This window comes from Pyrus communis, chromosome 16 (assembly GCF_963583255.1).
Source record: "Pyrus communis chromosome 16, drPyrComm1.1, whole genome shotgun sequence".
NCBI classification, from domain to species: Eukaryota; Viridiplantae; Streptophyta; class Magnoliopsida; order Rosales; family Rosaceae; genus Pyrus; species Pyrus communis.
This window is the reverse complement of record NC_084818.1, coordinates 2,462,604-2,526,152: the sequence shown is the minus strand read 5'-3', so window position 1 is coordinate 2,526,152 and position 63,549 is coordinate 2,462,604. Positions and strand designations below refer to the sequence as shown.

Genomic DNA, 63,549 nt, shown 5'->3' with positions numbered 1-63,549 from the left:
CCAGAGATTTAGCTAGGTTGTATATATGTAAGTCGGCGTGAAACTACTTCGGGTTGAATTTTTGAAGAGCTATTTGCCCTAGCTAGCTAATTGGTACATGACAACTTGATCATTCGGTTTTCATGTGTTTAAAAGAGCCATTGAAACAGATTGATCGTCATGCTTTGTGTCTGTCTGTGATCAACAAGCAAATGAAAATAAACTAGCTATATTTTGGAGCACAAGGAGCTGTGAACAAGTATGGACCTATGTTCCAAGTCCTCTTGGTGATTTTTTTTAACAGCTCAGTATGATTTTGAAGACAATATTTTGTAGACTAAATGACATGAAAGTTGATGATTCGATTATTAAGTGTTGATAAACGTGCTCATTTCTATTGGTGAAACATTATTTAGTTTGTAAATTTAGTCTCCATAGCATTACCCTAAACAAAAAGTAGAGTCAGGACGAAGCGAAATATAATTGAACAGCAGCTCAAGAAGATGTGAAATGTATCGAACATAAATTGAAATGAGTGGAGGGTGCACCCTGCTCAATGTGTGTTTTTAAGTATATCTATATGATTGTTAAGCTTTAATATGCAATAACTTTTTTTTTTTTTGTTTTTTCATTTTATCAATAATAATATCAATGTCAAAGAGTAAAGGAGTCAAGGACACGCAAAACTTGTGGGAAGCATAGCAGAACCGGAGGATATGCTGCGTAGCTAGAATGTTACATACCCCAACAGCCACAGGGGGTTTCTTCAACTTCATGAGCTTCTGGAAAAAAATTGCGAGGGCTCAACTGGCTCAGTAATTGTCAATGTGATGCTTGTGGACGTTATATTTTCTGACTTTTTTCCCCACAAACATTGGAACTACCACGTAACTATGGAGCAGCGAAGCAGAGTGAACCACAGATTGAACATAATTTGCAAGTAAAAATAACTGCTTACATATAACAGGTCATGTAATGTTTGCACAGAAACTTGCAAGAAATAGCATGTACAAACAAAAGTTGGGTATTAATTTTGGGTTTTGAAGAGCATGGCAACTTTGCAAGTGTTGAAAACTAAAAATTACCAACAAGTACTAGCCTCCAAGAATCCAAGAGTGACAACTACACCTTCCCCTATCACGCAGGGCAATGATGTTCCTCCTTGTCGGCTTTTGCGAAAAAATAAATAAAAAAACAATTTAAAGCAACTTTTGCACATGAACCACCGTGTATTTGCAAAATTCTGCTAAACTCTCTTGTAATTGATTTCGGTAACAGAAAACTTGGAATGTCCAAAACTATGTATTATAAATTATAATACAAAATAATAGAAAGTAAGACATTATACAATCCAACTCTGAATCAAAACTAATCTGTATTATGAGAAAATATCTGATCTGCTATCAATTGAAAGCAGATTGGTGCCATAAAGTTAATTGTGAAGCGGATTTGGTCCTGCAGGAACATGTCGACGCGAAACTGCGCGGATCGGGCTGATCTTATTCTTCATCATCGACTCCATAGATCTTAGGAATATAGGAAAATACTTGCTGTATCTTAACTTCTGTTCTGTATCTCCATTTGAAGCTTGAGTAGTACTAATTATCGGTCGACAGCTGCAAATTTGAATCACTGCTAACAAGCAAATGACAACTGGGATTACGTGCTTTTGAGCTTTCATGATTTGTCTGAAAAGAAAAGCAGAAGAGAAATGTGCTTTGTTTGTGTTCTTGGTGTTTGTCAACAAGTCCTTTGAACTGCTCTATTAATAAAGGAGCTGGCATTTGCCTGCAGTCCTGAAAATATTCCGAAAACTCATAAATTTAAAACAGCTACCAAGTCAAAATTCGGAATCGAAATCGGTGTTATGCTGTTACATGTACTTCCACACGTTTATTCCAAATGACAAAAGTTGACTTTCGTAGGAAGTCGCTTTCTGCAATGCAAGCTGGCCACCATGTGTAGCTCCTTTGCTAACAAGCACAGTTGACTTATCCTCCAAGCTACAACTTTGTTATTAAAAATTGAAATGGCTTGAATTGCAGACATGGCACTAGATCACTAAAAAGGAGACCCCAACCGCAACCCACTTTGCGACGATCGGATAAAATTGTCTATTGTACGCAGCCTTATCCTTGTTTCAGGAATAGATTAAATTAAGCAGCTAGTGTAAACGGTAAAATTCAGGCCGAGAAGCAACCAAAACATAATCCTTTTTTCTTTTTCTTTTTTTCCAGATGCCTTGATGGTTATACTTTGTTTCTAGGAAGAATTTATGGGACTGAGATGTTAAAATTGTCGATCCATTCGGACTTTTTTTTACTATGATTGCATCATTTTAAGTACATACGTCGAATTTCGACCGCTTTTTCGCGTGAAGACTACGTGCAAGACTTGTAAGATTCATGCATTGCATTTGCAGCATAAATTTGACAAAAAAAAAAAAAAAGAGGCTTGCTTACTGTAACGTTACAGACAAATTCATATGTCAGCAAGCAGGCTGCTTCAGAAAACTAACATTATAAAACAAAATAATGACACTGAGATTGCTCCAGCAGTCAACTGACATTTTTTATTTGTTTGCTCATGTATGAGATATGACCTAATCCCTGCTATAAAATGTCTAATACATTTTCTTAATCAACATGTGCAGTCGACTAAACACAGTGGCATTATTCAGGGTGCATGAATACTTGCATGGATTGACCAAGAAAAAAAAGGAGTGGTTTGAAATTATGAGGCCGGTGGTATGAAGTTCGGAATCTTTACCAAACTTGTGGGAAGAAAATTGATCATGTAATTTGATGGCGAAAGTGTATCTGTCGATAAAAGTCTTGTGATGGATTTTCTTGAAGAAATTGAGGTTCTATCATAAAATCAATTAGCAATATAAGGAGCAAGGTTGGTCTTGAGACTTTTAAGGCCCGGGACGACTCCAAAAATGTGCCCTAACTTCATATAAGAAAATTACTTGTTTTCACACGTAAGACTTTGATAAAATTATACTTTAGAATGTGCTTCAAACTCTATAACTTAGACACGAAAAAAACTAATTTATTTTATATTGAGAGAAGGGAACAAATAGATAAATGATGAGTTTTGTTTTCCTTTTATCTAAACTTTTAGAGTGTTTTTATATAACTTGTGAGGTGTTTTTTCTTATTTACTAACCTTATCAGTATGGGACTAAAAAAATAATTATATTTTCAAATCTTTAGTTGATATATATAGACAATAAATGAGACATGCATCCATTAATTTCTTGAAGGCTAATGCTGGGAATACGGAACTTTGTAAATTGAATTATGGGATTATTGATGATTGAATTATTACTTGAGTGTTGAATAACGTGCTTATTTCTTATTAGTGACACGTCATATGGTTTGCAAATTTGGTATACGCATTACTCTTTATTGAATGTTAAACTTGAATTGAAATCAATGTCTAAAAATTACAACCCACATAGTTACTAGCTAGCCATTAAAAATAAATTAACAAGCAAATAAAAATTGGTAAAAATTGGAAAGAATAAAAAAACACACGTAGCATTTCAAACTTAAGACCTTTCGTTAATTTTAAATGTAGAAACCATTGCTTTTGATTAAACTTCTTAATCATTTAACCATAATTTAGAAAATTTATACTCTTACAAAAAGAAATTCCAAAATTTTTAAAATTTATACTCTTATGAAAAGAAATTTATAAAAAATAAAAACTAATAAACCACACATAAAGTTTTGAACCAAGACCTCCAAGTTTATTTAAACATCATGAACCACCACTTCTAGTTAAACTTCTTAATTATTCGGCTAAATTTTATAAATTTATACCCTTATAAAAAGAAATTCATAAAAATTAGAAAATAAATAAACACATAGAGATTTGAACCCGGGACCTACTTCTTAATTTTAAACAACATAAACCACTAGTTCTAATTAAATTTCTGAGTCACTTAACCAAATTTTATAATTTATACTCTTATGCAATTATATATGAATATAACACCCGAAATAATTTTGGTGCCCCTGATGGTCGTCCTGTCCACACTGAGCCTGGGCCAGCCCAGATGGAGAGTAGCTCAACCTCTTATAAGCTCATGCAAAGTCCCTCCTCTCATTAATGTGAGATTCATTCTCAGCACGCCCCTTCATGTGTGACGAATTTTCAAACTTAACACGTGCACAACACAAGGACTAAGAACTTCGGCAATGAGGTGACTTTCAACTTTGATTTTACCTGCATTCGAAGGTTTGAGACTCATTCATTCATTCATTGTTTTCCAATCTATTTCTATAGCGCATAATCGGACGATCATCCAAAAATTGAGTACGTAGTGATTCACCAGAGTGGTCGCGTTGATTAGTTCCGAAGATCATCATGTTGTGCAAACTAAACACTGGATGTACTCAGCTTGATTTCTGATCTATACATGCATTGAGTATGATGCAAACAAAATCACTGGATATTCGAAAAAGGTATCAACTACTTTACATCTTCGATTTACAAAATTATGACACGATTACGCAACAAATTCAACTGCTAATCGCTCGGTTCAATGAAAGAACTGAAGAGAAAAGAAAATTTCTTCAAAATCTCGAGCAGGGAAGCAGATTTTCGACCTTTTCCTACTTGTTCTTTCCAAGAACCGAGTGTATGATTTGTGAGATACAATTGGCTCAGTTGTGAAGTGGATTTGGTCCACCGGGGACTGCTTTGTGCGCAACAACGTTTATTCCGTTCATCTTCTTGTATCCAAATCCTGCAGAAGAATGAGAACCGGCACCAAGGCGCCGCGCAAAGAGAGACGAAAACTTGGCTCTTAGTCTTGGTTCCGGATCTTCGCTGCCATGCCAGGACCAAGTGATGCGCCGGCAACTCGAAACATGAACCAGTGCAATAATTACAACAAGGAACAAAATGATAGGAGAGAGTTTATGAATTCTCATGACTAAAAAACTTGAGCTAGAAGGTTTGAACTCAAAGATTTTATTTATAAGGAAGGATCAGGCATCCTTATGAATTATTTTTTTTTCCCAATTTATATTTTTATTTGGAAGGACATGATGAAGCAACCACTGGTCAGATAGAAGCCAAAACTAACAATCAATCAGTCATGTAAATATATATATATATATATATATATATATTATAGATACACACACACACACACACATATATATATATGTATGTTAATGCAAGAACACTCATTTTCTAATTATATATATATATATATATATATATATATATATATATATCTACTAAGAAAGGGCAACACATTAAATAAGAAACTAAGACAATCTCAAATGAGATATTAAATTCCAAATGGAATGTCTTGCAATTAAATTTGAAGGTAGGAAGAAGCTTCAATTGATATATCAATTCTCCGTGGATTGACATACGAATATTTTGCTAACAAATTTGACATATGAGAAAATGTGCTATCAATATTTTTTTAAAAAAAAAATTTTTTATTATGTGAGACCCATTAATATACCAATAATAAAACTAAAAATTTTATTTCAAATAATTTATTTTAAAAATGAGCCATACAAATATTATTATAACAAAAAAGAAGAGTCAGAGGAAAAAAAAAAAATCTAACATACCACGTTAATCATCAAATTAATATTTGATAATTATTTTTTTGCTATATCTATTTAAGATGCTCTAAGCACTTGATAGAGAGTAAATTGTAGATATGATCCTTTAACTTTAACTCAATTGGAGCAATAGTCCCTCAACTAAAAATCCATTAGCATTGGTCTCTCAACTCATCAAAACGTGCAGCTATGGTCCCTCAACTAAAAATGCATTACCATTGGTCTCTCAACTTTAATTCAACTGGAGAAATAGTTTCTTAACTTTAACCAAATTGTAGTAATGGTCCTTCCAACATAACTCGTTTTGACAAAAATTTTGACTTAGTTGACAAAAAGGACGATAATTACACACTTTGATGAGTTAAGAGATTCTGATTGTATAAATGATCATTCCAACATAATTTATTTTGACAAAATTTTGACAAAATTGATGAAAATGACTGTAGCTACATATTTTGATAAATTGAGGGACCAATGGTAATGGATTTTTAGTTGAAGGACTATTGCTCGAATTTGATTAAAATTGAAGGACAATTACTATAATTTACTCTTTGATAGAAGCAAGCTAGCCGATGAAACAAAATCTGCACTATCACTGTTTATATATGTGTCTCAAGTGATGAAAGAAACATGGAACTGCTGACGTCTAAGATTCTCTTGTTAGGAAGAAGATTATCTCCCCTTTTAATTTCTCTTTCTATCTTTTCCTATTTGAACCGTTACGATTTAATCACGTCAATATCTTATATTAATTTTTTTTTTACAGAAACAAGAACACAAAAAATGAGAGGAGAAAAGAGAATGAAAATAAAAGGGGAAAGAATTATACTCTCTTGTTACGAAGGCAAGTCATAAAATTGAGGTAGCTAAAGGACGACGGCATTTAATCAATAGTACACCATTTTACATACAGTACCAGTGAAAAGATATGTCAATGGCCAGAAATTCAACTGCCGGCAGTAGACAGTGAAAGGTAAAATGTGGTCCAATAAATATGAAAGGGACCCTTTTCGGATAAAATTCATAAAATTTATTAATTCGGAGTCTTAAAATTTAATATAATAACTAAAAACAGGGGTTTTATTTAAAAATTATAATAATTTTAACTGTTGAATCAAATTTTAAAGATCCGAATTGGTGGATTTGGTGGACGGGATCCGGAGAAGATCCCTTTCCCAATAAATAAGGAACAAGTTCTCACCGGATCTTCTTTGTGAGAATCTTATAGATCAATTTATTTTAGAAGTTCATCGTACATTGTGTGGTCAGTTTTCGTTATGTATTATTTGTGTTTGATTTTAAACAAAAAATTTAAAATAATTTCTAATTGCACAATGATTGATGATCAAATAGTATGAACTGATCGAATAAATAGGATTCAGATAGGATACTGTTCCAATAAATAAAAGAACTACGATCCTGGAATCATACAACATGAATAATAACTTTAAGTTTCGACTACTATCCTGAATTGGTAATATTTAGTTTTCAGTGGAAAAGAGAATACGAATTTGAAGTCCATTCAGAGCTAGAAAGAAAAGGCCTGCACAACGAAAAATATGAACAAATCTGTCCTCAGATTGAAGATCAAGAAGACAAATTTTTGATTGAAGTGGCTTATGGCTGCTCCAACGGGGACACTGATTTTCGAGTGCCACGAAAAGTAGGGAACTTCAAAACAATAGGCGCATAACATGTTTCTCGTCCCTTAGGACGTCGAAATCCATATCTAATCGTGATTAGACTCTATGTTCCGGAGGGATGCGAAAGACGGGACCCTGAGAAGAAGATAATGTGCATATGGTTGCTTGTCGTGCCGGTAGGTAATGCGTTGTACGTTCGAGTTGTAGAGGAGAAAGAAGCTGTCCTCAAAAGGACAAGGTGCTAGAGTGACAACCAACAATCTTTGATTGAAAGTCTTTGATTGTTTACAATTATGTAGCATTGTGAAGGGACTGCCCATGTTGGAGATGTTCTGAAAGTTTAAGCATCTAATTTCATCTCAATTTACTTGTTATGATGTGAAATGCGGGCAGCCAAATTCCTCCGGAAGACAGGCCTATGTCTCGAGATATTCGGCAAAACTACCTGACTAAAAAATCTGTTCAACGAAAACACCGCTAGGGTCGGAAGAACCAGAATATAATGAGTTTCCATGCTTTTATGAGAAATGTCCTACGTCAGAATATAATGAGTTTCCATGCTTTTATGAGAAATGCCCTACGGATGACGTGCTTGAGCAACCCCACCCACACACACGCACAAGTTTCCCTCCATCTTCCCCCAGCGAAAGTATTGGGGCAGAAAGGCAGAAAAATAGCAGCCTATGTGATGGAAAAAGAAATTGTTACGGACCCAAAAAGCGTGTTCCGCATGTACGAATCATCTGTATATAATTCCTTAACCGCACAAAGTACTCACAGAAGTCGAACATTGCTGATTTATTACACCACAAACTAAGCAATCACGAAAATCTGATTATAACAGGATTATCCTAGGCTATGAAAGTAGTAACTTATGTGTGTGCATAAGATTCACCAAACATGCACCAGCCAGACCCCAACATCTTTAGTACCTCCAGAGAAACGGTTTCGGATTTGCAATTACTCTTGCTTAGCTTCAGCACTAGATGACGTTTCCTCGGATTTAACAGCTGGACTATCAGATGGAATATCTTCAGCAGGCTTAGCAGCATCTTGATCGACGGCTTTAGCAGTTTCACCAGTGGATTCTCCTTCAGTTGCAGGAGCGGTGCTCTTAATAGATCCGACCTTGACATACTTGCTCATGAACTTGTATTCCCAGTCCTGCAAGGCCTCGAGTTCGAATGGACCAAGACCAGAGATATCACCAGTCAGATCTTTGTCTTCAAACGACATTTTTGCAAGAGCTCTGCTAGCATCTTTCCCTGCGAACAGTGCATAAGGCCCACCAGGTCCATAAAACATCCTGCAAAGATGGTTCAATATTAAACAAATTCAGATCCATGGAAAGAAGGCAGAACAGGCCAAGTAATACTTGTAGCTATGGAACTATTTGTTTCACATCACTTAAAATGACATGGATGATTAAGCAAGAGCGAAAAACTGTAATCTACATTTATATCAAAGCCATCTGATCTCACTAGACAAGTTGTTTTGGAAGAAGCTTGTTTTTTGCCCGCAAGAGGAACTTTGTGAGGTTGGTTCCCATTACCCACTTGTTCACACTTTTAGAAACTACGAATACAACTCTGCAAAAACAAGCTTCAAAACGAAAGCAGGTACAGAAAGAGTTGGAAAATGTAAAAATTTAGGATAAGAAACAATCCCAAACCCTTCATCCCTTAAGCCAACACTCCTTGAAAATAAACGACGAGCTTGGAAGATATTACTTTTGATCAATCAAACCCATTGTAAATTGTAAGTACTGAAAATCACATTGTTAATACTACGATACGATCGTAAGATTCAACATATGCATGCTAGCAGCTGGATGCTGCTAGCATATGGAGATGACTGATATCTTAAATTCGAACTTCAACCGAAGAACATTACACGGATAGTAACTACCAGGCCACATAAAACTTCAATCCATTGATTACACAATTTGTTGGTCTAACTCTACAGAATTTCCATGATCTTAGAAGCTGCAATTATATTATTACAAACGCAAAATTCCAGATGTCCAATGTTTTGAACTTCTAAGTGAACCAAGTGTCCATGGATAACAAACCCAGAAGCTAAAATTACCAGATATTCAGTAGCTGATGGGATTAATAGCATGTACAATTAACAATCCAGGAGCTAATTAGCACAAATTCATAGGTACCGTTGACCACAAAAATACATGCAAAGATTTAACCTTTAAACATGAATATTAAAAACCCGGAATCCAAAAACTAAAACCCCAAATAAAAATTAATAAATTAATTAACAAAAACCCAAATAGTACCTGCTCTGGGACACGTCATAGATCTGACCCTTGATAGCCATGAGCAGAGGCTTGTTGGAATCAGAGCCGTCGTACTGCTTCAATTCTTCTTCGGTGATCTCGCCGAGCTGGACGGGAGGCGTCAGAGGCTGCATCTCCTCCTCCGAGCTCCTAGCCCGCTGGTGGTTGTCGGACGACCCAAACAACCCCGACGCCACATGATAGATGGCCACAAGGAGAGCTAGCATAGTGAAGAAGGTCGTCGGAGAGAGGCCTGTGTAGGCCACGATCGCCTCTTTCAGTGTTTCCCACAGTTGCAGAGCCATTTTTGGGATTTTAGAGAGAGAGAGAAAGTGGGATGAGAGAGAGAGACTGAAAAGGCGATGGACTTTTTATCGACTCGGAGTCAGATGGGGCCGGTGAGGTAACGTTGTTTATTAGTTTAGTTTGGTTAATTCGTACCACTGGTCCCACAACCACTCCCACCAACTCTCATTTTCTTTTTTATTTCTTCTGTTTTTCTGTTTTATTTTAAGAGTAAATTGTAGAAGTGGTTCCTTAACTTTAACTCAATTAGAGAAATAGTTCATCAACTAAAAATTCATTACTATTGATCCCTCAACTCATCAAAATGTGCAGTCCCTCAACTAAAAATTCATTACCATTGGTCCCTCAACTTTAATCCAACATGAGAAATTGTCCCTCAACTTTAACCAAATTAGAGAAATTGTCCCTTAACTTTAACCTAATTGTAGCAATGGTCATTCTAATATAACTCATTTTGACAAAATTCTGACGAAGATGACGAAAAAGATCATAGCTACACGTTTTGATGAATTAAGGGACCCCAATTGTAGCAATGGTCCTTCCAACATAACTCATTTTGACAAAATTCTTACGAAGTTGACGAAAATGATCATAGCTACACATTTTGATGAGTTGAACGATTAATGGTAATGAATTTATAGTTAAGGGACAATTGCTCTAATTTAATTAAAATTGAGGGACCATTGCTGCAATTTACTCTTATTTTAATTTTTTTTTTTTTAGTAACTTACTTCTAAATTCTAATTTACCTCCATATAAAGTTCTTACTTTTTTTGTTGTTCATTATGCTGTCTATTGATTCACATTCACGCAAGAGAAATTAACCAAGTGAATGGTACGTCCAAAATATAAATGCTAAATTGACGACTTGAATAACAAATTGGTAAATGGTGTAAAAATTCGTATTTAGAATTCTTTTTGTCAACCTAATAGATGGATGTGTCACATGGATAATTCACAGAGATACAAAAGTATATATCAATTCAATTAAAAATAAAATGAAGCGGAAAATCGAATTTAAAAATAAAAAAAAAGTGATACCATTATCACATTTAAAATCAAAATAACAAAAAATATTTCTCTCAATTAATATCTGACACACCCCGACCCAGAAAGTCCACTTGGACCCTGAATCGAACTGTGCTGGCCGACACCTGGAAGGTGACGAAGCCAGCACAGTTCGATTCAGGGTCCAAGTGGACTTTCTGGGTCGGGGTGTGTCAGTTTGGTATCAGAGCCAGACTCACGGTCGTGGTGTGCCGACGAGGACGTCGGGCTCCCTAAGGGGGGTGGATTGTAGTATCCCACATCGCCCGTGAGGGCGTGGTCTTTGGGCCTTATATATCCATTGCCAACCTTAAGTTTCAATGAGGCCTTTTGTGGACTCCCTGAGGGGAGGGCAGGCGCTGGCTACGGCTGAGTACCGGTCCACAGAAACAAAACCGTGCGGTAGCTCTGTCTTCGGGCAGGGAATGCCAAAGCGAACAATATCACTGGAGCTTGAGGGTTGGGATGTGACAATTGGGGTGGATTGTAGTATCCCACATCGCCCGTGAGGGCGTGGTCTTTGGGCCTTATATATCCATTGCCAACCTTAAGTTTCAATGAGGCCTTTTGTGGACTCCCTGAGGGGAGGGCAGGCGCTGGCTACGGCTGAGTACCGGTCCACAGAAACAAAACCGTGCGGTAGCTCTGTCTTCGGGCAGGGAATGCCAAAGCGGACAATATCACTGGAGCTTGAGGGTTGGGATGTGACAATTTGGTATCAGAGCCAGACTCACGGTCGTGGTGTGCCGACGAGGACGTCGGGCTCCCTAAGGGGGGTGGATTGTAGTATCCCACATCGCCCGTGAGGGCGTGGTCTTTGGGCCTTATATATCCATTGCCAACCTTAAGTTTCAATGAGGCCTTTTGTGGACTCCCTGAGGGGAGGGCAGGCGCTGGCTACGGCTGAGTACCGGTCCACAGAAACAAAACCGTGCGGTAGCTCTGTCTTCGGGCAGGGAATGCCAAAGCGGACAATATCACTGGAGCTTGAGGGTTGGGATGTGACAATTTGGTATCAGAGCCAGACTCACGGTCGTGGTGTGCCGACGAGGACGTCGGGCTCCCTAAGGGGGGTGGATTGTAGTATCCCACATCGCCCGTGAGGGCGTGGTCTTTGGGCCTTATATATCCATTGCCAACCTTAAGTTTCAATGAGGCCTTTTGTGGACTCCCTGAGGGGAGGGCAGGCGCTGGCTACGGCTGAGTACCGGTCCACAGAAACAAAACCGTGCGGTAGCTCTGTCTTCGGGCAGGGAATGCCAAAGCGGACAATATCACTGGAGCTTGAGGGTTGGGATGTGACAATATCACTTGTATAAAAAAAAAAAAAGTTATAATTAACTCTTCAATATTAAAAGTAGAAAAATAGAAAACGAAGATAGAGAAGATGGACCAAAATTATTAATGTATGATATTTTTGTATATTCTGAATTTAGCATAAGTCAAAGAATACACAGTATTCAACTAAAAACACACAAATAGAAACTGAAAGTGAAGAAGCTTCAGGATAGGCCGCGGCCTCTCCTAGTCCTCAAGTAGCTCCGTCACTGATTAATTAGAAATCCATCATATTCATACTCGACAATATTCTATATGATAATAACGAGGAAGGTACCATTTCAGATCCAAACAAAAATTGGTTGAAGCACGATATCCTGAAGTTTTATAAGATAAGGAGAGCGTGTTAGGACCACAACTCTGGCTCCAGCCACTAACCCTTCTTCATGCGTACCGCCACCTCATGAACCCGTGGTCGTTTCTGTTCCTCATGCACATGATGCACGACGAATTGTTGTCCCGCATGTGCATGCATGTTATAAATCTTGCTGAGACTCAGAGAAATCTTCAAAACACGAGTCGGTGTCATCTCGGACCGGCTGCAAACATAAACGTAAGGTTTATCTGGGGTTTTGATGAAATGCGATTTCATCGTCGAAAAATCAAGCTTGTTCCAAAGCCGAGGATCACACAGCGTCGAACGCCACTCCTTGCAAACGGCGCTACCGCTAACCTTTCTGATGGCGGAAGATGAATCAGAGATGTTGGCAAAGCACTCAAAAATCTTCAACAATATGTCAGCATTGAGGTCTTCCCATCTTCCCAAAGTCATAGGCGAGTCATCGCATTCCATTGTTTCTTCAAGAAATCTTCTTCGTTTCTTGATCATATCAAGCCAAGCTTACGTCTTAAAAGTTTTTATTAATCAGACGATTAAATTGTTAATGTGAATTAGAAGGAAAGAAAAAAAGTAATATAATGTGAATCCTCGGTTTTGGAAGCAAGAAATTACAGCATACAATACTGGAGTTGTATGGGTCCAGATTCTCTCCGGATTCCTTCCATCCGGATCCTTCAACTCTCTGCATTCTCCGATGGGTGCTGGCTCAGATTGCCGACCCGCCACGCCCACACCGTCATTTTCCGGCCCTTGGTTGCCCAAAATTGGAACCAAGTCCTCCCAAATAGAGATAGAAAAGAGTCGGAGAGAAAACCTCGTCATCAGGTAGTCTTATGTAAAGTATTAATTACAGTAATCACATTATGTACAGTATTAACACATTAATTAGAACGAAAAGAAAACCTCTCATCAGGTAGTCTAATGTGTCGATGAAGAGGAGACGGAGTTTTATTCGTTCACAAGGCAATACAGTCATCAAAGATTACAAAAGCGAGCTATAGTTTCTAATCCACACTAAAAGTTACAGTCACATTCTCTTGCTGTAATCAACAAGCTAGGGAGCTCACCTCATCTTCTTTCCATAGCCCTTCTTCGTACTTATACCACCTCATGATTCCCTCGTCGTTTTTGGTCCTTTGGCACATCACGCAAGAGTCCTGCATGCATGTTAAAAATCTTTGCAACCGAGAGGCCTTCTCGAGAATAAGCGGATCGAGTTGTCTGACAAGTCTCCTAGTTGCAGGAGGCGGAGGGGTTTCGATTAGAAGGCAGTGTGAGATGTTGAGAACTTCTAGGTGTTCTAGGCGATCCAAGATCATGATCAAAACATCCTTTAAGAGCGTCGAGCACCGGAGGCTTAGCACCTTCAGTTTTGGAAGATGTTCAACTAGTGTTGAAGCAAAGAAAATATCACAAGGACCCATGATCTTCAGTTCACTGAAATTTTTGCAGTTCCTTTTTATCTCTTCCAAGAGGTACGGGGGATTCGCTATGCTAGGCATTGTTAGCGATTCAAGCTCTTTCCAGCAGCGAATGGCCTTGCAGATTCCAGTCTTTTTTATTCTGTTCCAAGCCGGCATAACCAGTCGCTTCAGCTGTGGGCACCTGTGATTAAAAGAAACCACCTCATATTCCCACTTCCAACATTTGACATTACGCTAGCATATAAACTTTCGGGTGAATCACTCATAAATCACAGCTTGCACTACAAAAGCATACTATCTGAAGAACAAGAAAGGAAGCCAGAACTCCAATACCCAAAATTTAATATTATTTGTGCTAATTACAATAAAGTTTTCAATCGATGCATATGTCCTGAAGTGAACTAAATTCGAACAAAGTTTTAATTGCGGAGATAGAACCTATAACGTAAAAGATATAGAGTTTGCTAACATATCTTTTGAATTAGAAAGATACTAAGAAAGAATTGTTTTGCGGAAAAAGTGAGTTAATAAACGCTTCCAAATGAAATATAGTATATGGTAAATTGTAAATGTTAAATGAATTAACGCTTTTATACGCGACACACGAGATTACTTCTATAGCTATGGAATGTAAACGCAGATATGCAAACATTAACGGAAGGTGGGATTAAAGTTATAAACTACAATCATAATTGGAAAAGGTAAAATAAACATTGAGATGCAAGTTTAATGAGTTACCTTTCAGCAGTATACGTCAACTGATCATCGCTCACAAATAAGTTGAAATGGAAAACCAATGTCATTATGTTTCCCTTGCTGAGACTCAATGAAGTCTTCAAAATACGAGTCAATGTCTTATCGGAGCGGCCATCCACATAGACATAAGGCTCCAATGGTATTTTGATGAAATTCGATTTCAACATCGACAAATCAAGCTTTTTCCACAGCAAAGGATCACAGCAAGCCAAGCGCCACGCACTACAAACGTGAGCAATGCCCGACGTTAACTCAAAGATGTCGAAAGACTGAAAAATCCTCACCAGTATGTCAATATTCAGGTCCTCCCATTTTCTCACAGGGAAGCCACCGTCTTCCATTTCACCAGCTTCCCAACCACCTCCAAACAGCCTTACTCCATCACAATTTCTACATAAACACGCAAACGAAATCAGTACTCCAAATCTACAATTCACCAAAACAAACGGCAGCCGGACATTTACAATTCAAGGCCTGCGATTTCTAAAGAAAATAACGCTCGAATTAAACAGTCGCTTTGAGGACTTGTATCGGAGTCTCACAGTCACAAATGGCAAAGTTAGACACAGATAACTGTCGAAACGAAAGAGCAAAGGATGAAATAACAGATATAACAGAGCACACATACTTTACAGCATCATGCAGATTGCAAACTGAAGAACACATATTTGTTGGCTGACTGGGGATTAATCAGAAATACTAGGTTTCGATTGATTTAATAATCCTGTTTTTCTGAAAATAAATAAATAAATAATAACAACAAACAATTAGCCAAAGACCAGTTATTTTTTACCAAAAAAAACACAGAAATGCTAATTTCAATGGCGCATTTATCCAATTTGCAGCTGAATTAATAATTTAATACAGAAAACAAAATTTCCATGACCAAAATCAAGAGATCAAACCTTCTTTACTACTAGATCTCGAAGTTTCCATATCCAATTACAAATTCGAACAATTTGGATTCATGGCTGCTGAAAAATCCAATTTTGACCAGAATTTTGATGCTTAATTGCACCAACCAGATCTATCCATATCTCAGTCCATTCACTTCACAGCTCACACAGAAACAAAAAAACAACCAGCAGATGATATGATGATACATGCAGAGACAGAGAGAGAGAGAAAGAGGAGAGAGATTACATTAGAGTTCTGGTTCTTGAGGAGGGTTTATCAGTCATCTGGTCTCGGTGGGTGTTGGTGGGGGTGTGTTGGGTGGTCACGCCTGCAAATAATTGTCAGAAAAAATGTTTCTCTTTTTATTTTTTTGTGTGCTGATGTTGTTTCTAAATTCTAATTATTTCCCAAAAAAGAACGCAGGATTCTTTGCGGTCCAAATTACCAAAACAGGCCTGTTAACTTTACAGCTACCCCTCTCCCGCCCTACCTACTAGAGTGACAGAACACAACTAACTGTCTGTCTATCTATAATCTATCTACTTTATTTTCTGGGCACGTGCTCATCTCCCGAGCTCTGTGTCTATGTCTCTTAAGAATTCTCAAATCGCATTCGATAATTGTATATCGTGAGATTTTTTTTATTTAAAATTAAATATAAATAATATTTAATAAAAATTGATCGTACAATATACAATAAACGAATGCAATTGAAAGATTTTCCAAAATTCTCACAAAAAGAATTCAGATAATATCATCATTCGTATGACTCAGCCGGCAGAGACCGCAACCTGCAGGAGTTCAAGTCAAACTCAGAATACTTAGCCTCGTTCCAACGCCAACGTCGTTGTACGTTTGATTATCAATTACGGTTTTTATATTTAAACGTCATTACCATTTAATCGAAATTAAATTTGTAGATTAAATTTACAAATTAAACGATGTGTTATTAATAGAAAATGAACACGTTTATTAGCGTTTGAGTAATAATTCAATCATTAACTTCTATGTTATTTAGTTTCTAAAATTTAATATTCTTAGCATTACTCCACTAATTAACTTCATTTTTGGTCTGATTATTATTTATGACCTAAGATTTTTTAATGATGGAATTTATGACAATAGTTGGTTCAGGTGTTTTTTTTTTTCTCTTCTTTGGATCCAATTTGGATTTTCTTTATTTTGCTCTACAAATTTTCTATATTTAAAAGAAAAATACATTTATGAGAAGTGCAAAATAAAATTACAAACGGAGAAAGACGGAGACCGGGAATACAAAACTCTTCCCTCATAAAAATACCATCTACAAAATTGATGAATTTCGTCCTTCTAAATCCGTCTCCGATCGCTTATTGTTGCTGTATACATGCCAGATCACTTCCGGGAAAGGCTATTTATCTGCGAAACAAACGAGAATGAACGAAAATATTCTCTTGCAATGCTTCTTGCGCGTTTCAAGTATCGAAGGCTTTTTACGGGGTGTTGACTCTAAAAATTACAAAGTCTACGTGGCACGCATGCCGAGTAACTAATGAGCTAACTACGTCCTTCGGTTGATGCAGGGTGTGCCAACTCGTCGGCCGAGGAGTAAAATTTGTTGATGTTGCGTTGAGCGTGTTGCTGACTTCTTGATCTTGTGATTGCGGCCGAGGAAGGAACACGTCTCGGCCTTCGGGTTTTAGAGCTTGAAGACAATGTTGCTAGTTCTGCAAAGTTCAATATCAAATTCGGCTCTCAGGGTGCCGAATGTAATAACCTGGTAATACCTCACTTCGCCAAAAAGGCTAATGAGATGACCTCTGCCAATAAGGATTCGAAAATCCTTCTCGACCGAGACTTAGATAAATAACTAGTTGGCCTCGACGCAGTGCTATTTATGCAAACTGAATGTGCTTCGGGAACGGCTTATTCTATGGCAACAGTGTTGTTTATCCAAACTGAAGGTGTGTTGGAGGAAAAAAAAAGAAAAAAAAAGAAAAAAAATCTCAAGATATTTGAGAAGTTTGCGCAGGGCAGTTGTGTGTTGAATTAGAGGTCCTTTTTATGTTGCTATGGCATATGTATTTATAAGATTGATGTACTTGCTTGGCACGTCTAGATAATTGTGTAGAGTCTGACTGCAACTCTAACTTGCTGAAATTTGATCCGTGGCCTTCAAATTTCGTGATTTCTAAAATAAAGCCTATCTAGGCTTTATCACACCACAATAAAAACCCTATCCTACCTAGGCTTCTGATCTTATTAAAAATAAAAACCTCAAGCAGAAACCTTTACTTTCATCACCATGCAAAAAGCCTAGTTACTTCCATCACCATGCAAAAAGCCTAGTTTGAATAAAAACCTCAAGCAGAAACCTTTACTTCCATCACCATGCAAAAAGCCTAGTCTACGTAGGTTTCTTGTGTCATCATCACAACCTAGGGTTATCACACCAAAATCCAACCCTATCCAGGCTTCTTCATAATCTTTACCCATGCATGCATCCCCTGATCCCTACCATACTCTAAATAGGCAACATTCAATTTGAACCACCTGACGCCACCCACATTTTCACATGCCAAAACACCCAAATCAACTTCAATTGTGTTGCCACGTTTCCAGTTGAAAATACATATCGCATCTTTCATAATAAACTATTATTAAAAGATAATTACGATAAAACACCATAACATTATCCTCTAATAATAACAAAATGAATTATCTCCACTTTTCATCTGACGGTGTGAAGCTATACTCACTCAACGGCCTTGATTGCATATGCAGATAGTGTAAAATCGGATCCAAACACGGGGTCACTGTGTCATCAAACAATGCGGTTTTCAAATTCATAAAGAATTTCTCGGAACCATCTCTATCTCCTCCAAAATCAAGCTCCATCCTGCAGGAAGGCACTCGGGAGATTCCAGCATTGCATCTTGCTCTTGTTGCTTTTTTGGTCTGTAGCCAGTGATTTCAGCAACCACTTTTTGTCATGCCTATTTCTTTCCCCGCTCCTTACTACTGCCTCCAACCTGAACTTTAACTCGGTACCTCTATCAAGTGTCTTGTTCCAGACACGCTCAGGAATTCCACTTGCGCGTTACAAGCTGTTTCCGGTACAAACTGACGAGAGAGTCCAATTTCTCATTTGCCAATTGAACCTCCTTCCTTGCTTTAGCAACCAAATAAAATAATTTGACAATCTAGAATTAGAATAAAAAAGAGATGTCAAATTCAGAATGCGAAACTCATAGTACAAACCTCGGGAAATTGGCCACCAGAGATGATAAGTTTAATAGATCCTGTCTGTCAGCTGCTTCCTTGTTGAGCGCAGATAACAATTTTGCAGCTTTTCCAACTACAATGGATGACGAAGCAGACAATATCAACTTCCTCAACAGCTCAGAGCGTACTATATCTCCTTGCAAATTTTCTGTGCTTCCCTCTTCTACAATTTGAAGTTGTTGAAGTTGTTGTCCAGCATATAAAATAGTTTGTATGAACTGAGCATACCACTTGATGAGAAACTGAACAAGCTAGGTAAGGCAAATACATAGGTGCACCAGGCCCCAAATGCAACCAAATTTGACCCAGACGATATAAAATTAATGATTTACAAACGTACAGCCATTCAAATTGTAGGTTGGAGAAGAAGTCGGCATCACCTCAGGTGGAGTGGCAGTCCGATGAAAGATCCTTGTTATCCCACGTTGAATATCAGGTGATCGTCCCAAAAGTCGTCAAAACTGAAGAAAGTATATAACTCTGGGTTCAAACTTGTCACGAAAGAATCTTCCGCATCTTGCTGTTCAATATTCCGAGGAGCTTTGGAAGACCCCATAGATTCTGCAATCTCAAAAACAGCATCTAGACGAGCAGAAATCATGTTTCGATTACATAAAGGGTGAGATACCTGTACCATTCAAAGGAACTATTAACTAATGGAAAATGAAAAACTTACATTTCGAGAGAAAAGACAACAGTTTACACGCATTTCATACCCAATGCCTCATTTGCTTCCTCCAATATATAGTTTTGCTTGGAAATGTTTTTAAAATAACTGAAAGTTCATTTGGTGAAATTATTTTTGGGTTCCAACAGCACTTGAAGTGTTTTTTGCAAGAAGCAACGTTTTTCCAAAATTCATTTGCATTTCTACTAAAAATTAGTTCCAAAAGATTTTTAGTGCTTTTAGTGATTTTAAAAGCACTTCTATTCCTCTTTACTTGAAAGTGAGAGATCTTAGGTTTGAATCTCGTGATGGCGAATTTGATACCAAATTGGCTGCCCATTGTGTGGTTTTGCCGAACTCTCTCTCCCCTTAGTGTAAAAATATTGATGTACAAAAAAAAAAAAAAAACCACTTCTAAACGAAGCATATAACCGCCAAAATATATAAAGAAAGGATAATGCTATTCACACATCTATTTTTAGCCCTAATCTCTATTACTCGAAATCTATTTATCTACACCTTTATCTTGCTCTCTTCCTCACTACCCGCCCTTGGCCACCTCCCCAAACCACCAACATTCACCTATCCATCTCTCCTCCCCACCGGATTCATGCCACACCCTGACACCCCCAACTATTGTCCAAATCAAGGCCACAACCCCCGCGAACCTAACCACCCCAAACCTACCTTCCCAGGCCGATTTCATATTCCCAGTCCTGCCCTCTCTTTTTTTTTCTCTATATATGTGGTATGCCCAAGCACCAACACTTCAAGTGCGTGGCAAACGAACCCAAATTAAAACGGAATGCAAAGGGATTATTTGTAGATTAGTAAGTAACGAGCATTCACTCTCGTACACCATATATCTCAAGTACAATTTCCCTTATCTTAATATTGTTTGTATATACGAATAAAAAACATACTTAATCATCTTCTGATCTTGACCCTTAGTTAGGCCGACCAATTAATAACATGATACCACATCATAAGAAGGGAAACAATGTGTTCGAAGCATCGAACAATAATATCAGTAATATGAAGGGAATCATATGTTAATAGTGTTAACGTGTTGATATTAAATAGTCATACAAACTAGTTGTTACGTGATGGATACAATAGTGATAATGTGTCCTTATTAAATGATCAGACAACTAGTTGTTAGGTGACAGATACAAGTCTTTTTCTGATACAAAACTTTAATGGGATTCATTTTCCAAAACTACTTTTGATAATAAAATCAATTTAGATCTCTCTCTCTCTCACGCATTTGCGTACTTGTTTTTGAGCTTAAGTGAGGTTGAGAAAGTGTTGGCAAAGCACGAGGGGGGAAGGAATTGAAGGGGATGAGGATAAAAGGCATTCCGTAGACCACGTAATGCTGAGAGGACAAAGAGACTCTGTCCACTTTCTCTCCCATACGTAAAATTGAGGCACAAAAATGTCCAACACTCGCTCCAATCCAAAGACCCTCTGGCCTCCACCTTCTCTTGATCTGCACCTTCGCCACCAATTTTATTCTATATTTTCATTCATATGCGTTAAATATACACCCCCACTCCTACTACTCATCTCTTGTAAAATCAATAAAAATTAATTCCTAAAAGTAGTATAAGTGTGAATAATTATTGGTTTCTATTTTGGAAATTCCATAAAACCCCCCTTTTATTTAAAATTTAGTCTTATTAATAAAATAGGAGATGGTTCGAAACTATTACATTATTTTAAAAAAGGTGAAGTTTCAAACTCGGAATGTATGGGTAGAAATTCAACACTCTATTTACTAAAATATTAGACTACATACCATAAAACCCCATTTCTTTCAGTTGTATATGTACAAGCATGATTTACAAGATCGACCAAAAAAGAAATGTATGATTTACATGTAACTGCACATGACTCTAGCGGAAAAATAAAAAAATCTAAATGACAAGATAAATCTATGAAATATATGCAATGATTTGACGGTGGTTTCAAAATCTATATATGATGTCATTTCACAGAATATCTGTTTCATGATCATGAGTTGGAAGTTTACTATTGGCCAGTTTTGTGCAGTGGGAGTGAACACAATTCACCATCTTGCATGAGAGATTTTTCAGTGTGATCGTCATACGGGATGGTATATCACGTGTCGTTATATAAATGGTGGGGTGTGTTAAAAAGTTAATAACTTAAAAAATAAAATTTATAACTACTTACATAAAAATATATGATGTACCACATGTGTTCTCATCACAACTAAAAAATTTTCCTTGCATGGGACTGCATAAATATCCCATCTACTAACATATCACCTGCATGCATTAGTTGGAGGGTCAATTTCTATATAAGTGCAAAGAGGCTTTAGGATTAGTTGAGGGGTCCATACCATATCGAAGTTCAACGCCTGAATCGTTTATTTTTTAATTTTTTAATTATGACTAATTTTCAAAAAAATTAACACGCACTTCTCCAATTCAACATTGGAATGATAATAAGAGATATTGGCGTACGTGTGTGTGTATATATGTGTAGACACACACTATACAGTTAGTTGGGAAATTGAATGGCAGACATGAAGAATTGATTATATGAAACAAGTGTTGGAGAATATATAAGATCCATAAAATAGTTTACAATTAACATATATATGATTGGTGTTGGCTCTAGAGACTGAATATCGACCAAGTTCTAAAAAATATTGACGTTGGCTCTAGAGATTGAATACCGACCGAGCTCTAAAAAAGATTGGCGTTAGTACCGGTATAATAACTTGATCGGTTCTTGATGTGAGAAATGGTTTCCCTTGTGACCTTGTTTGGAGCCACTCGTGAGAGAGCATGTTGGAGAACATATAGGATCCCACATCGGTCATATATTACAAATAATATGCAATTAATATATAAAAGTTTCACCCTTAATATCACCGAGATCTTTTATGATAAACCAAACACTTAATAATAGGTGGTTAAATTGATACAATATTGATAATAATTGTAATGAATATGTTTGGGCTTTGGAAACTTTATCAACCAGTTGACAACAAGAAGAAGGGAGAAAAGTGAGATTATATAGAATAGCTAGCTTGCTACCTTCCCTATCTACTTACGTAGCTATCTGAAGGACTTATCCACATCCCCCTTCAATACTAGTAAATGGTTTATGGCAGCCTAAAATTACGCTTCCTCACCACCACTCCACTTGATATGAATGGGAAATGAAAAACTTCTCCTCAGGATTCCATTTCCCAGACCAACCAAGAATTTCAGAAGAAAGAGAAAGCACAGAGGAAGGTAAATTACCACAACAAGAAGTAGAAAAAGGATCAGAGTTCAACAATTGTGAATGGGATTTCAGTCTCTCGACGGTTGTATCCTCCAAAGACTGCCGCGGCGCCGCATCCAACACCCTCGGTGTAATCGAGTTCGATCCATCAAACACCGTCTTAGCCACCGGCGGAATCGCCAGAAAAATCAGAGTTTACAGCCTGAAATCTCTATTGTCCAATTACGATAATCAAAGTTGTGGAAGTTCAAGTGATACTATGGCGGATTTGATAGACCACGTAGATGCATGCGACTACACCATTTGCACTCCCGCCAAGCTCAGCAGCCTCCGCTGGCGCCCCGGATCCGACGGCCGGGTCATGGCCTCCGGCGACTACGACGGCGTCGTCACGGAATACGACCTCAAAACAAAACTACCCATCTTCGAGCGCGACGAGCACGGCGGGCGCAGAGTCTGGAGCGTGGATTATTCGCATTCTGATCCGGTTCTCGGAGCGTCTGGCTCCGACGATGGGACACTACAGATGTGGGACCCGCGCTGCGAGGGCGGGGATTGCGTGGCGAGTGTACAGCCCAGTGACGCGCGAAGTCCGGTCTGCTGCGTGGAGTTTGATCCGTTCGGTGGCGCGCTTCTGGCCGTTGGATGCGCGGACCGGAAGGCCTACGCCTACGATGTTCGGAAAATGGCGGGCCCGGTTATGGTCTTCCACGGACACAGGAAAACCGTGACGTACGTGCGGTTTCTCGACAGCCGTACGGTGGTGACAGCTGGAACGGACGGGTGTTTGAAGCTGTGGGACACGGAGGATTCGCGGGCGATTGAGACGTACAAGGGGCACGATAACAGTCGGAGCTTTGTTGGGTTATCGGTGTGGAGAAACGGAGGGCTAATTGGATGCGGGTCGGAAAATAACCGGCTTTTCGTGTACGATAAGAGGTGGGGCGAGCCCATTTGGGTCCACGAGTTTGGGGCGGTGGCTGCCGGTGGCAGTAGTGGTGGGTGCGGTGACGAGGAAGGCGCGTTTGTGAGTAGCGTGTGCTGGCGACAAGTTGGTGAGGAGCAGTGCACGCTGGTGGCGGGTGGATCAGATGGGGTTTTGCAGGTTTTTCTGGGGAGGAGGAAGTCACTCACGTTGGGTTAGAAATTGTTGAAAATTCAATTAATTGAATATTTATTTCATAAAATTTATAGAGATTGTTCCTAGAAAAATTTTAGCTCAAAATTAAAGTGCCATTTTGTTATTGTTAAGGTTGTGTGAAATTAGTTTTCTAACATTATATTCATGCAGCTATCTATGGTCCCAAGAAATATTAAGGAAATTTTTTCAAAGTGAGACTATTTTTTTTTCTAACATTATATTCATGCAGCTATGTATAGTTCCAAGAAATATTAAGGAGATTTTTTTCAAAGTGAAATTAGTTTTCTAACATTATATTCATGCATATATGTATTAGTTTTACAGTAATGTTATTTTTACCATGTTTTTATACCACATTTATATACCACCTTATGTGACATCTGATGTGGATAGCCATATCATTTAAATTAATTAGAATTTAATTTAAATTAAAAACTATTTAAATTAATCAGGTTTTTCTGGGGAGGAGGAAGTCACTCACGTCGGGTTAGAAATTGTTGAAAATTCAATTAATTGAATATTTATTTCATAAAATTTATAGAGATTGTTCCTAGAAAAATTTTAGCTCAAAATTAAAGTGCCATTTTGTCATTGTAAAGGTTGTGTGAAATTAGTTTTCTAACATTATATTCATGAAGCTATGTATGATCCCAAGAAATATTAAGGGGATTCTTTCAAAGTGAGATTATATTTTCTTCTAACATTATATTCATGCATCTATATATTAGTTTTACAGTAATGTTATTCTTACCATGTTTTTATACCACATTTATATATCACCTTATGTGACATCTGATGTGGATAACCATATCATTTAAATTAATCAGAATTTAATTTAAAATAAAAACCATTTAATAAACCAATAATTTAAATATAAAAAAAAAGCTGGAATTAAAAACTATTTAATAAACCATTCGCAAAATCTGCAATATTATCCTTTGCGGCTGTGATAAAGACCATCATACTTCATCAGGAGGAAGAGATGAAGTTAAAAGAGAAGTTTGAGGAGACACGGAAGGAGTTTCTGTGTAAAAGACAGGCCTTTGAACACTGGTACGAAAAGTATGTGCAGAGGCACGCTGAAATGGATCAGGAGAGAGGTGAAGATGTAATTCCCAAGGACCTGGTCTCAGAGAAGAAATTCATTGCTGAGAGCTTGAAGAAGAGAATGGAAGAGGAATGCGAAGCTCACCAAAGACACTGTATCCAGGTGAGGGATAAGTCACTTAGGAGTCTCAAAACTCGCTTGCCTGAGATCTTCCGCGCCATGACAAACTACACTAATGCATGTTCCATTACTTTGTCTGCTTCCATCAATGGCGAGGCGGCTGAAAAAAAAATGTCATAAAAGAACTGGCGTGGAAGAAGAAACGGGAGAAAAAGCAGGATTGAATGGGGAAGGAAGGAGAAGACTCCTCATATGCCACAATCACCATTTAATTCTAGTTTTTTTTTTAATTATTGGTTTATTAAATGGTTTTTAATTTAAATTAAATTCTGATTAATTTAAATTATGTGGATGTTCACATCAAATGCCACATAAGGTAGTATATAAATGTGGTATAAAAACATGATAAGAATAACATTACTAGATTTTTTATAGACTCTCTGTCAACTTAACGTTCATTCCCGTGCCAATATACAATATTTTTTCAAAAACATGAAGTGACATAAATGTCACGAAACGTTTCACTTTTGAAAGAGCCTCCTTAATATAATCTTTTATGAGTTTTCCTGAATTAATAAAGCTAATGCAAAACATCCATGTAGTGCGTTTATTGCATGGCATTACTAAATTGCATGTATTTTTGTGAATTTGTCCCAAGTATTTATTTTTGTTTAAAAGTATGAGATTGATACAAGGAAAACTAATGAAAATGATTTGAAAACTTTGAGCTTTAATGATAAGAACAAAATAAAGGGTAAAATGAATAATACCAGAATTGATTTTTGAGTGTAAAAATATGGTTTTTCGTTAAAATGAACAGTACCGCGGAATTTTTGTTAAAACTCCCATTGATATATAGGGTAGTGTTTGGTACAAAGACGGAATGGAACAAAACAGAACGGGATGAGACGGAACGAAACGGAATAGAGGTTCCATGCTATGTTTGGTATGCATAGGATGAAATGGACAATTGTTCTGTTCCGCATTTGATACACGCAGGACGGAATAGAACGAATGACTAAATGACAAACTTACCCATATTTCTTCGTTGATTCCATTGACTCAACCTCATGGATTTTCTGCAAAACTTGGATTTTTTACAGCCATATATATGAAGGTGGAGTGAAGGTAAAGCAAAGAAATTTTTGCATCTCTTCGACTTCAATGGTTATGCAGAGAATAGACTTGATGCAGAGTTGAGATCTCATCTGCACCTCCGCCCTTCCTTCCTCTATTTATTACCTCCCCATCACTTCCTTCTTCCTCCATTGGTCCATCCTCACCCCATCACCTAAAAATTCTCAAATTCCTTCGCAAACCCAATTACTCTTCCCCTCAAAGTTTCATTCCATCTTTCGGTTCAATTTGGAATTTTAGAGTTTTCAAGGAGTCTGAGATTTGGGGTTATTCTTAGGGAGGAGGATTTTCTACCCTCTTAATCTCTCTACCTTTCCATGCCCTCCTATTTGAACGGTCACGGTTAAGCCACGTCAATATCTTATATTAATTTTTTTATAGAGATAACAAGACAAAAAACAATGTGTGAGAAAAGAGGATGAAAGGGAATGAGAATAGGAGGGTAGAGAATCCTCCTCTTACTCTTAGACGCAGATTTTACAAGAAAAATGCTTCTACGAAGCTCATCAACGCCCGTGCCCAACTCATGGATGCCACATTCCCAAGGTTCAACATTTTCCGATCAGCAACCGGAAATGGTGCTGCAAATCCCGAGGGGAAAAGGAGGCGTTGGAGGATCTGGAGATTAAGGAGGGGGAAAGGAGGCAGTGGAGGATTTAGTAGTGATGGAGGCCCGGGAGAGAAGGGATAGGAAAGAGGGAGGCTGCAGGAGAGAGGGGTAGCAGATTAGGTTTGTTTTTGTGATTTAGACAGTGTAATTAACGAAAAAGATAAGAGGTATTTTTGTTTAAAAAATTATAAATTTGTGCCTTACGGATGGAACAAGTCGTTTTAGAGGGAGGATAGAAAAAAACTTTAACTAAAATCCGTTTCATGGAACAACGCGTTCCACTCTTTTTGGCACACCAAACGTGAGACGAGTGCGTTCTGTCCCATCCCATGTACCAAACGATACCTAGAAGAATCATCTAGTCGTTTAGATATAAGATAACGGTTGAACGGACGATTCATGAACGCAGCCGGGTTGAACGAGTTCACAACTCAAACGCGTTCGGTCTATTTTTTGAGCAAGAATCACAGCATTTATCTATGTTTCTCGGAATTTTTGGCCTACATCACTTTTTCATTCCTAGACGTCCATTTCAATCGTGCAACTTGCATGAAACCGTCTTTTTGTCCTCAACTGCGAAGAGAGAAGTTCCATTAAAGGCGACCGAACGGGCGCCCCCTAATTGCTTAGATCAATCTGATCTACTAGGTTATTACCTTATCCATAAAAAAACAGTGAGCTGGCTTGACCAAGGAAGATTTTTTTTTTAATGTAACCGAAACACGAAGTTGGTACACCATTTGCCATTATATAAATAATAGAATGTGTATTAAAAAAATTAATAACTTAAAAAATAAATTTTTTTACTACTTATACAAAAACATGTGTTATACCACTCGTGTTTGATCACAATAAAAAATTTCTTCTCGGCCAAAAAAGAAAACAGTAAGCTGGCATTTTGCAGTGACTGCGCAGAGCAGCTTGGATTGTAATAAGCTTAAGATGGCTCACATGGTGTTTGCATGGACAGTTGAAGACAGTTGCATCTTGCATGTTGTCCTTTGCCAATTGCCAACCAGATAGAACGATTGACAGACCAAGGACAAATCTACGTTTGATTACAAGTTATTTAACCTTTTTCTTATTAATTGTACATTACTCGTTTGATCTTGTTATTTAGAGATTTGATCGTAAAGGAGTACTTGTTTATACGTACATGTCTATTTTTGTCAAAATTTTGCTTCCAAATTTCCATTTTTATCATGTTTTTCGAGAAACAAATATATTTGAAGATTAATTAGGTATTTCAGCCATCTTAGACCTAATCATTGAATTTGGTTTGAGAAATGCTACGTATGATCAAATTTATAAACCAAAAGATGTGTCGCCAATAAGAAATAAGTATGTTAATTAACACTTAAGTAATAATTCAGTCATTAACTTTTCTGTCATTCGGTTTACAAAATTTGTACAAATTTAGTCTTTCTAAATTACCCATTTGGTTTTTCAATTTTTCATTGTATGGTTTATTTAATCCTTGGAAATCAAGTGCTAACAAAGGTATGTAAATTTTGTAATAAGCACTTAAGGTGTTTCTTACAAGATTTACTTGCATTTTTACTAAGGATTAGTTATTGCAATAAGCACTCCAAATATACCTTAATTTTTTAATTAGTAAATCTGGCTCGTTTGTTGGACTGAATGAGATTGAGTCTTAGATATATGATTGAATTAACAGAGACTTGTAAGATAAGACTTGTAACCCATATATAATGATAGATTAAATGAATTCATAGCTCATCATTTCAAATTCTGTTCATCTTACATTTTAATACAACAAACAACAAAATAAACTCAAGTATTTTTTTAATTGCGCACAACCTATTCCTTCCAACCCATCAAACGGGCCAGAGCCATTGTAAGGAGTAATTATGATTAATTGTCTAAAAGGGTCAAAGTCACAACTAAATTCAGGACCGTCGGATACTTTACATCAAATCCGACGGTAGGAAACGAGTCCATGATGTTGGATTTCACAGGTTTCAGAGTGCGAAACGTGAGTACAAGTGTAGAGGTAGAATCCTCCTTGTCCTTTCCAATTAAACTGAACCCTCGTCGCCTGGGTTTTGAATCTCTCCCCGTCTCCGCTCTCTCCCACCTCTATTTCCACCGATCGCCGCCGAAGATTACAGACGGTAGGGGTTTTCAGACAGAGAGAGAGAGAGAGAAGTGAGAGAGAGAGAGAGAGAGAGAGAGGGAGAGAGAGAGAAATGGTTACGTCGGCGGTGGTGAACACGTACCCACTGTCGAGCTACACGTTCGGGACCAAAGAGCCGAAGATGGAGAAGGACACCTCCGTCGCCGATCGCCTCGCCCGTATGAAAGTCAAGTATGTTTCCCCCTTTTTCCAATATTCGTTTCCCCCCATTTAATTGATTCCAATAATTTTAAGATGTTAGTCCCTTTGAAGGGTTCTTTTGAGCTCTAAAACCCTAATTTTTGAATCGGCAGCTATATGAAAGAGGGAATGCGGACCAGTGTCGAAGCGATTTTACTGGTATATGCTTTGAATCAACAGCCCCTCCTCTGCACATAATTTACTGTTCATTTTGGTGGGCAAACCTCATAATTTCCTTTTATGTGTGTGAAATATTTAGGAAAAAGAAAGAACTTGTTCGATTGCATATTGTATTTCTTGGTTAATTGACACAGTATTTGTTAATGATCATTATTTGAGTTCCATAACATGCCCTTACACTTCTTGTTTAAATGTTTTTGGATAGTTAACTATTTTACACACAATTCTTGATTAGCATGCTTATCAGAAATTATCAAAAGGGGATTATTTTCTGAGCTGAATGGCCTCGTGGCGTAATTAAATGAGGAATTCCTGCTCTGGTTCTTTAGTTTCATCTTCGGGAATTCCGGATTTGTTTGTTTCATGGTTTCTGATAAGAGGCTTCACAAACGCTTTGCAATGTATATTAGATGTTCCTTTAGCTTATTATGTTTTCGTGTTCTGGTCCTCTCATCTTCAACGTTCTACAAGCCCCCAATTCAAGTTTTCATAATTGTCAATTGTATCGCTGTTGACCATGGAATTGATACAAAGGACATGTCTTGACACTTACATTCTTTCTCTTCTTTGCTTTGCAGGTACAGGAACATAATCATCCCCACATACTTCTCCTGCAGATTGGAAACACATTCTGCAAACTTCCTGGTGGACGACTGAAGCCAGGGGAGAATGGTATGACCTTAATCTTGTATTCGGTCCTTTTCATGGTGCATGCATTTTTACGTAAGTTGATCTTGTTGAAGACTAACCTGTTTTGTTTTGTTTTCTCTCTGGTGGTGGGTCTCTTTATGTTGCAGAAATTGAGGGGTTGAAAAGAAAGCTGACCAGCAAGCTTGGTGCTAATTCACCTACCCTTGTGCCAGATTGGCAGGTATGATTCTCTGATTTACTATCTCTCTGACTATATATGTAAGAGAAATGATGTTAGAAGCTTATAGGGTTATCTGGAAACACATGAGAAAATAACTTCGAAGTGAGTTGAAGTGCGAAAATGTATGAAGATGAATGGACATTCAAGGCAACCAAAAAACGCAGTATAACTACTAGACACATTGGCCTTTTATAGGTGCTTCCTTAGTGATCAATTTCATAAAAGTGACCTTGGTTTATGAGAACTTGTAGCATGTCAAGTTCACAATGCCGCCACTTTATTTGAAATGTTGGAGCTTGAAAATTATGGTTTAGGGCATTTTTATATTGTCAATTCTCATTTTACTTGCCTTCCCTTGTTGCAGATGGGAGAGTGCGTGGCTATCTGGTGGAGGCCAAACTTTGAAACCATAATGTACCCATATTGCCCTCCTCACATAACAAAACCCAAGGTAATATGTCAAAACAAGTCCTGGACAATTTCTGTTGATGACTTTGGGCTGCATATGATTACCCCTTCCTCTCTTTCTCACTCACTGATTTTTTATTTGCCTAATTTTGGTAATGCAGGAGTGTAAGAAGCTTTTCCTTGTTCACTTATCCGAGAGGGAGTACTTCGCTGTTCCCAAAAACCTAAAACTTCTTGCTGTCCCATTGTTTGAGCTCTATGATAACGTTCAGGTATCAAGATCATATGATCATATGGAATTCTTATGCTCTCCTACATAACATTGGAATTTGGCTTGTGTTTGCTGAAGTCTAAGCCTTAAAAAACAATTGCTGCATCAGAATATTCTCAGGATGATGATTCATAAGTATTATACAATTACTTCGTTATGATTTCCCCTGCTTACCCATCTCTCTGTTTTGTAATCTAAGATGAAAACCTTAAACCTTTTGTTCCTTTTATTAAGTTAATCCATTTTGTAAATATTATCTAAATTTTCCTGTAAACTCATGGTGTCTCGTACTTGCAGAGATATGGGCCTGTTATATCTACAATCCCACAGCAGCTTTCCCGATTCCAGTTCAACATGATCAGTTAATGAAGAAGGAATTATGAAGCTACCGTGATATCAATATTCAGTATACTGAAGATCACGTCTGGACATCATTGCGTGGATACCTAAACTCAAAACCGGATATTATTCTTATAACTGAACTTAAGTTGGTTAGTATGAGATCCTTCAGTTTATCCAGATGAACGAAGCATATCTTGTGGTCTGTTCTGTTCATCTATGTTTGGTTATGATCGTATTTGCTAATGCGTTTTGCATTACTCTTGAAACTTTGTCTGAACAGTGGTTGCGCTGTGCAAGTTCTTGTTTCTTGGCAAGAAGGTTTGTTAGTTACTTTAGACACCGGGAGTCATACAATGTTGTCTGAGTTATGTTTTCAGATTCTCAATATTTGAGATTTTGTACGAAAACCTGTTCTGCTTTTCTGTAACGATGCGGAGGAGGAGATGTATGTGCTTACTTCTTAGAATGTACCTAACAACTGTCTTAACTTTGTGTAATGGTGGGTAGGCGATGTATGCATTCCCATAGGATTCTTATCGGTTTCGTTCTGTTGGAGCCTTGTGGCATGTAATCATCGTTGTAGAATTCGTCTTTGATCAGTAAAATTCTTCCTTTTTTCGAGAAGTGTATTTTTTTTCTTTATATGGTTTTACAAAATGCTGCATGGTGCCTTTGTTCCCCTGGTCCAGGTGTGTTAGGCAAATGTTGCCGAGACCCAAATTGGTCACAAAAATTGGTGGCAAAATGAATGAATTGCTATTCTTTTTTAGGCTCACATTGGTTTGAAGTGAATCTAATTTGTTCTACCTTCTCCTCTCCATATTTTGAGTGGCTTTCGATCTCGGGCTCCTGGGTTCCATTAGAGGCATAAACATGACTGCGTCCTGTGTTCTTCCAAATCTTCTTTTCTTCCATTCTCTCTCTTGCACTTTGAGCCTCTGGCCATTGCCCCGCCGAGGCACGCATGTTAGCCAAGAGGACATAAACCCCGGATTCGTCTATTTCCAACTCAGTAACCTTCTCTATCACTTCCTCTGCCAACTTAAGGTGACTAGTTTCTCTGCAACCCCCAAGCAAGGTTCCCCATATAGCAATGTCGGGGTTATACCGCATTTCCTTTGCCATACGTAGTGCTTCCTCCACCCGACCATTTCGGCTCAGCAAATCGATTAGGCAGCCAAAATGCTCAAGCTTTGGCACAATCGCAAATTCTTTGTCCATGGAATGGAAGATTCTTTGGCCTTCTTCTACCAAGCCTCCATGGCTACAAGCAAAGAGAGCAGCTGTGAACGTGAAGTCATTCAGGTTCAACCCTTCCTTCTGCATCAATGAGTATATCTTGACGGCATCTTCTGCTCTTCCATGGATAGCGACCGATCTAATCATAACATTCCAACAAAATACATCCCTCTTTCCTATCTTGATAAAAAGAGCAAACGCTCTGTTTATGTCCCCGCACTTCGCATACATGTCGATAAGGGCAGTCCCTGAAATGGGTCCGAAACGAGACCAATCTTCTATCAAGCTGTGTGTCCATTTTCCGAACTCTAGGGCACCCAAGTGGGAACAGGCTGACAGAACCGAAACAAATGTATATCCATCCGGAACCACACCTTCCGAATGCATTTGCACAAAAACGTCCAATGCTTCTTCATATTGTCTATGCTGGTTGTAACTTGATATCATACTGTTCCAAGACACCACATTCTTGCACGGCATTGTGTCAAAAAACTTTCTTGCCGTTATAAGGTCTCCGGCATTGGCATACACTCTGATCATCAATGTCCACGAGATGACATCCTTTTCCGGCATCCTCTCAAACAGATCGCTTGCACTGCCTACATCTCTTACTGCAGCATAACCGGAAATCATAGAATTCCATGAAACAACGTCCTTGTCAGGCATATCATCAAACAACTTTCTCGCACTCTGAACATCACTAACGCTCGCATACCGTGAGATCATGCGGTTCCACAATTCTACAGGTTTCACACGCATATAATCGAACACCTTGCGGGCATCATTAAAAGTCCTATAATTTACAACACCAGAGTCGCAGGAATCCAGCATTTTAACATACATATTGAAAAGGGCAGTAGCAACCGCCAGATTTGACTCGAACCCATGCTTTACAATATGGCAATGCACTTGTTTTCCTTTTCCGTACCAACCCAGTTTAGAGCAGGAGTTCAAGACATATGGGTAGGTGAAGTTATGGGGTTTGATTCCTCTCAGAGGCATTTCATCAAACACTGAGACGCATTGCTCGAACGGACCGTTGATATCGTACCCTCTAATCATGGCGTTCTGAATCACAATGTCGTTACTGAGTTGAGGACCCAGTTGGGAAAATATGAGATAGGGATACTCCATGGATCCAAACTCGGTGCTCCGCCGGAGAAATTTTGAGAAAATTTGGATGTTCTGGTTGATAGAGGTTGTGACAATGAGGGCATGGATTTGCTTCAACTGTTTGAACGTGGATTGTGGTAATAGTTTCGAGAGAGTGAACTCTAAGGAACCTCGCATGCTAATTCACTAGCTCTTTTGCTTTTGTCTGTCCTTTTAATTCCTTTTTTTTTTTCGGGTTCAAAGAAAAAGGCAACGATACAACAGTAGGGAGTGTAGTAGAAGTGGGAACCGGATCCTTTCCGGACCAAAAAAATTTGAGTCTAAAATTAAATGATCCGGATCATTGGAATTTGATTCAACGGTTATAAACAGAGGATTTCTTAAAAGTTATAATAATTATAGCCGTTTAATCAAATTTCAATAATTCGGATCATTTGATCATTAGACTCAGTTCATTTGGAGCTCAGTTCATTTGGATCTGAAAGGGATCCAGTTCTGTACAAGTGCGCATAGAAAACAACGAGAACCCTCCATTCGAGATTTTGTATTCGATTTTCTCAAAGTTCTAATATCGCTTATGATGATGATAAGTAGAGTTGTGGATGCACTGACGGAAGAAGTTACGTATTTCAGTATGCGTCTTGTGCGACGCTCTGTTTCTATCTTGAAGTTTTTTCTCCTGTGATTTTCTTCAGGAAGGGTTTTCTGACGGAGGTCCATTTGTTTTCTTTTTGTTGTTTTCCTCGTGATACCTGTCAGGAAGTGTATCTTTTGTAAGATGCAAATCTTGTTCCCAATATTTACGATGGGTTTTGAATTGTCATTTTTATACTATCCTATGGTATCCATTATTCCGACAAAAAAATAATATCGCTTATACTAAATAAAAATCATTATTATTTTCGAAAAAAAATAGAGTAGAATAGATTATTGGAGATTACAAGAGAGAACGAATAAATATGATCGGTTTTGGTCCCTAGTGACCTAGTCACTAATATTCGTTGAGTCATACCTTAATGATTTTCAATTTGTGATCAAAATCTCTTCACTTTTTCACATCACGCTTTTATAATAAATATATATATATATATATATATATATATATATATATATATGTCAGCAGTTGATTTGGTATTGAAACATAGTATTTATTCCCTAATTTATAGCCTTGTTTTATGATAATTTTTAATAAATTTTGGACGACTTATTTCTAACTAATTAACAAAATTATTTTATTTTATTTTATTTTAAAATAAGATTATCTTCATCTTCAAATGCTATTCAAATGTGCTCTAGGGTTTAGCTCAATCAAATCTGCCACAAAACCTTAGAATCAAGGTCATCCACTAGAGGCAAGTCTAGTCTATCTTTTAAGCTTACTTTTGTGTGCGACCTTATTTTACCACTCATGGTACATATATCAAATTTGTAACCATAAATCATTATCTCATGACATTTACCCATATATCAGTATCGATACCTTGTTTTTTTTTGTTGCTGCTATTTATGAAATCACTTACGTGGGTACATTTTTTTTCATTGATTTGAGAATATATCCATGTGAAGTTTATTCGAAGAAATTTATACCGATTTTATTAAGCATAATATCTATTTTTGTTTTTGTTTTGAAGAATGTACCTATGTTTTGGGTTTGAAGAATCTACCAAACGCTTTATGATACATGGTTTTTCATTTGATTTGATGAATGTCCACATGGTTATTTTTATATGTGCATATTGTATTTATGCAAAAACATAATTTTTTTTTAATTTAAATTTTTTTCATGTGGTGGGGAGTATAATTTGTTTTTTAATAGTTTTAAAATCACAAATCATGCGTTTTATTCAAAATCTCATAAATATAGGCAACTACAAATCCTAATTTTAATTTAAAATAAAATAACTAACATAGAAATACATTAATACTAAAAGTTAGAGACTTCGATCAACTTAAAACGAATAAGGTTTCAATCAAACAATATTGGTAACCAGGGACTACATCCAAAGTTACCCTATAAACTATTGGTAAATAATGTGAAAACCACTTATCTTTTATGAATTTCTTTTATTTGAACTCATATAACCTCATTCTACACTCAACTTTATGAATTGGGTGATGAAGGCAAAGGAAGTAATAGCCGTTGGTAATTATTCTTCTCTTTCCTTTTTTTTGGTCAATATCCATTGACTTTGTGCTTGATCATATTGGTTTTGTTAACCAAAAGAAATCTTAGCAAATCTAATTTATAGAGTAATGTAATGGTAAAGATTTTGAAAAGATCAAGAGTAGGATTAACTATTATGATAAAGATTAATAAGCCCCAAGGCATCATTTCCATGGTGCCCATATATAAAACAATGTTTTGGAGTTGGTGAATGATTATTATTGTGTTCTTTTTTTTGTGTCATATCCTGTTGTCTTATTTGTGTTTGCCTCTGAAAAATACTCAGTTGTTTAAGCAACCAACAAACTTATTTAATGTGGAAATTAAGCAGAAGGGTAAAGCATTGAGCAACGTAGAACCAATTGCTTTGTAACAGTGTACACTTAATTAATAGATCAAATGCTGTCTTAATCTCTGTCGTTTTCACTTGTGCTAAAAGAATACTTTGTAAAGAGAGGAATTAGGGTTTTGTTTCTTATGTTTAAGGGTAGATGCTGTGTCACTGAATCTAGGAGTCCTCTTTCGATCTGAAATTTTTATCGTTCATGAGTGACCGAAGATTACAGTTCAGTAGTTCTTCATTTCGGTCCGACTTCCATGCATGAGAGATTGCAGACAGCCCTGTCTTCTCTAACACGGAAGAACCAGGAAAAAGAGTTGCATACATTAATATATGAAGCTGCAGATGGATGACCAATGAGTTGTAATACAACAAATGAACAACTTGGTGTTTAGCCAAGTCTTCCCAATTCATATATCTTTGACTTGATTCATGGAATCGATTTAGTTTTTCTGATAACCACATTCTTTACATATCTGTCATAATTGAGTTCTCTCTTAACAATTTAAAACTTCCAACCAAACAAAAATACTTACTTTAGCAAAGTTAGAACGATGGAAACCCTAATTTATACAGCTCCCCCTCTATAGACCACAGCACAGCATCTTGATGGAAGTCAAAGTTTGGATTGATGATAAATAATTTTAGACTTTGCAGGAATATTTTTTCACAACGGGATAACACGTGCATAATTAACAACTAATAAACTCCATCGAACTAATCACATAGGTTTTACCTACTGAACATGAAAGGATCAGTCTAACCACCCAAGTCGATCGAGGATAACTTAATCATTCCAACAATACCGGTATTGTCCCCAACTGGTATTAGTTGGAGTGAGATTAGGGTATTTAAACTCTTCTTTTCTCATATCCGTCAGGTGTGGGGTTTTAAGCTTCAGCATTAGTTGAGTGAGATTAGGGTATTTAAACTCTTATTTTCTCATAAATACGGTTAATGTTGGACATTTCAACATGTATTAATAATGTTCTTATTTGCTTGCTGTCAAATAATTTACGACCAATTACTTAAATAAAACTATCATTATCGTTAACATAATCAACACTGTCCTCATTTATAATGATGTAATCCTAGTTTCGAAACGAAGAGGTATCAAGAAAAACAAAGAACAGACAAACCTCAAAACATCCAAATTACTGTCTTTTATCTCCCTGAAAATATAAAATATAAGCGAAGAGGTATAAAAATTTAGGTAAGAATCTAACACATGGAATATGAATTAATACCAATCATATGAAGCTTTTAGAAAAAGGCCACCCCATGAAATCAATGCATCTGGCCATGGATTTACATTAATATATTTTTTAGGTCATTTTGATATAATAAATTTACATCAAGAAACTTATCCCACAACCCATTTGAATGACAAGGAGAAGAAGACAATAAGAAACTTATCCCTCAACCCATTTAAAATATATGAATTGAAAAACTACTATTGTGAATACTGTAGATGATGAGCGTTGCCAATTACTTGTTCATATTCATTTGAATGTCGTTTGAACAATCATTTTTCCATAAAAAAAAAAAAAAAAATATGAAGCAGTTTTAATTGAGCAGATGGCGACTTTGGATGAAGTCGATATATTTTACAAGTGCATACACACTACCGACCAAATTTCACGTTAATCCCAAGTAGAGCATAAGTGTTGAGATTGAAAGATGGTGAGTTAAGCTTGAGCAAAGCAAAAACATAAGAAACTCTAGTAAAGAACGATATATTTATGCGCGAATTATTTGTCTGACTTGAGTATAAGAGTAAAAGACTGATCAAACTGCCTTGCAATGTGAATGTGCATGTTTAAGAAGATTCAGCTTGATGATCCACTTGAAATTAGGCACATAAATTAGGTCAATAGCTAGTGATTTTATTTCGTCTGAAAGAGTATATATGCAGAAAATTAGGTGCAAATGGGCACCGACACACATTTCAGTTTTTGACATGTTGATTAGGTCAGTGGCTAGAGATACCGACACAGGAGAGAGACCTTTAAATATAGGAAACTGGTTTCTCTCCTAAACTTAGGATGTATGGGATCCTCATAAGCAACCCATTCAGGCCGTTCAAACTTGATCTAACGGCTACAATTATTATAACTTTTAAAGAGGTCCCCTATTTAGAGCCGTTGGATCAAATTTCAACGGTCCAGATTGACTGCTTAGAAGAATCCATATCCTGAGCTCAGAAGAGGATCCAATTCCTTAAATATAAAACAACTCGTACTATTAATAATATTATTCTACTATACCAAAAAAAAAAATATATATATATATTATATGATTCTCCATTTTTTTCAACCCGAAGAATTATAATTAAAAATCTTTGTACGATAAGTAGAATAACGATTGACAAATGGGGGAGCTGCGGTTGGCAGAACAATATTATTTTCTTATTGTGTATCTCCAAGGAAATAGAGCCATGCGCATTTATTTTATTTTTTTTATAACAAAACGATCTTCCTAATTTCCCATCACTTTTTAAATGTAAACTATTTTATTTAAATACACACACAATTATTATGTATTTTTGTCCTTAACAAAGTGAATTGAACTTAATCACAAGTTGAGAACAATGATTGTTGTTCTTCAGCGTCTTTTTCAATTTGATTCCCTTGCTTCTTACGTTATCGAATGTATTATTGTTAGCCTGTCACAAGTTGAATAATTGCTTGTTGTTTTTCTTTTTATTTTCACGTGATCAATTCATTGGTTGATGATCACAATTTGGACAAAAGGATATTATCGAATAATCCAACAGATCTAATCCTGTCTGGCCTTGGATCTTTGTATCCGTTGTCCATTTCTCCCCTTTGCATTTCTTTATGTAGCCAGTTCCACTCGATGAGGTTTCAATCTTCCAAAGGAATCGATTTGTGATTAATTAAAGAGAAATGCTAAGGGGATCGACTCTCTCAAATTAAGACTTTATGAATTTTTCGCCACCTCATGTTACACAATGTTTTATAATGTTTGCACATGAATTGTGTCAAAAATATGAGGTGACGGAGAGTCTATGAAGAGTCACACTTTTGAGAAAGTTTTCTTAGCATAAAGAGAAATGTTAAAGAGACTCACTCCAAGTGAGACACTTTATGAACTCTCTAACATCTCACAGTTTAATGTCAACCATGTATTAACATTATAAAACATTATGCCAAAAACATGTGGTAACAAAGAGTCTACAAAAAATCTTACTTTTGACATAGTCTCCTTAACATTTTTCAAAATAAAATATAACCAAAACGAACCCATTTAACAAACCACCTTTTAAAGGGGAAAAAAATTGTCGGTGGGTTAGAGAGAACACAGAGGTGGTTAAAATAATACACAATGATAATGATTTAGAGAAATGCATGTCAACTAGTTCCCCCAATAGAATCATTAAGCTTGCCTAATAATATAAACACATAAACAATTTTACCAGTAGAGCTGTTATCAATTTATTAATCAAAGTAATTAACTTCATGACAGAACTTTGTCATTTATATCAATCTAGAAGATTTGTAGACTCTTTATACTTATTTTTTATGAAATCAATGCATTCTATGCTTTAACAAAGCATCTTATTGTTTAGTATTACGGTTTAGTAATATTCTTCTTCATTTGTAAGTACGAGGTTGGTTTAAGTCTCATAAATGGTGAATTCGTAATCAATTTATTCCCCACCTCTTAATGTAAATATATAATTTTATAAAAAAATAAAAATATAAAATCTCCTTAATTTCGTAGCTTTTCTTTGTATTCTTCATTCATTGAAGAAAAATGTTTTGAGAAACACTTTTGGGAGTCAACTGGGTCATGATCTCATCACAAGTGACGTTTTGGAAGAGAGTAGTGAACATTGTTTATGGCTTTAATAAGGGTGACTCGAGCATTATATGACATCAAGCATGTTGGTCGTTTTCTTGTGTGTTTTTAACTTCAACACAGAGAGCTCTCATAAATCATACTAGCATATGGGTACACACAAAGTGTGTGAGAAAATTTTTTACTTTTATTTTTGAAATAAAAGGAGAGAGGAAGAGAGTGATAGAGAATATGAGTGTGGGAAGCTTTTATTTTATTTTTTTTATTTTAATTAGAGATATGTTAGGATGACATATAGGTGAGACTTTGAAGAAAAAAAAACAGCAAAATTTGGTTGTGTGAAATTACATTTCTGCCTCATGTTTCTTATTCATGTTCTGTTTGAGAATTAAACTGGTAATTTCATAAAATTTTGGTTGACAATGAATGTTTTATTAAGTAGTAGAGATGATATGCAACACAGAGAGCTCTCATAAATCATAAGATGCAAGGGTGGCTACACGAATCCATCGACTTAGTTTTAACGAGTAAAACAACACTAGAAAATCTGTATTCTAACCTATTCTTATAAAAGAATGTACTACCAAGAAAAGCTAAAAATTTTCGTGTTTTACCAACTTCAGTCAAAACCCAAAAACCGACTTTGAATCAATCTCTGCAACTCTATCCAATCAGGTCGTTCTTAGTTATTTAGAAGTTATTTACATAGGGTTAGGTTTGCAAATTGTATTCTTAGGCAGCAACTAACGACTTCTTAAAACCCTTGAAGCTTCATATGACCTCATGGTCGGATATGAACGTACAATACTAAGCATAAAATATAAAATTTTTAATTAGTATTGAAATAAAAAAATAAAAAAAATGGCTCATGGTCGAATATGAACGTACAATAATAAGCATAAAATATACAATTTTCTAATTATTATTGAAATAAAAAAAAATGGCTCATGCTTTGTTAATTCATTTTAAATAGCAGACTTCGAACTAATCACTGCTTTAAGTACCAGAGCAAAATTGAGGTCAGCTGTTCATTCATTGCTCTGCAGCCTACCTTCCCAGTTTTTTCTGTTTCTCTCACAATTCATAACATATTTACAAGCTGCAAGTTTCTTCTTTGTAGAAAAATGGGCTGCAAGCCATCAGATAAGCCGAAGGCAAAGTATAGAAAGGGATTGTGGTCACCCGAAGAAGACCTAATGCTTCGAAGCTACATCCTCAAAAACGGCCACGGCTGCTGGAGCACCGTTCCCATAAACACCGGTGAGTTTTGCATTTCCCATTTTGTTTTGCAGCCACACCCCTAAATGATCAACTCAGCCTGGTATTAGTCGTTTATGAATGCCTCAGAGCTATATTTCATTGAAGTACTTATATATAGCCCAAATGAGTACTCTTTTGTTGGCATATTAGTATAATGTTTGAGATTGATTGGGACAAAATGACAAGAGGAAATTTAGATGAATACTATGATCAAGAATTTATAGTCGTTTGGTTGTTGTTAATTGACAAATGTATGTTAGGTCAGTTAGGCAATATGTCCACATTCTCGTGGACCGATTTCGAGTCCGGCTCCTAGTAAAGAGGGAAAAAACCTATTATTATTTCTTAATGTAAATTTTACAATGACAAGTGAAAATGACCTCAGTTAAGAGAGGTTTTAAGAATTAATTTATTCATTTATTTTTGGGGTAAACTCTGAGATATATTATCAAACTCTGAGAATAGGGTAATTCTATTTAAACTCATTGTGGGACTTTATCCCCACCGATGTGGGACATTTAACATGACTCTATTCATAAACAATAATCTATGATTCTATTGAACGCAGGTTTGCAGAGGAATGGAAAAAGCTGCAGATTAAGGTGGATAAATTATTTAAGGCCAGGGTTAAAGAGAGGGACATTTAGCAAACAAGAGGAGGAGACAATCTTGACCCTTCATCGTATGTTTGGCAACAAGTAAGAGAATCCCATCTTTTATTTTTATTAAAAATGATATTATTTTCATTTGTTCAAGTGGTTCTAGTTTTTATTCAACCTTAATATTATTGAGGGCAAGCAGTAGAGGATTAGGCGAGCAGAGCTACACATCAGGGTCAATGCCATAGGTGATTAATCCATATTTTTCAATGATCTCAGGTGGTCTCAAATCGCACAGCATTTGCCTGGAAGGACAGACAACGAGATAAAAAACTACTGGCATTCATATTTGAAGAAGAAAGTGGCCAAAGCTGAGGAAATGGAAGGTCAAACCAAATCCCAGTACACAAGTACTTCAAGCTCAGAAATCTTAGAGTGTTCACTATCTCCCCAAAAGCCCACAACATGTTTTAATTCGAGTCACGAATCAGTGCAAAAATCACCGCCATTAGTTTCACAGCTCGATGACTTGTCCAAAGATCAGAGCTGTCAAAGAAGCCCTTTACCAAAGATTTTGTTTGCTGAGTGGCTCTCCTTAGACCAGGTTCATGGTGGGAGCTTCGCAAACAACATCAGTGATCCCGGGGTTTTGAAGGAAGAATTTGATCATAGTACTACTTCAAATAATCTGCAAGCAGATCATGCTCTAGGACATGATTTTGTGTTGAACGATGAGGGAATATTTGGCAGTGGTTTTCATCATGGAATAAGCCATCATCATGGTTTGGGTTTGGAGATGATCAATTCCCAGTTTAAGTTCGAGGAACAGATTTCAGGACCAGGGTTTGTTGATTTTGTATCAGCAGGTGATTTGTACAGTGATTTCAACTTGCAGAATGATGCAATGTATTTTTATAAATAAGGGGTCAAAAATTTAATTTCCAAAGGCAAACAGTGAGAGAATAACCTGTAAATTTATTTGAATTTTACATCTTTTGATTATTTGTTTCAAGACATGAAATTAATTGAACAATGTGCATAATTTGATTATTTTCTTCCTCTAAACTGGTATATCTTGGCAACAATAACATTAACCTTCGTGAATGAGATTGAAGAAATAAATCGGTGCAACCCAACACGATGAATTGGAGGTTTCTTCACCCGTTCCCGATACCCCAATTAGTTTAAAATCATGAAATTTTCATCTGCATGGATTATGGTGACCCAGAGAATAACAGTGGCAACAGCAATGATCAATGTAATTGGTGTCCATTTCAATGCAATAACCTGTTCAGAAAAATTAGCATTGGATCAAAGATGCAAAGAAATTAATTGGTTTAGTACATTATCTTTCCATTAAGTATGAGTTTCGAGTAAATGTACCTCGAGGAGCGATGAACACCAGATGGATGAAATAGCTTCAGGAGGAGGAGGAGGAGGGGTCGATGGCCTTTCCAATAGATCTGTAATTTTAAGATTTTAGAACAAAAGAGGGAAGCGGATGGCGTTCATGCATGCCTTAGCGATGAAGGTAACAAAAGATGAAAGAGATGTTACCTGAATGTCTCCATCTCTCTATGATTTCTGAAAGATTTTCAGTTGCAATGTCTAAATCTTGTTTCCGGTTAGCATCAAGCTTAGACAGATTAACCTGTGTTCTTGTATCGATGTATTGCTTTCTAATACTCCCAATTACACCATCTGTAGGACTTAAAATTTGGGGTGGTTATGACCAAAATTATTATTTGTTCAATCTTCTAATTAATAATTATTAGAGCGCAATCAGTATCAAATTTTAGCAGCGGGTGATGAAAATTACCGAATTTGACAAAGGAGTACGGTCTTATGATTTTGTCAATAAGGCTACTGTCAAACTTGTCAAATTCCTTCTGCAATTCTTGCAGGTAACAGAAAGCTAGTTTTCTTGGATATGAAGATTCGCACAACGTGATGAAGGCGATTCCCTTCTCCACCAAGTAACTTCATTACAGCAAAGATTGAGTAAAAATCATGTAAACATCACAACCTGTTTATGATGGTGAGATTTCGCAAAGCATGTACAGTTCATTTACCTTTATTTTTTCAGGATTTCTATTCAAAAAGGGAAAAAGAATGCAAATTGAAAAACAGAGAAGGAAAGAAGAAAAGGGATACTTGAAGCAGTGATGATCGACACGAATGGTCATCCTGGAAGGAGGCAAGGCTCCTCTGGAGATTTCTTTGAATATGAACTCTCCTTGTTGCTTGTAAAATGAAGAGTTTTCGCGCTCTTCGTTCATATAAGACGGTCCTTTGGCAAGACAAAGGCTATCACTTACCCTTCCAACAATTGTAAGCTTGACCATATCTACCATTTAGGGGAAGGAAGTTGAGGAGCTTTATTTATAGAGGGATGAGAGGGTAAGGCAAATGAAAGAAATAACTTGGACATCAAGTTATTCCGTGGGGTAATGGATTTGGAAGCCATGGAACTATTCTTTTCCTTTCCCCTATTGCTCTCAATCTTTGTCAAGCAATGTTTCCTCTCCTTCCTTTTTCCATGGAAAGGAAGAATTTGAAGTTACATTCGTATCACAAACAATAATGGTCATCAAGATTCCACATTTGAACATTCATGATTCTCAAATATATGAAATACTAATAATCAATTTTTTTTTTCAGAATGCCTTTTCATTATTATACTTATCAATCACCCTTAATCATTAGAAAACCGCCACTGCTATATCCCACTCCAATTGAGATGTCACTGTAGTAGTATCTTTAATTAAAATACGTGACAGTGCAAATTCAAAGCTAAAATTCATGTTGCTATATTATACATAGGGTAAGATTGCGTATAATAGATGTTCTCCCCCCACCACCACAAACAAAACCCCAAACCCACCCACAAAGCTAGAAGCCTTGTTGGCTTAGGGTCGCCCTTTATTATCTCATACATACAATGCGACAGTGGTAGTATCACAAGCCTATCACACACTCTCTCTAATTCTCAAAGCTTTTGCTAAAGGTGCTTGATCATTTAGCAGATACATAGAAACACAAAATTGATCTTTTACAAAATAAATTAAGTTTATTTTTCTCCAAATTTAGGGTATATACACAAACACAAACACACACAGTAACTAACAATGACCCCATTATGTGAAGAAACAAACAAATCTAAATAAACAAATGTACTCCAAATAAACCAAATATACAAATCATCAAATGTTTATCCATCGGGCCCGAACATTAAGTTCAGCCAGAAAGGCAACCAAGAAGTTTCTTAGGAGCATACCCCGTAGCACGGTACTTCGCAGCAGTTTCCTCCGCCTTGAGAAGATCTTCCCCGCGCTTAGCTTCAATCGCCGCCCTCTTTTCTTCGGCGGCCTTGTGTATTAAAGCTATCTTGTTCTTCATCTGTTCCACATACTCGGCCTTCTTCTTCTCCAATTGTTCCTGCTCATGCACAAAGTGAAAATGTCAGAATTGGAAACAAACAGAGTGTAAAACACCAGAGCTTTTCGTATCAGAATTCAAGCACAAGGTTAAAGTTTTAGGAAGAAATGCATGAATTGTTACCTCGATCTTTTTCAGCTCGGCCTCCACAGTTGCCTTCTTGGTGTTTTCCCATGAACCGATGGCAGATAGTTTCTTGTGAGCTCTGTTAGCGAACACATGCACTTTCAGTTCAGTATATCAAATCATATCAGAAAACTAGATTCTTTATCGAATATTCAACATATATAAAAAACACCATGCAGACGTGGGTTAGGTCAGTAAACAGGGCAGTGTGCCTAACCCCTTGCCCCAACTCCGAATCCCCCTCCCCATGAATTATTGTAATTTAGAGTAGAATGTCGTCTTGCCAAGAAATGACACATCAAACATGATGATTACTCAATTAGGCTCAACACTGAAGAAAGCCCTTACTTATTCTCTGCCTTTGATTTTTCACTTTCTTCCCATGCTCTGATAAGTGACAGCTTTTTTTCTGTTGCAACTCTTGCTAGCACAACATCTGAACAAGAAAATGATAATATGCGGATAAGTTTAACCTAGTTGATTATAATGTGTACAAACAAGCTGGAATCAAAGGACCTCATGATCAACCCCAAAACACTCACCGCGATCGACGGAATCCTCCTTGCTTTTCTCTTCTGCAGCAGGTTCAGAAGGCTCTGTGGGAGAAGAAAAAAAATGAATCATTCAAAACTTGATATGCAAAGAATACAATATAACAAGTAAAAGCAATGGTAAATTGGTCCATCTAATGGAAGTAGGGAGATTTCTTACCTTGAGATTTTTAAGAGACCGTTTGATGAACATTTCGTTTTTAGTTTTTATAAGTTAAATTCTGTAATTTTGTAGCTAAGTTAACACAGCCAGAACAGCAGTTGAAATTATCAAGAGAAATTGGTTAAAAATCAAATTCCAATTGCTGAACTCATTAAATATTAAATATCGACAACATAGTGACAAAAAATTCACGACATAGCAATTAGATGTTGGAATCTAATCAAACTCCTGAATATGAAATATAATTCTGACCAGGTTGAAGATATTTACAACAAAAATACAGGGCAAAATTTTGGGAGATGGAAATAAACTCAGAACAATAAGAGAAAGCCAAGCAAGAAGCCAAGAACTAGAAGCAGGACAGAATCAAATTAATAATTATAAATAAAACCACAAAATTACGATCAATTACATGCATATATGTCAGACAAGCAATCCTAAGTCATCGAGAAAATCAGATTAATTCCTTTTCGTGGGAAAAAGAATTGATGGTCTGAGATTTTATTTTTCTCACCAACCAAACAGATAAAGTTATCAACTTTAAAAAAACAACAAAAGAACATAATAAAGTGGAAAAGATTCAGAGAGAGAGAGGAGAGAGAAATATACTCTCAACAGTAGCAAGAGCTTTGGACTCATCAGGCTCAGCCTTGTCTTCAGGAGGTGGTGGTGGAATTTCAGATTTGTCCTTGTGGGACTCAGGATCTTTTGGAGCTTCCACAACCGGCTTCTCTTCCTCCACAGGAGCCGGAGTCGGAGCAGGTGGAGGATCTGAGGGTGACTCGGGCTCTAGCTTCTTGGGTTCCTCTGCCTCTGCCATGTTGATTTTGTTGCTAGAGTTGGTTTGGGAGTGGAAAAAGCCTCAAAGTTTTCAAGGGGAAGTTACTGTAGTGTTAGAGTGAGAAGATTAAACAAGCAACAGAGAGAGAGATGTTTGGGATTGTATAGGTGGTATAGTTTATGGTTGGGATTGTATAGGTGGTATAGTTGGATTAAGGTAACTGCTATTTCAAAGCGTATTAGCTCATACAACCTTAGCTGGATGGTAGGTACAAGTGGCGTATTATGAGTTGGCATACTTTGGAGTAAGAAGACGGATTGATTGTCACTTTCTAGAAATTTTTTAATGTGCCGATAGCACGGCTTGGTACATTAAGTATCATAATACAATTAGTTAAAAATTTGTTTGTCAAGTTTTTAACCAATTATATTAATACACTTGGTGTATCGGATCATGTATCTAGCACACAAAAATCTCTTCCCTCTGTCACTCTTCCATGTTCATCCACACATATAGTATACTCGCGTGAATGTTTACTTATAAATAATAGAAAAAAATTAGAGAATTCGGGTAACTTGAAAATATAAAAAATAATAAATGGAAATCGGATTAACTACTCCCTTAGTTGATCTCATTCTTGATTTTGAGTTATCTAATTACTTATTTTAAAGTAGGCCATCGTAAGCATGGGGAAATCAAGATTTAGAATGGTCCAAAAATGGAAGCAATTAGTAACTATTTTTTTGAGATATTTTCCGTTTGAATTCATTCAATATAATGATGAATTTCCATATTTGCACAAAGACCTTGACAACGTATCTAGATTAAGTACTAATAATTGCTTTGCCTTGGTAATTAAAGTTAATGTACTTTATTTTGTGGGATTTTGTTTTTATATATGACGTATTTCACTACATATGGATGACAGATTAATTCCACTTCTCGGACAGTTCTAATACCGTAACGATTAACGTATTTTTGACTCATGAATCAAACGGTATGCTAAAACAAAATTATGCATATATAAAAATTCGAATTCAAGTTGAGGCTCCAACTCTTTACTTGTTTTCTACAAAACCAACCGATTGAAAGGTTTTCCTTTGAAATTGATTTTGATTTTAATTGATTATTATTAGGGACCTTAATTGATTGTTCCAAAGGAGTACTTTGGTTCCATATATATAAGAGACAAATTTAACAACATCATAATTAATAGGGGAATTCTTTTTTGTACGAGCAAAAGAATAACAAGAGATGATCGATGATTCTATGGTGATTTGATATCATTGGCGAAGGAATCTTGGTGGGCCACGATGTAAAAGTGATTTGCTACCATTCCCTATCAATTTACTTTCCATCCACCCCCGTTTAAACGCCATATACTGTAACCTTCTTAAATTTCCTTTCATGTTCATCAAAGACAACATTTTTATTTTTAAAAAGACAATAGCTTAGTGATTAGTTGTTAGACTAGAAAGATGATAGAGTATGAACTCACACCGAAATGCGATAACATTTTTTTTTCATCACTGTAATAAATGACTACTTGCGTCAAAGACTACTTTTTGTTCCTTTCATTTCTTTTATTAACTATTTTTTATCTAGAAATATCATTTTTATATATAGCGTCAAGAAGAATATACATATAGAAAGCTTTTAATATATTTTTTTCTTAATTTAGTTGTGAGTGTTAGAGAAAGTACTTTCGTCCAATAACTTTCTCAGTCTCTCGTGTAGAGATTTCAATTTTGATCAAATACGATCTTCACATTGTGGTTAGTAGTTTACTTATAACTTGTAAGGTATGGCAAAAGGCCAAAGGACCACAGAGGTTGGCCCAGGGCACATCCTTACAGTTGTATTGACAAGTATTGAAAATGATAAACATGGATTTGATCCCAACAAATCAAGAAGAACTTCTATGCAACAAGATGATATGACTACATATCGTGTTTTAGGTTGAGCTTTTTTATTTAGGCTAGAAATAAAGTCAAATTACGAGTTTATACGTTTTATATGTACACGTTTAAGCAGAAAAAATTAAACTCGAAATCTCGTGTTCAAAAGTGAAAGTAATAAACCAATTTAACTCCAAACCGCTTCTTATTCTTTTCCCTTTTTTTTTTATCAGTACGCTTTGTTCCCTTTTGTTTAGGCTTTTTACCACGAAAATTTTCAGTTCCAAGAACACGTACAACTCGGCAAGCAAGAAAGCGAAGTCCTGTTTGCAGTTGGAAAACGTTAAAGAACCAACTGCCACAGTGCCACGTTGTGGACCCCCTTCCGACCATTGTGTTGACGTGTCGACATCAGAAACATACACTTGTCCCACTTGAAACAAAAGTCCATCCCATCTACGTAGTCTGTACGTATGACCATATACATGTCGTAGTCGTGTGCTGTCTGACTGAATACATGTGTAGCTTAATCCCATGGGTTGTATTAGTTTATGGAAAACCGATTAGATTGATTAAAAACAGACAAATGTCATTTAAAATACTAAAATAGTGCAATTATTTGTATAATCACATACTCAACTTCTCAGGTGAATCCCCGTATGCATTATCTCCAAGCACATCTCAATTTATTTGTAATTTTTGACTTGCTAATCAACCAGTAAAAATAAACATACACGTAGAGGAAGAGAAAACGTGAAATTTTTATTTGTCCACGCACATGCCAAAACACTTGGTTGGCATATATAATATTGGTGCTGTGAAATTTGTCAGCCTTTTTTTCGACATTGAAGTGTCCTTTACTGCGTTTTGCTTCAATTCTAACCTTACTGTCTTCTATGATTTTCGCCAAGCGAGCTTCTTTGTTCTTTAGCTTTTCCACTTCCCTTTGTTTCTCAACTTTTGTCTGCTCATCATGCATGCACAAGCTCATAATTAAACATGATTAGTGATTAACTAAGAAAAGAAAATCTAAGGACGCGTTTGAAAGTGCTTTGCTAACTATTTTTACAGAGAAACACATCTCATATGCTTATCTTTGTATGTAATTACGGTCTTCCTAGAATTATACTTTCAAACAGGACCTAACTAAATAAATACAAAAATTACCTTAATCTTCTTCTCTTGGGCCTCGAGGTCTGTTTGATCTGCGTTCTTTCTCTCCTCATTGATGGCCAGCCTTTTGTTAGCTCTATTCATCACCGGTAGTGTTACGAAGTAGTTCAGCAACCTAATAAATATTATATGAAATAGTTATGTATAATCATATGCAAGTATAGTTTGACCTAATCCAGATTAATTAGATGAGAAATGAATAAGCAGAGAGAGAGCTAGTCCGTACTTGTTATCGACATTTGTTTTCTGTTTCTCCTCCCATGTTTTTATGAAGGATAGAGTATCTTCCTCCTTCTTTTGTAAAAGTTCTGCAGAAGAAGAAAAATCCAAACTGAAGAAGTAAATTTACTTAATTAATTAGCCTTTTGTACTGAACAATCATCATCTTCTTCACAATTTATTGGATAATATCAATCTATATATGTACATATTATATATATGTGTGTGTGTGTGTGTGTGTGTGTAAACAGATTAGCATATATGTCCAACATATATTATAAATCGTTTGGTGTTTTATATATAGATTTAACATTTTGTGTATCATATCGAATGCGTTTTTTCAAGTGAAAAGGACACCAAAGGCCGTCAATAAGTACATATCTTAGTGTGGCACTTTTCCTACTTCATACGAAAGTTTGCAAATTTTTGTGATTAATTTTAGCCCATTATTATGCTTTTGCACTACAAGTTAGTGCCATTTTATTGTCCATTTTTCTTCTTCCAATTAAAGTTTGGGGTGTCCTTTCAAACCAAAAAAATGATATAATTGATGAACACACAAAATTGATATATTTGTTGACACAGTTTAATACAGATAAGCCTTGTCATTGTATACGTGGACCACACTTATATTAGAAAGCATAAGCCAATTTTGTGCACTCAAATAACATCACTTGTCCAATATTCGTGATTGAATTTGTTTCCGAAAAAAAAAAAAAAAAAACCATGCATCTTGAAAACTATATATAAGAAATTTAAGAAAGCAAAAGAAAATTATTTAAAGGATTTTTGAAATGAATACATATATACCTCGAGCCATTCCGATTCCCTTGATGAGTCGAAGTGGTTAATATTTTATACTTTACCCTATACACTAGATCGATGGAATTAGTTGCCTTCTTGTTGCTTGATTGAGAAAATTGTGAGCAATCTTGGCACCAAATATATATATTGTCGTTGGTTTTCCATAATCCACCCAACAAATTAAAACTCCTTATTGGTTTCATTTACAGCACAATGTGGTGTATAATGCTTAGGGGTGAAATTTTTTCCTGAAAATCCCTAACCCGTTTTGAAAGTTTTGGTTTGGAATTCGACCACAGCTTTGAAAGCGTTCGGTAATCCCGAACTGAAACATATATATATATATATATATATATATATATATATTATTTATTTTTAATTTATAATTAGAAATTACTTGAACCGTTGAATTGGTTTTAAAATGTAATCCAAGCGTCCATTGAGTTAAGTCATTTGTTATCCTCACAAGCTCTCTCTGTCGCTTACTCTCACTCAATCTCCCAAACACTGCTCGTGCTCCCGCTGCTCGCTTCTCTATCGATTCGAGTCATGCCGCTCCTCCATCGAGTCACGCCGCTGCTCCCATCCTCCGTCCACTTCAACGGCGCTCATCCAGCCGGCCACACACACAGAGACGCAGGAAGAGGCCAAAGACGCAGGAAGAGGCCAATCCGAGACCAATCGAGTCCCAAAATCCAGGTAAGGTTTCTGATGTTCACAGGGTTTTTGTTCTTTAGCGTTTAGGGTCAAATTTCATGTTAATTAACTTGATTTCTGAGTATTTTGTCGAATGTGTGAGGATTTGAGGACTGTGGGTTTCGAATTAGGATGGGTGCACGAATTTGTGGGTTCATTCAGATTAAGATTAGGGTGGGTGGGGTGCACGAATTTGTATCTGCATTTATTTTCATATAAGGTGCTCGAATGTGAAATTATGATCTGCATAAATCATAACGTGTCTATGATGTGCTTAGATTAGTTGCTTGTTTGCAGGAAGCTCACCATTGTTCTACCTTCAGTTTGCAATGCCTATAAAGGTCTAGTTCATGTAATTTGATTGTTTTACCAGGAGGTGGTTTCTGTGGTAAGAAGGAATCTGGACAGCTTCGTTTTGGAGGACGAGAAAAACCATTTCGAGCTCCCCTGTATCCCTAACCTTTTTAATTATGTAATATATTCCGTAAACTTGCAGTGAATTAGATGTACCGACTCTTTACCTTTTATTTATCTTGGTAACCAGGCGCCCAATCCCGTATGACCAGCTGGAGAGACTTGGGATCCCACCTCCACCAGAAGGAAGATACATGTCACCCCATCAGGTATTGTTCTTCTTTTGGTCCCATTAGCCATGTATTTTCCTTCCTGATTTCTGCAAGCCTATAGCTAGTAGCAGTTGCTCAAAGCAGTTTAGATCGTTTAGGGTGGGTGGGTGTGGGGGGTTTCGGATTAGGGTGGGAAAATAGTCACAGACATAGCAATGTGAAGTGGCATTTAGCTATGGAATTTACAACTAATATATTGTGATTCAAGTGGCCAATATGTTTTGCTTTTGGTTTGTAACTTAATCTAAATTCGTTCGGAAGTTTGGATTGTAAAACTTAACTTATTTCGTTTTGGTTGCATGCACTTTTAATTAACTAGTTTGATTGACAATTGTGAACTTAAGCTTAACTTGTTAGTTGTTGCTTGCTAGGTATGAAAATTGAAATTACGAAATGAGATTGTAAACTTTGATTGATTTGAATTTATCTGATTGTGAAACAGGTGGGCTGTAAGCCTGCAATTGTTAACTTTTTTTTTTTTTTTTTTTTTTGGCGTTTCCTGAAAAATGGGTGGGCTTATTGTTTAAAGAGCTTAAAATTGTAAAAAGTTTAAAAAGCCCAACATTTTGGGCTTCAAGGCCCAATCCCAAAGTGACTCGAAAATCCCGAAACAGTTTTGGGAATCCTGAATTTCGGGAAGTGAACAGTTTTGGTTTGGTTTTGGGATATAAAATCTCATCCCAAAATGTTTTGGTTTGAGATTCGGGCTGAGGGTTTCGGTTCGGGATCCCGATCCGAATCAGCCCTAATAATGCTTATGATCGAGAAATAAAATACAACACTCGAAATCTTATAATTATTTCCATATAAATTACACCCTCTCCCAATTAATTAATAGAAATAAATAGAGGGGCATGCCAATAGTTATGGATAAAAGTGGTCACATGCATGTCTTATTATGTATACATAAAATTATAGAAACCCCATGCTGCCATGCATGCTTCACAGCTTCAGTCCTTGTATCATCGAATAGAAGAATAGCTGTAGTAATCTTCTTCGGGAGGTGGAGCTTCAGAAATTACCGAGAGTATAACAAAGACTCCGAACAATACTGTGATGACGGTGGTGAAGTTGACGAGAAAGGCCTCGGTCCCAAATTTATCGAGTCCCGATCTCTCGAGGAATGTGAGCTTCTCTAAGAACCCTAATGAAGCATCGCCGACAGCCAGTACGTACACGATGATTCCAAACGCCACATGCCATGGAATAGACTCCCTCCTCAGTGTAGGACTCCCTCCAGGGAAGAAGAAGGTCACGAACCCATATATCCACTACCCATTCAGATCGATATGTCCAAATTTAGAGGAAAATAGAAAAATTAAAAGTATAAATAATAACCCCTAAATAGCCAGTTTCACAAGAATTGTTTGCGCATGTATGTGAGTGACTATTAGTTGTTGATTCATGTATATAGTTCAATAAGATTGACATGCGTACGTTAACGATAAAACCACTTGCACCAGCGTGGAAAATTGTCGAAAGCAAGCGTCATAGTTGGTGTTAGAGAATACCTGAATTCCATAGAGAACAATCACCCCAATTCCAATCCAGGCGTGCGAACTGTACATATTGGCAATTCCACTCTCATTGTGGTTCTTGAACGCAAGATAAATACCAATGATCCCAAGAGCCAATGCGAGAGCATGAAGAACCAAGTGTATCACTTTCTTCATCTTTTTATTGAAAGGCAGTGATTTGTAACTAACAAGGGCTGCAATGTTTGGTTTTACGAATCAAGGTTCGACAGTCAGACCAAGTGAAAAACTCAATATACTGCAAGTGCGAAAATATTTTGCAAAAATCACAAACTAGTTTTAATTACCTTCTCCTCCCAAGATAATTAAGCCAAGTAACATGAGAACAGGATGGAGCTGTACCAGAAAGAAAAAAAAAATATTACGAATTTAGAATGACAACATAAGAGCAGGTGTATGATAACACAAATGAAATATCACCAATGATGTTTGAACATTATAATTCCCATGATCCAATTTTAAGTGCACATCACCAAATGAACAGGTAAATTGTTAAAGAAAAATTCATGGTACAAGGTGTTATAACCTAAAAGTTTGCGTCAGAAAGTACCTAACATGCCCTTTTTTATGTCACTTGGTACTATGATCTAATACAATGGGTAGGTTTGGTTTGGTGTGGTTTAGAAGTGAAATTTGAAGAAGTTGAGATTCTACCATAAAACCAATTGGCAATATGGGGAGTAGCCCAACTTATTTATAAGTTCATGCAAGATCTCTCTTCCCATCAATGTGGGACTCATTCTCAACAAAATTGAAACTGAATTTTTTCACGGTTTAATTCAGTGCGGTTTTGAGGCTTAAACTGAAATGGTTGGCTCCATATCACACCAAACTTGGATAAGTATGTGAATGTCCACATGCACTCCCCTCCACCCGTGCCTACTACTTCTTCCACTCCCTTTATTGCCCGCTACTCCTTCCACTCCCTTTATTAATTTCTATACCATTAATTCCAAGTACCAACCATTTTTATGGAAGCTAGATGCCATACGTGTTCCCATGATTTGATTTTACCCTAATAACCCCATGGTAAAATAGTTTTTCTTATGAATTTTTTTTTAATTCCAATTATCATAATCGTTAAAACAAAAAACTGTTATTAGCACGTTGAAAAGATAATCATATTAGAAAAATCACACTATCTTGAATGTAGGCATACCATATTTTTGGTAAAAATGGTAAGTGAACTTGTGAAAGGTACTTAACTGTTTCTACAGACAATCAGAAAATTAGAAGGGGTTTAAGCGGTCCATGCATGATGCATCATTAGTTTCACCCACAATTAAGCAAAAGGCAACCCTAGCTTACTAGTTAACAAAATAGCCAGCCTGCGTTAAGACCGGCATGTTAGAAAGAGCTGCACTTTGATCATGTCCTACAATGCCACTAAACTCAATTAGTATAATGACTAAACTGTCATTGGCGCTAAAAAAACAAGTATATTAATCGAGAAGATGCATAACTATACAGTCAAATTAAGGCACATATATAGAAAATACAAAATAAGTTGTTTCTACACCTAAGAAAACCCAGAAATGTAGAGAGAGAGAGAGAGAGAGAGAGACGTACGTTGAAGATGAGGTTCTTGTTGGTAGCTTCCCATGCCAAACCTCCTCTGAAATGAATGGTCCAAACCAACACCAAGACTAAGGCTGCAATTCCGAGCGTGTGTACCACAGACGTGAATGCAACCGCCGGTACCTTTAACGCCATCTGATCTCTCTCCTCCTCCTCCTATTCTTATTTCTTTCTTCCTCTTACTCCCTACGAATTCAGTCAAATATATATTATGAAGAAATTAGGCTCTCACCTTCATTTTTGTATTTTATTGATTGATAACTTATTCATTTTCCTTTGGCTTTTATCCACGTCATTATTTTAATAATACAATATTTACATGTCAACATATTTAAATTTTATAATTAAAATGGAACTTTAACGAAAAGTTTCCGATACTGTTCACTTTAACGAAAAATCACATTTTTACACCAAAAAGTCAATCATGATACTATTCACTTTATCATTTATTTTGTCCTTATCGTTAAAACTTAAAGTTTTCAAGCCCTTTTCATTAGTTTTCCTTAATTCAAACCTACTTAACCATTTTCAAATAGATTCATTTAGTGTAGGAACATTACATTTGATGTATTGGATAATGACATCCATACGCTCATTTTTACCAATCACACACACCCCTCTTAGTTTTTGACCTTTATTGAATGATATAAAGAAGATCAATGGCCACAATTAACAAGGGTGTGTGGGAGGTAAAAATAAATGTTTGAATAACACTATTTTTAATATATTTATATTTATGACTAAACTTTGTATCATATATTTTTATTTTTAACTTGCAACCATTTTTTGTAACATCTCACATCGACCAACGGAGAGGAGTGATGTGCCTTATATGTACATGCCCACCTCTATATAACACGAGGCTTTTTGAGAACTCATTGGCTTCGGATTCCATCGGAACTTCAAAGTTAAGCAATATTGGGCGAGAGCAATCCCAGGATGGGTGATCCACTGGAAAGTTACTTGTGAGTTCCCAGAAACAAAATCGTGAGGGCGTGGCCGGGGCCCAAAGCGAACAATATCGTGATACGGCGGAGTCGAGACTAGGATGTGACACAATGGTATCAGAGCCACTCTGCCGTGTGATGTGAGTGTGCCGACGAGGACGTCGGACCCCTAATCATAGAAATCTCCGTTGTCTAAAATCTTCTGAATGTAACGATTTAACATGAATCTGATATTGATTAATAGATTATTACAGTTGGACACAATTAGTCATTTTGTAGTGGTTTTCTTTTTATCAATGAGATTGAGATGAGAGAACCGAATTCCTTTAACAGTAAAATTAAAAGCTACATGTGCGTGGTAGAAAAGGTCCATGAACTTTATCTCATGTTTAGTTTTTGTCTCTGAACTTCAATATTAGATTCTCCTGTCCTTTAAATCTAACTCTGTGTTGCATAAATAATCATTCTGTCAAATTTTGTTTACTTTTCTTCCAAATTTAGAGTATAATGGTCTTTTCATACATAAAAATAAAAAAAAAATTACAAAAAAAATCTAATTTATTTAAAAAAGAGAAGAGCTTGGCTCCTTATGTTTAAGGATGAGTTTTTCCTCAAAATACTCCGTGACTTATTTACAGAATTTCGTGTTTATGATCGGAATCATTCATATTATAAATCACTATATAAAGATCATCTTTACAAATAATAAAACTAAAATCGTTTAGTCAATCATTAAGGAGTTCCAAAATCATAAGCACGGAGTTCTGTGAATAAGTCACGAGGTATTTTGAGGAGGAGTTTCTCCTTAATCCTTGAGGAGCAAGTCTTTCTCTTTAAAAAAATTATTTTCTTATGTTCTAGATGAAAATCCTATTTTATCTCTCAACTTAATGAAAAAGTTGGCATAGTTATTAAAAAGGACTACTAGTGCAACAAAAGATATAAATACGAGGATGAAAGAAACTACTAGTAGAGTTCAAGAACGAAAACTAAACTCATGGCATAGATCAGAGACCTTTACTACAATTTAACCTAAAAGCTAGTTGGTTCAGATTGACGTGTTAGGACTCTAAACATTTGTTTGGTTGATATCCCCTTGTTTTTCCATATGTTGGTCAATCAACTCATCAAGGAAATCAATTTCGTTTAAAGATACATGTGATATTAAGGATTGTCGTTTTCTAACAATTCCATTCTTGAATAAAATTTACCTTTGATAAAAGTTGTACCATTAAAAACCGAATCATTGTCAAAAGATGAAAAAAAAAACGTTTGGCAAAAGATACATAATGGTTTAGGTGTAGCGAAGTTCGTGTCTTTCATCCCTTTTGCTTCAAAGTGGCATGAAAATTTTAAGTGGTTTCGTATTCCCATTCGGTCATCGCGCGAAAGAAAAGATGTTTGCTAGCATTATCTTACTTAGGTATTTCTCAAATCGAAAAAAGTTATTTGAAGTCAGGTGAAATCAAAATACATGAGGTGATGTAGGACAAGATATGAGTTAGTTTTGACGAAGAAATATAAAGAAAATAAAATGTTTCAAATTTTGGAAAAGAATAATTAAAGTTGGAAAACATTGAATTTAATTGATATGGCAACAAAAAAAGGCAATAAGAAATATCATTTTGCCAGAATTTGGCTTATAATATGTTGAGTAATAAAAATCGGACTTTTCGTTTGTCATTCAATTAATTTCAATTTGCTTTCCTTTAATTTTCGAAGGCTTTTGAGTTGCCCCAAGGTGTTGGAAATAGATTATTTAAACCATTGGTTGATTTTCATTGTAATGATCAATTCAATCTTTAATCAAACAACCCTTTGAGATTTCTTTCAAAACCGGTGGATTTTAGACTTTTGGTTCTTCAAGGATTTAAATTTGTAATCCTTTAGTTTCGAGCTGCATCAATTGGTATTAGAGGAAAGACCAATTTCATTCTTTTAACTAATTGCGTAAGAATTTGCAAAGTGACAAAACTTGGCGGGCGAATTTTCCATCTCCAACGAAAACCACTTTGATCCCTTATGAGAAAAATTCTCAATTCTCCCTTTGGGGCTTTGACTCTCATGATAAAGTTCTTGTTTTGGCAATTCAAATGTAGGAGACGGTTTTTTTACTAACAAATCGATATTCAAAGTCATTCCATTGCCATGTTCTAATGGCAATCGATCGTGGGAGATACAAACTTCTCTTGAGGGTTGCTTGTGGGAGGAAGGCTATTTGTTGCAAACCAAAGATCTTCTACAGTGGTTGCACACAATCTTTTGTTGATGAAGAATGCGCTGAAGGATTTGCCTCAAGCCAAACTCATCAATTTGGTGTTAGGAAGATTCCTCATTTTGAGGGTGGTGAATGCGTAGGAGATTTTCTTGATTGAGTTTCAGTTGTGGAGCAATTGTTCGAAGAAATAACTATGCTAGAGGAGAAGATGGTCAAGATAACAGCTTTTCGTCTAGAGGAAAATATTGTTTTTTGGTGGGATAATTAGAGCACCCTTGTATTGTGGTCTCGGTAGACACTCTAGAGAGATAGGCTTAATAGAGCACTTGCGCAGGTGGTCTTGATAGAGCACCTTAGTCTTGTGATCTCGGTACAGCACCATGCATGCCTAGCACTGCATACCTAGCACTCGACCTAGTGTTGCATGCCTAGCACTCTGCCTAACACTGATGCTAGGACTATATGTCTAGCACCCTACATTCCTTGCATTTTGAAGGAGTGGTCTATCACGTGCCAAAGGATTTCCTTCATCCAATGATGATCTAGTCCTCAGTCAAAGAGTCTTCACTCACAAAGATAGGATAAGAATGGGACCGGGTCATTACGTAGATCCGCATTAACAACGCGCAACTTGAAAACTATGTATAAGACGTTTACGAAAGCAAAAGAATATTATTAAAAGGATCTTTGAAGTGTATAAATATATACCTTGAGCCATTCGGATTCCCTTGATGAATCACTCTTACCTAAACACTAGATCCATATAAGGATTCCCTTGATGATCACTCGTACCTAAACACTAGATCGATATAAGCAGCCTTCTTGTTGCTTGATTGAGAAAATGGTCAACAATCTTGGGACCAAATATATATATATAATCGCTGGTCTTCCATAATCCGGCCAACAAATTAAAACTAATTATTGGTTTCATTTACATCACAACATAATGGTACTGTATTATGCTCATGATCGAGAAATAAAATACAACATGCGTTTTAAGATTGCTCGAAATCTTACATAAGGGTGCTGTATTACCTCACAACATGCGTTTTACATAATGGTGCTGTATTATGTTCATAATCCGGCCAACAAATTAAAACTAATTATTGGTTTCATTTATCTCTACATAAATTACACCCTCGCCCAATTAAATAAGAAAAAAATAAATTGAGGGGCATGCCAATAATTATGGATAAAAAAGTGGTCACATTTCTTATTATGTATGCATAAATAGCTACACATAAAATTATAGAAACCCCATGCTGCCATGAATGCTTCAGTCCTTATATATAGAAGAAAAGCTGTTGTCATCTTCAACGGGAGCTGGAGCTTCAGAAATTACCGAGAGTATAACGAAGACTCCGAACAGTACTGTGATGATTGCAGTGAAGTTGACAAGAAAGGCCTCGGTACCAAACTTATCGATTCCCGAGTTCTCGAGGAATGTGAGCTTCTCTAAGAACCCTAATGAAGAATTGCCAACAGCCAGTAAGTACACAATGATTCCAAATACCACATGCCATGGAATAGACTCACTCCTCAGTGTCGGACTTCCTCCGGGGTAGAAGAAGGTCAGGAACCCATATATCCACTGCATTCATATCAATATGTTCTAACGTAGATAAATAAAAGCCCTAAATAACCAGTTTCACAAGAAATATTAACCACAAGTGTCTGCGCATGCATGTGAGTGACTGTCAGTTGTTGATGCATGTACATGGTTCAATAAAATTGACATGTGTACATTAACGACTAAAGCCACTCACACGAGCATGGACAATTGTCGAAAACAATCCTCGTAGTTGGGATTAGGGAATACCTGAATTCCACAGAGAACAATCACCCCAATTCCAATCCAGGAGTGCAAACTGTACAGATTGGGAATTCCACTCTCATTGTGGTTCTTGAACACAAGATAAATACCAATGATCCCAAGAGCCAATGCGAGGGCATGAAGAACCAAGTGTACCACTTTCTTCGTCTCTTTATTGAAAGGCAGTGATTTGTGACTAACAATGGCTGCAATTTTGGTTTTACGAATCAAGGTTCGACAGTTAGACCAAATGAAAAACTCAGCACGTAAAATTGACCACAAGATCAACCATCATGCTGCGAAAATATTTTGCAAAAATCACAAGCTAGTTTTAATTACCTTCACCTCCCAAGATAATTAAGCCAAGTAACATGAGAACAGGATGAAGCTGTACCAGAAAAAAAAAAAAAAAAAAACAAGGAAATTAATATTAAGAATTTAGAATGACTACATATAAGAGCAGTGAGGATGGTAAATATGTTAGTTTTTTTCTCTGTTGTACAAAAAAATAGGATAATTCTCTCTTTACTACTCTCAAGTTTCATTAAAATCGCACTTTACTACATTTATTTTTTTCGTCTCACTATTATACCCAAGGTTTGATTTATTACCACTTTGTACTTCCATTAGGTTAGCCATTAACTTTATGTTAACCAATGACATAACAAGATCTTAGCCCGCTAATTCTCAATTTATTACTCACAAGTATTGTGAACTTCACATTTTGCTGCTCATAAAATTTTTCGTCTCATTTTTGTACCTAAACTTACGTTTTCTTTTAAATTCATAATTGTATTAGCCTGGACGCCAAGAACTTCGTTAATGTGTGATGACACTTAACTGTATGATTCACGTGCAAAAATGGCACTATCGAAGTTGGGCTCTTATACCTCTCGGTGTAAAACATTGTATATAATTCTAAATTATTCTCTTTCATCGTAAGATTGAAATCGAAAAGGACACGAGTGTTGTGGAAAGCTGTGAAGAAATCCAACATTAAGGGAAAGAAGGTGTTACTTGTAATCAATGATAATCCTCTGAATATATTTCCAGAAGCAGATAAATACGTGAGTTGTTTGAGCTCTGTGTCACAACAAACTTGTACAGGCATGTCAACGTCCAAACTCGTACAGTCACATTTATTAATTTCCATCCCATTAATTCCAAGTACCAACCATTTTTATGGAAGCCAGATGCCATACGTGTTCCCATGATCTGATTTACCCTAATAACCCATAGTAAAATAGTTTTTCTTATGAAATTTAAAAAATAATCAATTATCGTGGTCCATAAAATATATTATTAGAAAACTATTATTGACACTTTGAAAAAACAGCCATATTAAAATAATCGCATTGTGCCGAGCGTAGACGTATTTTTGGTAAGAATGGTGGGTGAACTTGTGAAAGGTACTTAACCGTTTCTAAAAAAAATCAGAAAATTAGAAGGGGTTCAAGGGGTCCATGCATCATTAGTTTCACCTACAATTAAGCAAAAGGCAACCCTAACTTACTATTGTTAACAAAAGAGCCAGCCTGCGTTAAGACCGGCATGTTAGAACGAGTTGCACTTTAATCGTGTCCTACAATACCACTAAACTCAATTAGTATATGATTAAATTGTTATTGGCGCTACAAAAACGAGTATATCAATAGAGAAGAAGCATAACTTTAGCATCAAATTAAGGCACATATATAGAAAATCAATACAAAATAAGAAGTTATTTCTACACCTAAGAAAACCCAGAAATGGAGAGAGAGAGAGAGAGAGAGAGAGAGAGAGAGAGAGAGAGAGAGAGAGACGTACGTTGAAGATGAGGTTCTTGTTGGTAGCTTCCCATGCGAAACCTCCTCTGAAATGAATGGTCCAAACCAACATCAAAGCCAAAGCCGCAACCCCGAGCGTGTGTACCACAAACGTGAACGCAACCGCCGGTACCTTTAACGCCATCTCTTTCTCTCTCTCCTCCTCCTCCGCCCTCCTCTTCTTAATTCTCTCTCTCTCTCTACGAATTCAGTAAATATATATTTTCCACGGGAGGATTTTATCTTGTTTCTTGCTCTCTGTTTCTTCAAACATTTCCACCAGATTATGGCAACCCAACTGCACCGATTGGGATCACAAACGTCATAAGATAGATGCCACGTGGACCTCATACTTTGATTAAAAGGGGACCCATTCAATGAAAATCCTCTGATTCCGTCCAGCTTCATACAGGGACAATTATAACATGGGTCTCGCCCTTTCAGGCTCACAGCCCTGACATTCAGCCCAACGGTTAATTGAGGCCTGAATGTGATTGCAGTTGACCGCTAAGAAAAGTTAAAAATTCTAGGCCCAACTTGACACACGAAAAGAAGGGCAAATAAGTTCAACCAAGACCCTCCTCAAATTGAAAGAGAATAACTTACTTAACACGTGTATTTTCCAATCCAACGAGAATTAGCTCGCTAATTTGGTTGTTGACACAAACTAAGGGGCCACCTGTATTGAAATCTCACACAATTTGTGTAGGATCCAAGTACTAGGAATCCTTTAATTTGTGTTTGCAAACGATCGGGTGTGTTGGTGCACCCGATCGAGCATAATTGATTAAGAATAGGAAGGATCATACGTGAATCTCAATGATTTAGTTTAATAATAGGATTAGTTTAGAATAGTTAATCAAGAGACAGGTAGAGGCAACAATGTCTTCCATCTTTAATGATTTTCAACTTTATCAAGCATTCAATAATAGTTGGACTTAAATACAACCCACCCACCCACTATTCCTAGTAAATAGTTTTCTATTTAAACATAAATAAACAAAGAAATAATATGTTAATGTTAATTAAAGATTATATGGCGTACCAATGGGCTATACTATCTATACTAAGGGGTAAGAGAAAAGGATGTGCTTAGTCTCATAATAGGTTAGCAATAATGTAGTTCAAATTCACCTTCAGCGAGAATCAAATTAAGAGCTCTCACTTACAAGTGAAAATAAATATCACTAGACCGTAGTACTAAGTGACCACTACATGTTATTATATAAGTGGGGAAAATTTTTATTTTTCAAGCGTCCCTCCACTATATAATAACATGTGGTGTATCATCCCATGTTCTAGGCACACTGAAAATTCTATCTAATAAAAAAACATTTTTTTAACAAACAATATTATA

General features: G+C 36.6%; 12 protein-coding genes across 14 annotated transcripts; 4 read left to right on the top strand and 8 right to left on the bottom strand.

Annotated features, from left to right (window-relative positions):
* Positions 1–7,953: 7,953 nt before the first annotated feature.
* LOC137720084 (membrane steroid-binding protein 1-like) lies at positions 7,954–9,893 on the bottom strand. Its single transcript, XM_068459094.1, has 2 exons — positions 9,513–9,893; positions 7,954–8,528 (listed from the first exon to the last, which is right to left on the bottom strand). The coding sequence occupies exons 1-2, from the start codon at positions 9,815–9,817 to the stop codon at positions 8,183–8,185; spliced, it is 651 nt and encodes a 216-aa protein (XP_068315195.1). The 5' UTR covers positions 9,818–9,893; the 3' UTR covers positions 7,954–8,182.
* Positions 9,894–12,576: 2,683 nt separating this feature from the next.
* On the bottom strand, positions 12,577–12,996 carry LOC137721110 (F-box/LRR-repeat protein At3g48880-like). The gene has a single exon (XM_068460222.1). The coding sequence runs from the start codon at positions 12,994–12,996 to the stop codon at positions 12,577–12,579; it is 420 nt and encodes a 139-aa protein (XP_068316323.1).
* A 351-nt stretch (positions 12,997–13,347) lies between these two features.
* On the bottom strand, positions 13,348–15,989 carry LOC137720728 (F-box/LRR-repeat protein At3g48880-like). 3 transcript variants are annotated; one of them, XM_068459839.1, is made up of 4 exons: positions 15,867–15,989; positions 15,352–15,455; positions 14,706–15,113; positions 13,348–14,148 (listed from the first exon to the last, which is right to left on the bottom strand). In XM_068459839.1, the coding sequence occupies exons 2-4, from the start codon at positions 15,387–15,389 to the stop codon at positions 13,590–13,592; spliced, it is 1,005 nt and encodes a 334-aa protein (XP_068315940.1). In that variant the 5' UTR covers positions 15,390–15,455; positions 15,867–15,989; the 3' UTR covers positions 13,348–13,589. The 3 variants fall into 3 exon arrangements, with proteins under 3 accessions (XP_068315940.1, XP_068315939.1, XP_068315941.1); XM_068459838.1 differs by lacking the exon at positions 15,352–15,455 and having other exon boundaries at positions 15,867–15,984; XM_068459840.1 differs by lacking the exons at positions 15,352–15,455; positions 15,867–15,989 and adding an exon at positions 15,629–15,858.
* Positions 15,990–22,656: 6,667 nt separating this feature from the next.
* On the top strand, positions 22,657–24,129 carry LOC137721487 (WD repeat-containing protein RUP2-like). Its single transcript, XM_068460585.1, has one exon. The coding sequence runs from the start codon at positions 22,748–22,750 to the stop codon at positions 23,957–23,959; it is 1,212 nt and encodes a 403-aa protein (XP_068316686.1). The 5' UTR covers positions 22,657–22,747; the 3' UTR covers positions 23,960–24,129.
* An 809-nt stretch (positions 24,130–24,938) lies between these two features.
* LOC137721109 (uncharacterized) lies at positions 24,939–25,304 on the top strand. Its single transcript, XM_068460221.1, has one exon. The coding sequence runs from the start codon at positions 24,939–24,941 to the stop codon at positions 25,302–25,304; it is 366 nt and encodes a 121-aa protein (XP_068316322.1).
* Positions 25,305–28,903: 3,599 nt separating this feature from the next.
* Positions 28,904–31,917, top strand: LOC137720647 (pre-mRNA cleavage factor Im 25 kDa subunit 2-like). The gene is made up of 7 exons (XM_068459736.1): positions 28,904–29,200; positions 29,323–29,368; positions 29,968–30,061; positions 30,187–30,260; positions 30,625–30,711; positions 30,830–30,940; positions 31,237–31,917. The coding sequence occupies exons 1-7, from the start codon at positions 29,082–29,084 to the stop codon at positions 31,303–31,305; spliced, it is 600 nt and encodes a 199-aa protein (XP_068315837.1). The 5' UTR covers positions 28,904–29,081; the 3' UTR covers positions 31,306–31,917.
* Positions 31,918–32,023: 106 nt separating this feature from the next.
* Positions 32,024–33,810, bottom strand: LOC137720646 (pentatricopeptide repeat-containing protein At3g29230-like). The gene has a single exon (XM_068459735.1). It carries the CDS (start codon positions 33,808–33,810, stop codon positions 32,038–32,040), a length of 1,773 nt encoding a protein of 590 aa, XP_068315836.1. The 3' UTR covers positions 32,024–32,037.
* A 7,276-nt stretch (positions 33,811–41,086) lies between these two features.
* LOC137719626 (MYB-like transcription factor EOBII) lies at positions 41,087–42,743 on the top strand. Its single transcript, XM_068458667.1, has 3 exons — positions 41,087–41,222; positions 41,791–41,920; positions 42,101–42,743. Exons 1-3 carry the CDS (start codon positions 41,087–41,089, stop codon positions 42,741–42,743), a joined length of 909 nt encoding a protein of 302 aa, XP_068314768.1.
* A 121-nt stretch (positions 42,744–42,864) lies between these two features.
* Positions 42,865–44,175, bottom strand: LOC137719599 (25.3 kDa vesicle transport protein SEC22-1-like). The gene is made up of 5 exons (XM_068458634.1): positions 43,976–44,175; positions 43,641–43,801; positions 43,379–43,522; positions 43,205–43,284; positions 42,865–43,108 (listed from the first exon to the last, which is right to left on the bottom strand). Exons 1-5 carry the CDS (start codon positions 44,173–44,175, stop codon positions 43,001–43,003), a joined length of 693 nt encoding a protein of 230 aa, XP_068314735.1. The 3' UTR covers positions 42,865–43,000.
* A 677-nt stretch (positions 44,176–44,852) lies between these two features.
* On the bottom strand, positions 44,853–47,032 carry LOC137720916 (remorin-like). The gene is made up of 5 exons (XM_068460037.1): positions 46,709–47,032; positions 45,928–45,981; positions 45,734–45,821; positions 45,383–45,464; positions 44,853–45,259 (listed from the first exon to the last, which is right to left on the bottom strand). Exons 1-5 carry the CDS (start codon positions 46,917–46,919, stop codon positions 45,059–45,061), a joined length of 636 nt encoding a protein of 211 aa, XP_068316138.1. The 5' UTR covers positions 46,920–47,032; the 3' UTR covers positions 44,853–45,058.
* Positions 47,033–53,065: 6,033 nt separating this feature from the next.
* Positions 53,066–55,606, bottom strand: LOC137720871 (transmembrane ascorbate ferrireductase 1-like). The gene is made up of 4 exons (XM_068459982.1): positions 55,401–55,606; positions 54,119–54,167; positions 53,808–54,007; positions 53,066–53,567 (listed from the first exon to the last, which is right to left on the bottom strand). Exons 1-4 carry the CDS (start codon positions 55,542–55,544, stop codon positions 53,259–53,261), a joined length of 702 nt encoding a protein of 233 aa, XP_068316083.1. The 5' UTR covers positions 55,545–55,606; the 3' UTR covers positions 53,066–53,258.
* A 3,945-nt stretch (positions 55,607–59,551) lies between these two features.
* Positions 59,552–62,474, bottom strand: LOC137720956 (transmembrane ascorbate ferrireductase 1-like). The gene is made up of 4 exons (XM_068460082.1): positions 62,194–62,474; positions 60,727–60,775; positions 60,394–60,593; positions 59,552–60,165 (listed from the first exon to the last, which is right to left on the bottom strand). Exons 1-4 carry the CDS (start codon positions 62,335–62,337, stop codon positions 59,851–59,853), a joined length of 708 nt encoding a protein of 235 aa, XP_068316183.1. The 5' UTR covers positions 62,338–62,474; the 3' UTR covers positions 59,552–59,850.
* Between the last annotated feature and the right edge of the window lie 1,075 nt (positions 62,475–63,549).

Bases quoted from the DNA above. Each gene is read 5' to 3' on its own strand.
- LOC137720871 (XM_068459982.1), bottom strand. From the start codon at position 55,544: ATGGCGTTAAAGGTACCGGCGGTTGCATTCACGTCTGTGGTACACACG. The intron at 54,168-55,400 runs GTACGTCTCTCT...TTTCTGGTACAG, and splicing joins ACAAGAACCTCATCTTCAAC to CTCCATCCTGTTCTCATGTT. The intron at 53,568-53,807 runs GTATTCTCTAAC...CTGAATGGGTAG, and splicing joins TTGTTCTCTATGGAATTCAG to TGGATATATGGGTTCGTGAC.
- LOC137719626 (XM_068458667.1), top strand. From the start codon at position 41,087: ATGGGCTGCAAGCCATCAGATAAGCCGAAGGCAAAGTATAGAAAGGGA. The intron at 41,223-41,790 runs GTGAGTTTTGCA...TATTGAACGCAG, and splicing joins CACCGTTCCCATAAACACCG to GTTTGCAGAGGAATGGAAAA. The intron at 41,921-42,100 runs GTAAGAGAATCC...CAATGATCTCAG, and splicing joins CATCGTATGTTTGGCAACAA to GTGGTCTCAAATCGCACAGC.
- LOC137720916 (XM_068460037.1), bottom strand. From the start codon at position 46,919: ATGGCAGAGGCAGAGGAACCCAAGAAGCTAGAGCCCGAGTCACCCTCA. The intron at 45,982-46,708 runs GTATATTTCTCT...CTTCTCCCACAG, and splicing joins AGCTCTTGCTACTGTTGAGA to AGCCTTCTGAACCTGCTGCA. The intron at 45,465-45,733 runs GTAAGGGCTTTC...GTTCGCTAACAG, and splicing joins AAATCAAAGGCAGAGAATAA to AGCTCACAAGAAACTATCTG.
- LOC137721110 (XM_068460222.1), bottom strand. From the start codon at position 12,996: ATGGAATGCGATGACTCGCCTATGACTTTGGGAAGATGGGAAGACCTC.
- LOC137721487 (XM_068460585.1), top strand. From the start codon at position 22,748: ATGAAAAACTTCTCCTCAGGATTCCATTTCCCAGACCAACCAAGAATT.
- LOC137720646 (XM_068459735.1), bottom strand. From the start codon at position 33,810: ATGCGAGGTTCCTTAGAGTTCACTCTCTCGAAACTATTACCACAATCC.
- LOC137720647 (XM_068459736.1), top strand. From the start codon at position 29,082: ATGGTTACGTCGGCGGTGGTGAACACGTACCCACTGTCGAGCTACACG. The intron at 29,369-29,967 runs GTATATGCTTTG...TTTGCTTTGCAG, and splicing joins GTGTCGAAGCGATTTTACTG to GTACAGGAACATAATCATCC. The intron at 30,062-30,186 runs GTATGACCTTAA...TTTATGTTGCAG, and splicing joins ACTGAAGCCAGGGGAGAATG to AAATTGAGGGGTTGAAAAGA.
- LOC137720728 (XM_068459839.1), bottom strand. From the start codon at position 15,389: ATGTGTTCTTCAGTTTGCAATCTGCATGATGCTGTAAA. The intron at 15,114-15,351 runs GTATGTGTGCTC...GTGTTTATGTAG, and splicing joins AATCTGCATGATGCTGTAAA to AAATTGTGATGGAGTAAGGC. The intron at 14,149-14,705 runs GTAACTCATTAA...TTTTAATCACAG, and splicing joins TTGACGTATACTGCTGAAAG to GTGCCCACAGCTGAAGCGAC.
- LOC137720084 (XM_068459094.1), bottom strand. From the start codon at position 9,817: ATGGCTCTGCAACTGTGGGAAACACTGAAAGAGGCGATCGTGGCCTAC. The intron at 8,529-9,512 runs GTACTATTTGGG...CCATCTTTGCAG, and splicing joins TATGACGTGTCCCAGAGCAG to GATGTTTTATGGACCTGGTG.
- LOC137719599 (XM_068458634.1), bottom strand. From the start codon at position 44,175: ATGGTAGATATGGTCAAGCTTACAATTGTTGGAAGGGTAAGTGATAGC. The intron at 43,802-43,975 runs GTATCCCTTTTC...GCTGTAATGAAG, and splicing joins GTCGATCATCACTGCTTCAA to TTACTTGGTGGAGAAGGGAA. The intron at 43,109-43,204 runs GTACATTTACTC...TTTTCTGAACAG, and splicing joins GGTGTTCATCGCTCCTCGAG to GTTATTGCATTGAAATGGAC.
- LOC137720956 (XM_068460082.1), bottom strand. From the start codon at position 62,337: ATGGCGTTAAAGGTACCGGCGGTTGCGTTCACGTTTGTGGTACACACG. The intron at 60,776-62,193 runs GTACGTCTCTCT...TTTCTGGTACAG, and splicing joins ACAAGAACCTCATCTTCAAC to CTTCATCCTGTTCTCATGTT. The intron at 60,166-60,393 runs GTATTCCCTAAT...ATATGAATGCAG, and splicing joins TTGTTCTCTGTGGAATTCAG to TGGATATATGGGTTCCTGAC.
- LOC137721109 (XM_068460221.1), top strand. From the start codon at position 24,939: ATGAAGTTAAAAGAGAAGTTTGAGGAGACACGGAAGGAGTTTCTGTGT.